Genomic DNA, 71215 nt, shown 5'->3' with positions numbered 1-71215 from the left:
AATTCTTTGCCTGTTCCAATGTCTTGAAGGGTTTCCCCTATGCTCTCAATTGATGGTGTCACAGTGTAGATTTAGATCTTTAATCCATGTTGAGTGAATTTTTGTGTATGATGTAAGATAGGGGTCTTGTTTCATAATTCGACATGTGGACATCCAGTTTTCCCAGCACCATTTGTTGAAGAGGCTGTCCCTGTTCCAGAGGTTGGTCTTAGCTCCTTTGTTGAATATGAGTTGGTTATAGATGTGTGGATTACTTTCCGGTGTTTCTTTTCTGTTCCATTGGTCTATCCATCTGTTTTTGTACCAGTACCAGGCTGTTTTGATTATAACTGCCTTGTAGTATGTCTTGAAGTCTGGAATTGTGATGCCTCTGGCTTTGTTTTTATTATATAGGATTGCTTTAGCTATTCACGGTCTCCTGGTCCTCCATATTGTGGGGAGCAACCGAGACTAGACTAAATTACTGGAACTGCTAGGACTAATTCTAGGCATCTGATCTCCCTCAATATGGCGCTGAGCGAGAGCAAACAACTTCTACACAGCTGCCTCGCCAATTTGACTGATAAGCTGGAGGAGCTGATCCTGCTCCTGATTGGAGGAGAGCAGCGTGCTCGTTGTGTGGGCAGCAGAGCATGGATTGGTAGAAGAGGACGATAAAGGAAGAGAGAGACAATATGCACCGGGCAACATCTGAGGAACACCTGAGCAGCCCCTGAGAGAGCCGGCTGGCGGTGTGCCGCTCCTCCACGGAAGCAGGGAAAGCGGCGGGGGTGCCGCCCCTCCGCGGATGCGGGGTGGCTGGCTGCTAACCTGGAACGGCATCGTTCCTCCGCGAGTGGGGGGCTGGCAGCTAACCCGGGAAGAGCCGGGGAAAGAGAACAGTGCAGGGTCCAGTGTCGTGTCTCCGCGAATGGGGGAGCGACACATATGAATTTCAGTATCATTTTTTCTAGGTCTGTGAAGAATGTCTTTGGTATTTTGATTGGTATGGTGTTTAACATGTGTATTCTTGGGTTGTTGATTTGGAGTTTCACTGTGCTATGGTCTGAGAAGGTGCATGATATAGTTTCAATTTTCTTCAATTTGTTGAGGCTCCCTTTATGGCCTAGCATATGGTCAGTCCTAGAGTATGTTGCATGTACTGGGGAGAAATATGTGAACTCTGTGGCTGTGGGCTGGAAGGCTCTGTGGATATCTACTAGGTCTATTTGGTCTATAGCATCAATTAGCTCTGTTCTTTCCTTGTTGATTTTCTGTCTGATTGATTTATCCGTTAGAGAGTGGGGTGTTGAAGTCCCCTGTTACTACTGTATTTGAGTCTATATCTCCCTTTAAGTCCTTTAGTAATTATTTCAAGTAGCCAGGCGCCTTGTAATTAAGTGCATATATGTTTATAATAGTATTGTCTTCATGTTGGATTGATGCTTTGATAATTATAGAATGCCCTTCTTTGCCTCTTTTAATAGTTTTTATGTTAAAATCTATTTTGTCTGTTACTAGGATGGCCACACCAGCCCTTTTTTGATTTCTGTTAGCTTGGAATATCTTTTCCCATCCTTTCACTTTCAGTGTGCGTGCAACTTTGCTGGTAAGGTGTGTTTCCTGAAGGCAGCATATAGATGGATTCTCTTTTTTGATCCAGTCAGGTAGTCTGTGTCTCTTAGTAGTAGAGTTAAGGCCATTCACATTCAGTGTAACTACTGTTAAGTACTATCTTTTTCCAGTCATGTTTCCTAAAATGAGCTGTTTATGTATTTTGAGATTTGTTTGTAGTTAAGTTGGGTCATTTTCTATATTCGCTTTTTTTTTTTTTTTTTGTAATGAAGTTCTTGTTTTTGTATTGCTGTGTGCAGCACGTCTTTGAGCCAGTGTTGTAGGGTTGGACGCGTGGATACAAATTCTTTCAGTTTCTGTTTGTCATGGAAGATCTTTATTTTACCTTCATTCATAAATGATAGTTTTGCAGGGTATAGTATTCTAGGTTGGCATTGTTTGTCTTTTAAAACTTGGAATATATCATGCCATTGTCTCCTTGCCTGTAGTGTTTGCGATGAGAAGTCTGGGGTGAGTCTGATTAACTTACCCCTGAATGTGATTTGTCATTTCTCTCTGGCACATTTTAGAATTTGTTCTTTGTGTTTTACTGAACTGAATGTTGCCACATGTGTCATGGTGAATTTCTCTTCTTGTCTAACTTGTTGGGGCTCCTGAGTATTTGTTGTATTGGGTTGTTATTGTCAATTTGCCTCTGTTGGAAATTTTCTGATATTATTTCATTGAAAACACCTTCCAATCCATTCTCCCTTTCCACACTTTCAGGGACTCCTATTATCTGAACATCACTACACTTGATTGAATCTGTAGGTCTCCAACCATATTTTTTAATTTTCTAATTTCTTCTTCCTGTGTTTGATCTGACTGTATTATTTTTGGAAGTTTGTCTTCGAGTTCCGATATTCGCTCTTCTATTTCATCTGTGCGATTTCTGAGGGATTCCACGGTGTTTTTCATATGGTCATTTGAGTTTTTCATTTCTAGTATTTCATTCTGGCTTCTCTTTAGGATCTCTAATATGTGGGCGTGCTTTTCGTTCAGATCTTGAATATGTTTCTAATTCTTTTTTTTTTTTTTTGACAGGCAGAGTGGACAGTGAGAGAGAGAGACAGAGAGAAAGGTCTTCCCTTGCCATTGGATCACCCTCTAGCGGCCGCCGTGGCCAGCGTGCTGTAGCCGGCGCACTATGCTGATCCGAAAGCAGGAGCCAGGTGCTTATCCTGGTCTCCCATGGGGTGCAGGGCCCAAGCACTTGGGCCATCCTCCACTGTACTCCCTGGCCATAGCAGAGAGCTGGCCTGGAAGAGGGGCAACTGGGACAGAATCCGGTGCCTCGACTGGGACTAGAATCCCGTGTGCCGGCGCCGCTAGGCAGAGGATTAGCCTGTTGAGCCGTGGCGCTGGCCTTGTTTCTCATTATTTCTAAGTAATCAGATTATTAATTTTCTGAATTCTTTTTCTGGCATGATTTCAAATTCTTCTTCCTCAGCCTCTATTATGGATAGTTTAGCCTGCTCCATTGGTAAGTTCATAGGGTTTTCTATATTCTTATTCTGGATTTTTCCTTTGTTCTTGGGCATTTCTGTTTGGCTTAATTTTCAGGTTGATTTCCCTCTGTTATGGGCTGCTGTGAGTGTGTACCAATAGCCAGTATAAGCAGTCAGCTCTACCTTCTAGAGTTTGATTCTTTCTTTCTTTCTTTCTTTTTTGGTAACTTGAGTAGGCTGGTGTCAGGTCTTTGAGGTGCCAAGCTTTGCCTCTTGGGGCCGGTTTCCCTGTACCTTTGTTTGCACCAAAGTGCCTGCGCCTCGTTGATCAGCTGCCGCCCACTCACTGCGGCCCCTGCGCGGGGGGAGGGTAGTAGCTCCAAACCAACCTGGTCCCGCTACTAAAGTTTCCTCCTTCAGAGGGCGAAAGCAGAGGCCACCCTCCTTTATGCCCGAATGTAAACTAACAAGATGGCTGCTTTCCGCCCGCTGCAGCTCTGATTGTGGGGGTGGGGGTGGAGACACCAAGGGATCCTGCCTGGCATGTTCAATCCCTCAGCTTGTCCCCCTGGATTGAGCCCTCTTCCTGCAGGTGCTATTCACTTTGTTTTGATTTTGATTTCCTTCCTCACTCAATCATGCGTGTCTCACCTGTCCATCCCAGGGTGGGTCGGGGGCGGCGGCAGTGGCAGCTGTGGTGGCGCCCCAGCCTTAATTTTAATGATTAGGTTAGTTTTTGAGAATCCAGTCCTCGTATGAACAAAAATGGTAGACCATAGTCTGCTTATCTCTGAAGTGCTCTAAATTCCTTATACCTTAATAGATGAAGCTGCCTCTTTTATGAAATTCACTCGGGTTATCATAAAGAACAGTGGAAGAATAGAAAGACATAAAATTGAGCAATGGTAAGGTTTGGGGGAAAGTGTGAATTCTTGTGAAAAGAGACTTAAGGATGCATTTATTTCCTTAGAAACCTGAATAAATTATTTAGGATATTTTAGGGATTACTCTGTAACTTCCCACATTTATTATATATTCTTTTTTTCTTTTTTGACAGGCAGAGCGGACAGTGAGAGAGAGACAGGGAGAAAGGTCTTCCTTTACCATTGGTTCACCCTCCAATGGCCACTGTGGCCGGCGTGCTGCAGCCAGTGCACAGCGCTGATCCGAAGTCAGGAGCCAGGTGCTTCTCCTGGTCTCCCATGGGGTGCAGGGCCCAAGGACTTGGGCCATCCTCCACTGCCTTCCCGGGCCACAGCAGAGAGCTGGACTGGAAGAGAGGCAACCAGGACAGAACCTGCGGCGCCCAGAATGGGACTAGAACCCTGGGTGCCAGCGCCACAGGCGGAGGATTAGCCAACTGAGAAGCCACGCCGGTCTATTATATATTCTTTATCCCACCAGAATTACAAGAATATCAAGAAGAAATCTGAAACTAATTTTAAAAATTTCATTTTGGTGGGCAAGTTTTGGGGTGCCTGTGTTTCATATGTGAGTGCTTCAGTTTGAGTTTTATCTCCTGTCCCAATTCCAGCTTCCTGCTAGTTCACACAGTAGGAGGTAAAAAGTGATGGCTTAAGAGGTTGAGGCCCTGACATTCATGTGGGAGACATGCATTCTGGGCTCCTGGATACAGGCCTCGCTTCTCTATCCATATGGCATTTGGGGAATAAACAGGATGAGGAAATTCCTCTCTCTCTCTCTCTCTCTCTCTGTGTGTGTGTGTGTGTGTGTCAAGCAAATAAATATATAACTTAGAATTGTGTTTGAGTTGTAGAATTCAGGCAAAGTGGGGAAAAATGGGACTCTTTTCACCTAGATATTGCCTTGTGGATGAATGAGGAACAAAATGTGCTAGAATAATCAATGCAAAGGTTATGTGGATGTTCTTGCCTTGTATTTATTACCCTCACATTTCAGATTCACTAACCAAACCAAATGCCAATCAGAAATTGTATGCTATTGTATTAGATGTTGAAGACAATGTTACTGTTTCAATCTTATGTTTCCTGAAGGACATTATTTACTTATGCTCATTCAGAAACAAATAGAGAAGTTTATAGGTAAGACTTGCCAGAGTAGGAAACTTCTAATCCCTTGCAGTACTACTGAAGTGATATAGGTGAGAGCCCACCTTCTCTCCCTCTCCCACTTCTTCTCCTATTTCCTTCATAATTTCTCTCTATTTGCTGTTTATATACACCTAGAAGATCACGTGACCTTAACTGTGCTTACAACATGAAAACATGGAGAACTAAAGAGTTTTCTTAGGTTGTTTGTCTTTGGTTGCACTGAAAATGTCCAAAGATATATTTACAAAGATGCTCACTGTAGTGTGCACCAGTAACAGCAAAAACTGAAACCAGCCTAAATGTCCATTGCTTGGGTATTGGTTAAAGAAGTCATGGTACAATCATAGAATGGTATAACATACCTTTTTACAAAGTAAAACAAAGTTCAAACCAAAGAAAAAATAACTACAAAAACAGCCAACAACAAAATCCCTACAAAATTGATATATCTCTTTGAGTTGATGTGTAAGTTTCCTAAGAAATATGTTGTTTGAAATGAGAATACTGATATGTTGATAAAATATTATTCTGTTTGTATTAAGGATTATATGTGTTTATGTGCATATAAATATTTGCAAGAGCATGTTCAAAACAGTGAATGGTTTTGGCTTCTGTGAAGGTCATTGGGAGGTATTCTGAGATATGCTTTTAACATTTGGATTCATACTTTTTTGTCCATATAGATTTTTTTAGCTATCCTCAGATATTAATGTAAAAGCAAATATTTGCCAGACTAGATAACCTTTGGTAGCCTTTATATTAGGTATCATATACAATCAGCACAAGTATGTACCCTTGCATTAGACTAAAGGAGAGCTCTTAGATACCTTTGAATTCACAGAGGATGTGTCCAAGGAAAGAAAGAAAGCAAATTTGAGTTGTGTTGCCAGTTACATTTTGAGGCACAACTAAATCTTGCTACATCTGAGATTCTGAAACCTAAGTTAAAAGTAGAGCTGCCTCTCCAGTCTCAATATGCAAGTAGAGAAATACAGAGATGAGACTGACAAAATGATAGGCCACAAGGATCCACTGAATAGTTATAGAAATGTTTATCATTCTCAGGGACAGAGCTGTGCATAGAATCATAGAGAAAAGGGGCCCAAACTCAAATGTCTTTGAGTATCTCCCCAAATTACATAAGTCCAGAGAGGAATTCTGGGGAAAAAATTAAGCAGTTGAGGGGCTCTTAGTACGGTGGAGGAGTGAGAATCCAGACAGAATCTGCCAGAGCTTACAATTATTCTTTGGGGAAAAGAGTACCTCTAGTCATAGCCTGAAACTCTTTTTTTAAAGAAAGCTTTTATTTAATAAATATAAATTTCATAGGTACACCTTTTGGATTATAGTGGTTCTTCCCCCCATACCTGCCCTCCCACCCCAACTCCCATCTCACCTCCTACTCCCTCTCTGATCCCATTCTTCATTAAGATTCATTATTAATTATCATTATATACAGAAGATCAACTCTATACTAAGTAGATTTCAATAGTGTGCATCCACACAGACACACAAAGAATTAAGTACTGTTTGAAGACTAGTTTTGCCATTAATTCCCATAGTACAACTCATTAAGGACAGAGGTCCTACATGGGGAGCATGTGCACAGTGACTCCTGTTGTTGATTTAACAATTGACACTCTTATTTATGGCGGTAGTGATCACCTGAGGCTCTTGTGAAGAGCTGCCAAGGATATGGAAGCCTCTGGAGTTCACACTCAGTCAGTATTTAGACAAGGCCATAGTCAAAGTGCAAGTTCTCTCCTCCCTTCAGAGAAAGGTACCTCCTTCTTTGATGGCCCCTTTTCCACTGGGATTTCACAAAGATTTTTCATGTTGGCCATTTTTTGAGCTTGGATTTCTTTAAGGTACCTCATTGGCCACTCTGCGAACTCCATCAGAAAGGGAAGTGGGAGTGCCAGGGGTGCAGCAACCATGAACTCAATGTACACAAACCTGTTTTTGTCCTCTTTAGGATCCCTCAAATTTCCTGGTAAAATTAAGTGCTCTGGGTATTTCAAGGTCCTATTTTGCTATTCTTCTGCTGTTTGTCTTTTTTTTTTTTGAACTGTTTGTCTTTACTTAAGTGCTTTGCTTCTGCTAATATGCTTTCTCAATAGGAGAAATCAGAGGTAAGTTTTGGGAGCAATCTTGAACATATTGCTCAGAGCACATTGAAATCGTCAACATTAGCAGGTGAAATATGAGAAATTGGATCCCTGGTATTTCTTTATCTCTATGAGAGAGAGACAAATTGATGACATGAGTCTTTAAGTCTGAAATATGCCTGATGTGTATTTGCCTCCTTTATCTGAACTGCATTCAGACTGTCAGCATGACAGCAGTCATGCCCTATTTGGTTATGTAATATCTTCACAAATACACTTCTTTTTATTAATCCTGCCATCTTCTGGTGCATTCTTCACAGCACAGTCAGGAAGATCTTTCCAGAATCACAAAACTATGTCTTCTGTGGTTGAAATTCTTTAATGTGTTTCAATTATACTTGAAGTAAAGAATAAGTACATGGCTTGCAATGAGGATGCAACAACCCTTATCCAGTCATGAGAACTGCGCAGTCCCATCTTTCTTTGTATCACCCTTCCTCTTCCTCCCAATCTGCAATTTTCTCCAATCCCTAATGAAAGTCATAGCTCCCAGTTCCTGCACATTTTTACACACTTTCATTCATCCTCTCAACTGGGTTCAGGACCAGCAGGGCCACTGAGAACAGGATCAGCAGCATCTTGCAAGACTCTGGAGTTGCTTCTGAGTGTGTGCTGGAAGACTCAGGGCAGCTCCCTCTAGAAAGAGGAGCAGAACAAGGGCACCTTTGAGCTCCATGCTGGGTGTACTTCCCCTTCCATATACACTAGGCTGATTTTGCTCACATCATGTCCACTGCATCCCTTACTTCTCTTTGGGACCAGAGGCCAGGAGGATGGGGTTGGGTGGAGGAGGTTAGTGTCTCATTTCTAAAAGGTTCAGTGTGTGACTTGGGCAAAGCTTTTGAAGTAACATTGTCCAGACTGGCAGCACAGCTATGAGTTTCAGTCATCATTTGATTTGCAGTCTGTTTTGTAAGTCCATTAATAGATCAGCCCTTCTTTTGCATAGCTTTTTGCATAAGGGTACACATTTGCAGTGATCCCATAGCCTGAAATGAAGATGGTCAATATTTTTTGCAGTTATAGTAGTCAACCACCATCACTCATAGTATGTGTACCTATGTGTATTGTCTTTAGATTAATTTTTGTTAATCTAAGGGTCATTTCTGTTTAACTTTGAAATGGGTGATGATAACACACTTGTGCACACTTGATAGTGATGGATGTTGATCTACAACCAACTGACGTCCAGGATGCATTGTCTAAGAGTCCCTGGATCTTGTTCTAGTTAGGGAAATCTGGTGTTGTGGAACACCATGACCTAAAGTAATCTGTCCTAATTAATATATTTGGCGTTTTTGAAGCAAAAGTGCCCGCAACATCATCCTGTGATTCTTAAGTACCTGAAATGAAGGCACCCTTCCTGGAGTGAACCAAGGAATTTCATGTATCTAAGCCTTCTTCTGAGATCCTCTTCTTGTTTAATTTGTTCAGCAAGATTCAGTTTGGGCCTTATTTATTCTAGAAAATATTTTATATTTACCCATCCACAACTGATTATTTAATGGCTAGTGTATGTGCTTCAATAGGGAGTTTGGTATCCTCTTCAAAACACTGGCTTCCTAGTATGTAGTGGATTTCTATGCTGTCTACTTTCTCAATTGTTGTACAGTACAGAGATTTTTTCTGCAATATTTTTATGTTCATCATTTATCTGTTGCTTATTTTGTTGCTATTTTATCTTATGAATATATTCTCATTGTGGTCTTTTCCCCTCTTTTTGGCAATGCATTTTAAGAGGATTTCTTTATTTAATCCTGTAAATCAAAGCCTATGGTCTTTTTTCGTGTGTGTGTGTGTGTGTGTGTGTGTGTGCATGTTTTAATCATCTGAAAACAAGGTATGCTGTTTCCAAAAGTCTTTTTAGGTAACTGCCTTGGCCAATAACTTCTCCACTGCTGATTATGCTGTTCTGCCCTGTAGTTGCCTGTTCATCTTGTCCATGGATGATGTGCATCCGTCAGCATCACCCTCTGCTACTTTTATTTTGGGCGTTGTGCGAGTTTTCTGTTATTGTTTGGTTTTGCACAAAGTTAGTGATGTGTAGCGGATAGTTGGAGCAGGTATGGCAGGGAGGACCATGTGTTGATCTTATGGGTGACTGGATCTTCTGCTATACACATAGATAAGCATGTCTGTACTGCTTGTTCTGAAGGTATGTATTGATATTATAGGGAGGATTGTTAGTAAGGTGTGGTTTTCTACCTGTAGTCAATTATATATCTTTGTTGAAGGTTTTTATTTAATGAACACAGATTTCATCTGTACAGCTTTTAGGGATATAGGTCAATTATATCTCTATTGCTTTCAAAGTACTCAGTCTCAGGAATTTTGTTATTATAGCAGAAAATGCCCCAAGATATTTTAGAAGGAACTAGATGAGTAGTTGGAAACTGTGGGAAGCAGAACAGTGCTGGAAGGGCATATGGCCTCTAGGGGAGGAGGCAGACTGTAGCCACATTGTTCTAGAATGTCTCATGAATCTATTAGGATGACTGTATCTGGTTTCTTAGACATAATTTGAGAAAACAAACTGGAGATGGTATGACCTGAGAAGTGGCTTGCAATAGACTTTCAGGTAGAATAGGGAGGTCAGAGAGAAGGAGCAGAGGAGAGCTAGACAGACTTGCTCACATTGTGTTGTAGCCTGCACACAGGATTGTCATGGTGTAAGGCATGCTTGACCGAGGTTGATGGACACTGGAGGAAAATAGGTGATTTCTCAAATTTATAACTGAGCTCATGCCCTTTCTCTAACCTTTTCCAGTGTAAGCAATTAATGAATGGGATTAGTGTATCATGGAAGAATAAATTCAGCTTTGAAGCCACCAAACACGAACAAAACAGTGGTTATGGAAGACCTGAAAGGAAAGACTCTCAAGTAAGAAGGGTGGGGCTAAAGCAATGACCATGCCTGTTGTCAAAAGCTTAGGAACCTTTAGCTGACTCGAAATCCAGAGCAATTCACTTGCCTTTTACTATGTGCATTAAATCTGAAACATCCCAAATAGAATTATTGATTTCTATATCTGAATACCTGCTCTTCTCACCACTATATATATATATTTTTTGCCAGGCAGAGTTAGACAGTGAGAGAGAGAGAGACAGAGAGAAAGGTCTTTCTTTTCTGTTGGTTCACCCCCCAAGTGGCCGCTACAGCTGGAGTGCTCCGGCCGGTGGGCTGTGCCGATCTGAAGCCAGGAGCCAGGTGCTCCCTCCTCGTCTCCCATGCTGTTGCAGGGCCCAAGCAGTTGGGCCATCCTCCACTGCCCTCCCGGGCCACAGCAGAGAGCTGGACCAGAAGAAGAGCAATGAGGACAGAACCTGGCGCCCTATCCTGGACTAGAATCCGGGGTGCCGGTTTCGCAGGCAGAGGCTTAGCCAGGTGAGCCACGGTGCCGGCCCTCACTACTATATTTTTTTGGTTGCTTTTATAAAACATTGGCTGGGTGGCTAGCACAGGAGAAGTTTATTTTCATATAGTTCTGCAGGCTAGCAGCCCTTTTGCCTGGAAATCTTAAAGATATTTTCCTTGACCAATGTCATTAAGTAGTTACCAGAGTCAATTTATTTTTTTATTTTTTTATTTTTTGACTTGCAGAGTGGACAGAGAGAGAGAGAGAGAGAGAGAGAGAGACAGAGAGAAAAGTCTTCCTTTTGCCATTGGTTCACCCTCCTTTTGCTGCCACGGCCTGCGCACTGCAGCCGGTGCATCACGCTGATCTGAAGCCAGGAGCCAGGTGCATCTCCTGGTCTCCCATGGGGTGCAGGGCCCAAGCACCTGGGCCATCCTCCACTGCATTCCCTGGCCACAGCAGAGAGCTGGCCTGGAAGAGGGGCAACCGGGACAGAATCCGGTGCCCCGACCGGGACTAGAACCTGGTGTACCGGCGCCGCAAGGCGGAGGATTAGCCCATTGAGCCATTGTGCTGGCCCCAGAGTCAATTTCATCTGAGGCATCCCGCCGTGGCTTCTAGGCAGTGGCCTTTGTATTGTGTCTGCACATACATGGGTTTCCTCTGGGTACGTGACTCTCAGAGATATCCTTGCAGGTCCACAGGTTTTCTTGTTAGGACAGCAGTCAGACTGGTTTAAGACCTGCTGTTACTGCATCATTTTTAACCTACTGATATCTTTAAAGATGTCTTCTACAAAGAGTAATTTTTCAAGCTACTAGGTCTGAAGGTTTCAGCTGTGAATCTTTTGGGGTAGGAACAATTCAGGTCATAACACTTCCCTCTCTTTACTCAGCTAATGACAGTTATTTCACCAGGTTGTTACACATATATAGTGGTCACTTTTGACTTCCTACTCCTACCCCTGTGGATTGCTCATTACCAAATCCAGATGTCTGTACCTCCAAATATATCCCACATATGACCACTTGCATCATCTCTAATGCAAGGCTCTGGCTCTGGCTATGACTCTGTGCTGCAGGATTGAGCAGCCTGAGCCTGGTCTTGGTAACATTCCTGCCTCTGACACATCTCTTGTGAGTTCTGCTTACACCTCTTCAAAAGGCAATCTTTTAAAAAGATAAATCAGGGGCCGGCGCCAAGGCTCATTTGGTTAATCCTCTGCCTGTGGTGCCGTCATCCCATATGGGTGGCATGTTCTATTCCCGATTGCTCCTCTTCCAGTCCAGCTCTCTGCTGTGGCCTGGGAGGGCAGTGGAGGATGGCCCAAGTGCTTGGGCCCTGCACCTGCATGGGAGACCAGGAAGAATCACCTGGCTCCTGGCTTTGGATCGGCGCAGTGCAGGCCGTAGTGGCCGTAGCGGCCGTTTTGCGGGTGAACCAATGGAAGGAATACCTTTCTCTCTGTCTCTCTCTCTCACTGTCTAACTCTATCTGTCAAATAAATAAACAAATAAGTAAAAGATAAATATGCTGCTTTCCTTGTTAAAAAACTCCCTAGGGATTGATTGCCCATTGCAATTCTATTTCCCTCTCTTTCTTGTAGTGTGATCAGTTCTCTGAGTGCTATATAGAACACAGAGCCTAGCACTAGGTTGTCTGGAGCAACAATGTAACTCTGTCTTCAGCAGGATAGATGAACATTGGCAGCATGAATAGCTTGTGCTGAGAGTGAATGTGCATTCATAAAGTATCTGGCAGTCTTCAAGGTTTTCATCACTCTACACTCACTCACTGACTTACCCAGAGCATCCTTCAGTCATGTGAGTGCCAATCATGGTAATTTCCCTATACATGTGTAATATTTTAAAGTCATTTATATACATTTTTACTGTGCCATTGTATGTTCAGATAGGTTTAATACACACATGCTCACTGTTGTGTTACAGTTACTTCAGTATTATATATAGTACTTGGATACATATATATGTAGTCTCAGTGTGATTAGCTGTACCATATTGCCTATACATTTAAATGCATTCATTTAAAAAAAAAAAAAAGAAAGGCTGGCGCCATGGTTCACTTGGCTAATCCTCCTCCTGCAGCGCTGGCACCCTGGGTTCTAGTCCCAGTTGGGACGCCGGATTCTGTCCCGGTTGCTCCTCTTACAGTGCTTGGACCCTGCACCTTCATGGGAGACCAGGAGGAAGCACCTGGCTCCTGGCTTTGGATAGGAGCAGTGCGCCGGCTGTAGGAGCCATTCTGGGGGTAAACCAATGGAAAGGAAGACCTTTTTCTCTGTCTCTCACTGTCTATATCTGTCAAAAAATGCATTCTATTGTGTTTAATAATAAAATTGCCTATTGACACAATTCTTATGATCCATCTCTGTCATTTTGTGATACATGACTGTATATGTAGGTACTTCAATAAGTTCATGGAAAGTTGAAAAGATTTTTTTTGGTAAAATTTTTGAAATTCATGTATGTAAGAAGACATCAAAAATTTCATGAAAATTCATATTATGAGAAAAGTATGATTGGCAAAACATTTTTGTGCTGAAATAAACACATTTAAAATTTAATTTTACCATGTTTTTGTTGAAGTACCCTGAAATCTATGTGTTTTATGTGTTGTTTCACAATACATATCCTATCTTCCTAATGTTAAAACCCCTACTTTCCTTTCCCATCTCACTGTTTTAGAACTCCCTACTCTGCCTGCCCATCTGAACATAATAAACACAGATGCATTTTAAAAAATAAAAAGAATCACATTACCTTATAATCAATTTGATAATTATTTTTATAACTTTAATGTGGTGGAACTTAGTTGCAACTTAAAAAACAATTGGCTAGTTAGTTCTCCCCAAAGAACATTGGATAATCAAATTTTGTTCAGTGATCAATGCTATAGTTATTATATATTTACTTTTCAAAATGTATGGTTATGTATCCAATGATATCCTGATCAGTCATATTTATTATCTCATTTAGTTTTTACATTAGTCTTTTGATGATTTCTTATATAGAGTTTATTTTCAGATTGAAGGAATGAAAGCCTAATATGATTGAGCAATTTTTCCAGAGACATACACTTTATAAATCCTAGCACTGTTAAGAAATATTAGAGAAGAAGGTAGGGCAGAAGGATACAGAGAGAGACGCAGACACAGAGGGAGAGATAGGATAGAATGTTCTTATTTATTAGAAGAATTCATACTTCCTTGGATCAAATCACAGGAAATGCACAGGATTCAGTTGAAGAAAATGACCAAACTTTGATGCAGGTTACATGCTGATTTTAATGTCCATCTCTGGTTGTTAGTTCACCCTGGCATCCACCATTATGTCCTTCTTTCCAAAGGGTTACCAGGCTTTCTCAGCTTCAGCCACTTTCCAGGCCATGTTAATTCTTATTTGGGTCACCTGGGGAAAGATTTTGCCCTGACTTGGCCACGGGAATGGAGGCAAGAACATCTTGTCTAGGCAACTATGTACTGTTATTCCATTTACTCCTTTTAAACTGTTGCTGATGTGTAACTGATATACAAAAATGTATGCGTTTAATGAGTCCGTCTTCATGAGTTTAGACATATGCATTTATCTTTGCAACCAAAGTACTAAGCATAACATAGCAATCGATTTCTTTTTACAAAAGTTTTAATTTCTACTTCTTTTGTAAGATTTTGTTTTTGTAGTTTAATAAGTTTGAACATTTTGCCACATTCATTTCATGTCTTCATTATATATATGCATATATAATATTTTTCTAAAAATATATTAATATCACAAATGGAAGGATTTATGATAATGTTTATAACTTGGGGGAAAGAAAGGTGTATTATCATACACATGATATGAGTCAGTGAAGTAATATATACCTATCTACCAAATGATATGACCTGCACCATTTTTACATTCTCTGTATGTTATCTCTCACAAATAAGAATCAACATGTGATATTTGTCTTTTTGAGTCTGGCTTATTTCACTTAGATTAATGATTTCCAGTTACTCAATTTTGCATTTATTAGGATTTCATTTTTTTAAAACTTTTATTTAATGAATATAAATTTCCAAAGCACAGCTTATGGATTACAATGCCCCCCCCCCCATAACTTCCCTCCCACCCGCAACCCTCCCCTTTCCCTCTCCCTCCCCCCTTCCATTCACATCAAGATTCATTTTCAATTCTCTTTATATACAGAAGATCAGCTTAGCATATATTAAGTAAAGATTTCAACAGTTTGCACCCACAAGAAACACAAAGTGAAAAATACTGTTTGAGTACTAGTTATAGCATTAAATCACAATGTGCAACACATTAAGGACAGAGAGGATTTCATTCTTTTTCACGGTTTAGTAATACTCCACAGTGAATGTCTACATTTTCTCTTTAAATTTTTTATTAAAATTTTTAATTTATATAAATGGGACAAATTTAGCGTATCTCATACATACAGTTTTAAGAACGTAATGATACTTCTCGCCCCATCCTCCCTCACCTTCTCTTGCCCACCCTTCCTCCTATTTTTTTTCTTATTTTTTTATTTTTGTGATAATATACTTTTTTCTTTGAGAACAAATTTCATCATTAATTGAGGAAGCACCTGAGGAGACAAGCAATGGGGTTGGGCACTTAGGCTTATCTAAAACTTATGAGCTGTAAGAATAGCCTCCACTGAATACACTAAAATGAAATACATCTTTCAGAAGAAGTTTTACTATTAATTCTCACAATACAACTCATTGAGGACAGAGGTCCTGCATGGGAAGTTAGTGCACAGTGACTCCTGTTGCTAATTTAACATTTAACACTCTTTTGTATGACATCAGTGATCACCCAAGGCTTTTGACATGAGGCGCCTAGGCTATGGAAGCCTTTTGAATCCACGAACTCCTTCACTGTTTAGACTAGGCCATATACAAAGTAGAAATTCTCTCCTCCTTTCAGAGAAAAGTACATCCTTCTTTTAAGACTACTTCTTTCCACTGGGGTCTCACCACAGAGGTCCTTCATGTAGGACACTTTTTGTAACAGTGTCTTGGATTTCCATGCCTGAAATGCTCTTTTGGGCTTTTCAGCTGGACCAGAATGCCTTAACGGCTGATTCTGAGGTCAGAGTGCTACTTTAAGTGATTGTCTTTCTATGAGTCTGCTGTGTGGACTGCTGCCCATGATTCTATCTATTATTATTACCAAACCCTTAATCCTATCTGTATGATTGCTTTAACACTTAATCCTATCTATATGATTACTTTGACACTTAATCCTATCCCTATGATCACTTTAACACTTGAAATGCTTTTTTACCCCCCACTTCTGGGAATTTGACATCCCATGGCAAGTTTTTAAACTGTACCCTTAGAAGTAAGTCCCTAGGAATGTATGCAGAACTATACAGTTGTACAGTTACAAGCTTCATACATTTCATAATTACAACTTTAGGAACATGATGATTTTTCCACCATGGCCGTCCTCCCACCACACTCAGACCCCTTTTCCTATTCCCTCTCTTATTCCCACTCTTATTTTGTTCAAAGATATATTTTCAATAAACTTTATATACATATGAATAATTCTGTGTTATGTAACGCGCTCAACAAATAGTATGAGGGAAAAAAAACTTGTTCCTCAACAGGTAAGACAAGTGCTTCCGATTTTCCCCCATTCACTATGATACTGACAATGTGTTTGTCATAAGTTGCCTTGATTATGTTGTAGAATGTTCCTTCTATACCCAATTTGCTTAGAGTTTTCATCATGAAAGGGTGCTATATTTTATCAAATGCTTTCTCTGCCTCTGTTGAGATAAGCATATGATTTTTGTTCTTCAGTTTGTTAACGTGATGTATCACATTGATTGATTTGCGAATGTTGAACATCTCTGTATACCAGGGATAAATCCCCCTTGGTCCTGGTAAATGATCTTTCTGTTGTGTTGTTGGATTTCTTTATTTTTATTTTTATTTTTTTAAAACTTTTATTTAATGAATATAAATTTCCAAAGTACCGCTTATGGATTACAATGGCTTCCCCCCCATAATGTCCCTCCCACCCACAACCCTCCCCTTTCCCAATCCCTCTCCCCTTCCATTCACATCAAGATTCATTTTCGTTTCTCTTTATATACAGAAGATCAGTTTAGCATACATTAAGTAAAGATTTCAAAAGTTTGCTCCCACACAGAAACATAAAGTGAAAAATACTGTTTGAGTACTAGTTATAGCATTAAATCTCAATGTACAGCACACTAAGGACAGAGATCCTACATGAGGAGTAAGTGCACAGTGACTCCTGTTGTTGACTTAACAAATTGACACTCTTGTTTATGGCATCAGTCATCACCCTAGGCTCTTGTCATGAGCTGCCAAGGCTATGGAAGCCCCCTGAGTTCACTGACTCTGATCATTTTTAGACAAGGCCATGGTCAAAGTGGAAGTTCTCTCCTCCCTTCAGAGAAAGGTACCTCCTTCTTTGATGACCCATTCTTTCCACTGGGATCTCACTCACGGAGATCTTTCAGTTAGGTTTTTTTTTTTTTTTTTCCAGAGTGTCTTGGCTTTCCATGCCTAAAATCCTCTGATGGGCTTTTCAGCCGGATCCGCATGCCTTAAGGGCTGATTCTGAGGCCAGAGTGCTGTTTAGGACATCTGCCATTCTATGGGTCTGCTGTGTATCTCACTTCCCATGTTGGATCATTCTCTCCCTTTTTGATTCTATCAGCTAGTATTTGCAGACACTATTCTTGTTTATTTGATCCCTTTGGTTCTTAGTCCTATCATTATAATCAAGTGTTGTTGGATTTCATTAGCTAGTATTTGTTGAGGATTTTTGTGTTGATGTTCATCAGGGAAATTAGTCTATGGTTCTCTTTGTTGCATCTTTTTCAGTTTTAGGAATTAAGGTGATGCTGGCTCGATAGAATGAAGTTGTGAGGATTCCTTCCCTTTCAATTGTTTTGAATAGCTTAAGAAGAATTGGAGTTAGTTCTTGAAATGTCTGGCCAAATTCAGCAGTGAAACCATCTGGTCCTGGCTTTTTTTTTTTTTTTTGGGGGGGGGAGGGTCTTTATTACTGTCTGAACTTAGGTAGGTTGTCTGTGTTCAGGAATTTATCCATTCTTCTAGGTTTCCTGGTTTGTTGTTATACATTTCTTTGTCGTAATGTAGTAATTTCTGATGTTTCTTTTTATTTCTGTGGTGTCTGTTATATTTCCTTTTTCATCTCTGATTTTATTGATTTGGGTCTTCTCCCTCCTTTTTTTTGATAGTTTTGCCAATGATATATTGATTTTGTTTATGTTTTCAAAAAACCCACCTTTTTATTTCACTGAATTTTTTGGTTTCACTTTTTAAAATTTCTCCTCTATTTCTTTCCTCCTCCTAGTTTTGAGTTTGGTTTGTTGTTGATATTCTCAGTCCTTGAGATGCATTGACAGCTCATTTATTTGGTACCTTTCCAGTTTCTTCATGTAGGCACTGATTGGTATGAACTTCCCCTTTAACACTGCTTTTGCTTTTCAGAAACTTGTTGGCTTTATGCAATCCCATTTGTCTATTTTTGCTAATTATTGTTTTAGGGTCCTCCTCAAGCATGCCTAGGCCAATGTCTTACAGTGTTCTATATTTTCTCCTGGCTGTTAGATGGTTTCAGGTTTTATGTTCAGATCCTTGACCTGTTTTGAAATTATTTTATTGTAGGGTGTACAATAGAGGTCTTGTTGTAAACCTATGCAAGAAGAAATCCAACTTCCCAAATCGTTTGTTGAAGAGACTTTCGTTTATCCAGGAAATGATTTTTAGCTCATTTTTCATTTTTTAAAGATTTATTTTGGCAGGTGTCATGGCTCACTAGGCTAATCCTCTGCCTGCGGCGCTGGCACCCCAGGTTCTAGTCCCGGTTGGGGTGCCAGATTCTGTCCCGGTTGCTCCTCTTACAATCCAGCTCTTTGCTGTGGCCTGGGAGTGCAGTGGAGGATGGCCCAGGTCCTTGGGCCCTGCACCCACCTGGGAGACTGGGATGAGGCACTTGGCTCCTGGCTTCGGATCAGTGCAGCACGTCGGCCGCAACACGCCGACCGTAGTGGCCACTTTGGGGGTGAACCAACGGAAAAAGGAAGACCTTTCTCTCTGTCTCTCTCTCTCACTGTCTAACTCTGCCTGTACAAAAAAAGATTTATTTTATTTATTCGAGAGGCAGAGTTACAGACAGAGAGAGGGAAAGACAGAGAGGGAGGTCTTCCTTCCATTGGTTCACTCCAGAGTGACTGCAACAGCCCTATCTGATCCTATCCAAAACCAGGAGTCAGGAGCTTCTTCTAGGTCTCCCATGTTTGTGCAGGAGCCCTAGCACTTGGGCCATTTTCTACTGATCTCCCAGGTATATTAACAGGGATTTGGATCAGAAGTGGAGCAGCTGGGACTCAATCTATATGGGATGTCGGCACCACAGGTGGAGGCTTAACCCACTATGCCACAGTGCCTACCCCTTAGGTAATTTTTCATATAGTAGTTGATTCTAGATGTATGAGTTAATTTAAGTAGGTTCTGTTGTGTTCCGTTGGCCTACATGTCTTACATTTATGACAGTATTAAGTTGTTTTGATTATAGTAGTCCTTCACTATTTCTTGAAATTGGATATTGTAATCTTCTAGCTGTTTTGTTTCTATATAAGAAAGCTTTGGCTCTTCAGATTCTTTTGTGTTCCCATATTAATTTGACAATTCTTTTTCCTAGTTTGTGAAGAATATCTTTGCAATTTTGATTGGGATTGCATTGAGTTTGCAAGTTGCTTTGGGTAGTATGGACTGGTTTTTTGTTTGTTTTTTTATTTACTAGAAAGAGTTACAGAGAGGCAGAAGAGAGAGAGAGAGAGAGAGAGAGAGAGAGAGACTGAGAGAGAGAGAGAGAGTGAGAGTGAGAGAGAGAGACAGAGAGAGAGAAAGTCTTTCATCTGCTCATTCACTTCCCAAATGGCCAAAATATCCAGAGCTGAACTGATCCAAAGCCAGGGGCTACAAGCTTCTTACAGATCTTCCTTTTGAGTGCAGGGGCCCAAGGACTTTGGCTGTATTCTACTGCTTTCCCAGACTATAGCAGAGAGCTGTATTTGAAGTGGAGCAGATGCAATTTGAAGCAACGGCTATGTGGGTTGCCAGCACTGTAGGCGGCAACTTTACCCACTAGTGCTGGCCCCTAGTATGGACATTTTGCATTTGATCTTAGCCAAAAGGCTGAGAAGTGATAGTATGAACATTTTGATGACATAATTATTTCATTCTGTGAACATGGAAGATTTTCTCATGTCTTCAAGGTCTTCTATTTCTTTTCTTAATGTTTTATAATTTTCATTGTAGAGATCTTTGATGTCCTTGGTGAAGTTTATTCCAAATGGCTGCAACAGCTGGAGAGCTTGGTTGATCTGAAGCCAGGAGCCAGGAGCTTCTTCTGGATCTCCCACACATGTTCAGGGGCCCAAGGACTTGGGCCATCTTCCCCTGCCTTCCCAGGCTGTAGCAAAGAGCTGGATCAGAAGTGGTGCAGCTGGGACTTGAACTGATAGCGTTATGAAATGCTGGCCCTGCAGGCGGCAGTTTTACCTGCTACGCCACAGCACTGGACCCTACTTCTCTTTTTTTTATTGTATTTTTTTGTGGTTTTAGAATAGGTAATGCTGGCATCATCAAATGAATTTGGAAGGGTTCCCTCTCTATTGGTTCTTTTAAGTAGTTTGAGAAGAACTAGTATTCTTTAAGTTTGGTAGATTCAGCAGTGAAGCCATCCATTCCTAGACTTTTCTTTCTTGGGAGGCTCTTTATTACTGATCTAGTCCCAGCCCTTGCTATTGGTCTATTGAGGTTTTCTATGTCTTCGTGCCTCAACTTTGGCCAGTTATATGTGTCCAGACATCTGCATTTCATCTAAATCTTTCAAGTTTTGGCATGTATATGTTCATAATAATTTCTAGTGATCCTTTGTATTTCTTTGGTTGTCTGTTTTAACAGCATCTTTTTCAGCTTGGATTTTATTAATTTGACTGTTCTCCCTTTTTTCTTGCTTAGTTGGGCCACTGGTTTTCAAAAACCTAATTGTATTCTCTAAGTTTTATTATTTCCACTTACTAATTTTGGGTGTGGTTCTTTTTTTGTAAGGTCTTGGAGATGCATTGTTAAATTAGGCATTTGATACCTCTCCAACTGTTTTTTTTTTTTTTTTAAAGAGCCAGAGTTATAGACAAAGAGAGAGAAAAAGGTCGTCCATCCCTTGGTTCACTCTCAAAGGGACCAGAAATTTCTCTCAATCAGTATCTGGAATATGTGGTCCTTCCTTTGTTTTTCTGTTATCATTCTGTGGCTGAAGTCAGTATGGCTTCTTCCTGTTCTGCCATTTTGGATTTCTCTGACCACTGTTTCTCTCTATTTGCCTTTAAGTAATTTTGTCCCTTTGTTATGGTTTTACATAGTGATCCCGTTCAATTATTTATAACCTTTTTAACCTTTTGGTTTAAACTTTTAAAAAATTAATTAATTTTTTTTATTAGATAGCAAGAACAAGAAAGCTCCCACCTGCTACATTTGCTGTTTCTCTTCCCAAATGCACTCAAAAACCAAAGATGTGCTATGGTGAAGCCAAGAGCAGGGAATTCTATGTAGGTCCCCTGCATGGATGGCAGAGACCTAACTATTTGAGCTGTCACCCTGATTTACAGGGTATGTATTGATAGGCAGCTGGAATTGGGAACTGGGGCTGAGTATTGAATCCCCAGGCACTCTGATAAGAGATGTAGGTCCCTTAACTAGCGTCTTAACCCCAGGGTCAAGTGTTTACTCCCCCCACCCCCGCTTTATGTGTTAGTCTCTCAAAGAAAAATTCTGTTTTTGATAAGGTTTATTTATTTATTTAAAGGTAGAGTTAGAGATATCTTCCATTAGCTGCTTAACTCCACAAATGGCTGCAATGCAGGGTCTGGAACAAGCCAAAGCTAGGGGCCTAGAACTCCATCTGGCTCTCCCATGTGGGTATCAGGACCCAAGTATTTGTGCCATCCTTTGCTACTTTTCTAGGCACATTAGCAAGGAACTGGATAGGAAGCAGAGCAGACAGGATGCTGGCATTGCAGTGGCATTGCAGGCATTGGCTTCCTCCTCAGTGCCACAATGCCGTATCCTCAACATGAAATTCTAAATGGAGTATTCTTGACCTTAAAATGTTTGTGATAGCTTTCAGTAGGCTCTTAGAATATCTCCAAGACACTCCTCTCCTCATGAAAAGAAAGATGCTGCACAAATTAGACTTACTTGGTATGTTAGCTTATGTGAAGAAGAAGAAATGATGCTTAAACTTCTTTAAACAAAATTTCCAATTTATTTGTTTGTACATATTTGAAAGGCAGAGAGGCAAAGATACACATAGAGAGATCTTCTATCTATTGGTTCACTTCCCAAATGATTGTGACAGCTGGAGCTAGGCCATGAAGCCACATTTCAATCCAGATCTTTCTGTGAGTGGTAGAGACCCAAGAACTTGAGCCATCACCTTCTGCCTCCTAGAATGCACATTAACAGGGCTGGGAGCAGAGGTGGACTCAAGCCTAGTCATTCCACTATGGGATGCTGACAGCTCAAGTGGAATCCTGACTGCTACATCAACCACCCAGCTGTAAACTTCTTGGAATTCCTCAGGCACATGTTATTTAGATGTGTCTAAGAAATTGTCTAGACTACGTAAATATCTAGTGTGTATTGTTACAATATTATCTTCATAATTTTGGTGATTATGTTGTCTTACTGAGAGCGCAGATCTAGTAAGAAAAAAAAAGGTAGACCTTATTTTATCTCTGAAGGGCTCTAAATTCCTTACACACGTGATGCTGCCTGTATTATGAAATTTACTCAGGTTTTCATAAAAAACTGTGGAGGAAATAGGGAGAGGTGAAGTTGAGCACTGATAAAATAGGGAGAAGCATGAATGAGCTCTAGCCAGAAGAGACGTAAAACATTAATTTCCTTAGAAATAAGGATTAATTATTTAGGATATATTAGGGATTGCCTAGTCTCTGTATCTTCCTCACATTTTAAAACTATTTTCTTCTTTCTTCGATAATCACAAGAATATCAAGAAAAAATCTGAAACTAATTTTAACTCTTTCATTTCTTGGGGCAGTTTTTTGGTCTCGCAGTTAAATCACTATCTGTGATGCCTATGTCCCATTTGGGGTGCTTGGGTTTGAGTATCATCTCCACTGCCATTTCTAGCTTCCTTCTAAGGCACACTCTGGGTGGTAGCAAGTAACAGCTTAAGTTAAGTAGTTGAGTCCCTGCCCCTTGTGGGGGAGACCTGTTTCTGACCCTCCCCTGAGCTGGCCAAGTGGCACTCAGGGAGTGAACCAGAAGTTGGGAGCTCTCCCTCTGTGTGTGTGTCTGCCTGTCTCTCACATAAATAAATAAACACATATCTTTAAGAATTGTATTTGTATTGTGGATTACATGGAAGATGGGGAATAAGGGAACTCTTTTGCCTAGAAGTTGCCTTTGGTGATAATGAGGAGGAAAATGTGCTGGTCTAATCAATGTGAATGGGGTCCTAGGTGCGCTTACAGTTTGTTCACAGCCTTCAAGCTTAAAGTTCACAACCACTCAAAGCAGAGACATAGAAAACCACAAACTGCATGCTAATTATTTTATTGGTACTTGGAAGACAGAATTATGCCAACATTGTTCCAATGTTCTGAAGGAAGTCTTCTTGTTATCATCTTATTCACTTTCTGAAAGAGACAAACAAACAAGATGTTCATAGGGAGGATTCATCTTGGCAGAAAATTGTGGATCCCTGTTGGTTTTAATGAAGTAAATACAGAAACCACCATCCCTGCGCATTCTACTTCACCGTCCCCCTTTTCTGTCTTCATACCTCCTTGTTCACTCTAACATGCACCTAGCAGATCACATCTTGCAAATTGTGTTTTACAAATGAAAAAAAGTAGACTCATCTTAGATTGCTTATCTTTTAGTTGATATTGAAAATGTTCAAGGATATATTTACAGTGATGCTTACTGCAACATATCCCGTAATAATGAAAAACTTAAGCCAGCCTAAGTGTGCATTGATAGGGTGTTTGTTAAAGAAAACATAACACAGTCCTATGATGCAATAGTATACAACTGTAAACACAAACAAAAAGAACCAATGAGCAACAGCGGGGTCGGTGTTGTGGTACAGTGGGTATTTAAGCCTTAGTCTGAGATGCTGGCATCCCATCTGAGCACTGGTATGAGTCCTAGCTGCTGCACTTCTGATCCAGCTCTGTGCTAATGTACCTGGAAAGCAGTGGAAGATGGCTAAAGTGCTAAAACCCACGTGGGAGGGCCCAGATGGAGTTCCAGGCTCCTGGCGGCAGTCTCACCCCCAACTGTTGCAGCCATTTGGGGAGCACATCAGATTTCTCTCTCTTTCTCTTTCTCACCTGCCTCTATCCCCTTGTACCTCTGTCTTTCTAATAAATAAGTCAAACTTAAAAAAATGAACATCAGCAAGAAATCATGGAAAAGATCTATTAATTGATATGGAGCCTTAGCCTGTTGAGCCGCGGTGCTGGCCTTTCTCTCTTATTTTTAACAGGGATAAATTTTCAGCTGAATTTAGACTCCTAAGAACAATTGTGTGTTAGCCAGCGCCGTGGCTCACTAGGCTAATCCTCCGCCTTGCGGCGCTGGCACCCCGGGTTCTAGTCCCGGTTGGGGTGCTGGATTCTGTCCCGGTTGCCCCTCTTCCAGACCAGCTCTTTGCTGTGGCCAGGGAGTGCAGTGGAGGATGGCCCAAGTACTTGGCCCTGCACCCGCATGGGAGACCAGGATAAGTACCTGGCTCCTGCCATCCGATCAGCGTGGTGTGCCGGCCACAGCGCGCTGGCCGCGACGGCCATTGGAGGGTGAACCAACGGCAAAGGAAGACCTTTCTCTCTGTCTCTCTCTCTCACTGTCCACTCTGCCTGTCAAAAAAAAAAAAAGAATAATTGTGTGTTAATTAAACAGTTCAACCAATGGTATTAAGTAGAACAAGAAAATACTAAAAAGATAAATAGTAAGCTGTTCCTTAACAGTCAGGACAAAGACTGATCAAGTCATTGTTTCTTATAGTGTCTGTTTTACCTCTACATGTTTCCTTTTAGGTGCTCAGTTAGTTGTCACAGATCAGGGAAGACATATATTTGTCCCTTTAGGACTGGCTTATTTCACTCAGCATGATGTTTTCCAGATTCATCCATTTTGTTGCAAGTGACTGGATTTCATTGTTCTTTATGGCTCTATAGTATTCCATACAGCACATATCCCATAATTTCTTTATCCAGCCTTCTGTTTATGAGCATTTAGGTTGATTCCATGTCTTAGCTATTGTGAATTGAGCTGCAATAAGCATTGAGGTGCAGATAGCTCTTTTATTTGCCAATGTAATTTCCTTTTTGTAATTCTGAGGAATGGGATGGCTGGGTCATGTAGTAGGGCTATATTCAGGTTTCTGAGAATCTCCAAACTGTCTTCCATAGTGGCTTGACCAGTTTGCATTCCCACCAACAGTGAGTTAGTGTCCCTTTTTCCCCACATCCTCGCCAGCATCTGTTGTTGGTAGATTTCTGTATGTGAGCCATTCTAACCGGGGTGAGGTGAAACCTCATTGTGCTTTTGATTTGCATTTCCCTGATGGCTAGTGATCCTGAGCATTTTTTCATGTGCCTGTTGGCCATTTGGATTTCCTCTTTTGAAAAATGTCTATTGAGGTCCTTGGCCCATCTCTTAAGTATGTTGTTTGTTTTGTTGTTGCAGAGTCTTGATCTCTTTTAGATTCTGGTTATTAATCCTTGCTCAGTTGAATAATTTGCCAATATTTTTCCCATTCTATCTGTTGCCTCTTCACTTTCCTGACTGTTTCCTTTGTTGTACAGAAACTTCTCAATTTGATGTAATCCCAATAGTTAATTTTGGCTTTGACTGCCTGTGCCTCTGGGGTCTTTTCCAAGAAGTCTTTGACTGTGCCTATATCTTGCATGGTTTCTCCAATGTTCCCTAATAATTTGATGATGTCAGGTCATAGTTTTAGATCTTTAATTCTGTCTCCTTCATAAAACCTAGCCACTGCACCCACAATTTGTTTAAGAATGGTGGGGATGCATATAGAGAGAATAGAATAATATTTAGGAAGCAATGGGGCAGGGTGTGTCCTAGGAAGATGAGGCCCAGATCCAAATTAATTGCTGCAGGACCCAGGATCTATTATTTTGGGAACGATAGGGATTTCTTTAGTTCAGCATCTTCCTCCATTCCATTATATTCTCCATGTTTCCATAAAATTACTGAAATGTGAAAATGATGAGAATTTTCGTTTGTGGTGGTGTAGAATCCAGGGAAGGGGAGAAACAAGAGAATTATTTCATTTGAGAGTTGATTTGATTCCATAAAGGAGAAACTAACTTTGCTGGAAACATCAGTGGGAAGGGGTCCTGAATGCTGTCCCATTGTGTTCATGTCCTGTAAGTGAGAGATTCACAGATAACCAAAATCAGAGACGAGGGCCATGAGAAATTGCATGCTGATTATTTTATTGGTACTTGGAACATAGGGTTGTCACATCATGGTTCCAAAGTCATGGATCTTAAAGGACATTATCTTCTTATTCACTTTCTGAAACAAAGAAACAAAGAAGAAAGTTTGTTGAGGGGACTTGAGAGGGGAAGAAGATGAGGATCCCTAATTAGCTTTACTGAAACGAGGTAGGTGAGGGCCTGCCTTCTCTCCCTTTCAAACTTAGGTCCATTCTGTTGACAGTAGTCTGCATTTACTCTTTCTGTGCACCTAACAGCTCAGGTGTTCTAAATTATCCTTTACAAGATGAAGAAAGAGATTTTTTTTACTGTTATCATTTGATTGGTGTTGAAAAGTTTAGGAAATTTTACAAACATGGTCAGTGCAACATATTATATCATCTGAAAGGGAGAAAACCAGTGCAGTACACTGACATGATGTTCCTTAAGGAAATTCTGGTATAGCATACAATGGGAAAATATGCTATGTGAAAAAAAAAGGCCCAACAGAACAATCACATCAGAAAACTGCCCATATCTATATACATCTACATACATCTGTGAACAGATATTTACATTGTATAATAAATATATTATTGGACATGAGAAAAGCACAACTTGGTATATTTGGTATAATACTGCTTGTGAAGAACGATCGCTTTTTGTTTATATGGAAATATATATATCCATAAGGATATTTAAAAATGTTATTTTTTGTGTTCTTTGGCTTGTGATATGTGTAAGTAGAATGATATATGCTTTTAAGATAAATGACTTAAGATCATGCCTTTATGCTGAATTTTTAAACCTAGAATAGAGATTAACTTAGTAGTAGAATAAAAATCTAGATAACTTTTAACGGCATTCAGAGAAGATGTTATTTATCTGCAATAATGGACCTGATAGTTCTCATATGGAACAGGCAAGAACATAGTGTGCTCTAGTAGACCTTTGAAGGGAAGTCATTGAGTCTGAGCCCAGGAGGCAGAAGACCAAAGGAAGAATTCTACTGTATGTCCACATTAGCAACATAATCTCAGAAAAATATTCATTGTTATAAAAGAAAATTTTGTGGCAACCATTCTCAAATTCAGAATCCCTGGAGATCTTATTAAATAACAGCATCTTGCCATGCTATTTTAGAATATCTGAGTAGAAATCTTAAAAGTAGAGCCCAGGATTAAATCATTTCAATACACTTCAGGTAGATTCATGGCATACTTTAGTTAGAGAAGGAAAAAACATTAGGGTTTGATGGAGAATGAACTTGACTTTTACGTGTCATTGACTTATATAATGATTGGGGTGCTTATCTAGGGGAAGGCTTTGCTCTAGTTCCTTGAAAAGGTGATTGTGTTCCTCTTTGGCCTCCTTGTTGGGGTGCTCACTGTTGGGCTGCTCCCTGTGCCCACCCCTACCACGGTGGGTTGCTCCCTGTGGGCATTTTTTGGATACTCCCTTTTTGCTTCTTTTTAGGGTGACCCCTTTTGATTCTTTATTGGAGTTGGCCCCCATGTTCAGTTGTTTTTTTGCTTTCTAGAGGTATCTGGACAGCCTTTCCCGAAGGTCATTATGGCTAACCTTCTTCCTTTTCTGGAGGAGGGGGTTTAGTGCCCTTCGGTGGAGGTCGTGTGCCCTTCTGTGGAGGTGGTGGTCGGTGGTGGTTTCCATGAGGAGGTGGGCGAGTTTGGTTGTGGTGGCCTCCTGGACGTGGTGGTCTGTGCTGTGGACGATCTTCTTGGCTGTCATCATCGTTCTGTGTTGCAGCTAGGCTCTCGTCTAGGTTCTCATACTCTGCATGGGTCATACAGGAATAGAAGAGTTTAGTGACTGAAGATTGCCGTTCATTGTCACCCCCTGAGCTGTTCACATGTCACTTACTCTGCAAACTTGTATCCCCCTGCCACATTCCCTCATCCACACTGCTTCCTTGTGAACCACTCCTCTTAGGAACACACTGAGGTCATGGAAGGCTCATTTCTTTGCTTCTCACAAAAGTATGTTGTTTAACATTAGGGCCACCGGGGAGCACTGGGATACCTTAGAATCATGTATAGCTGGTAGCAAACATCATTTATATTGCAGTTTTTACTATGAGCTATTTGTACAACTTGAGAGATTTTCCTCCTAGTTTGAGTTCTTGAGTCCTGTGTTGAAAATAGGGTTTGTTTCTCAGGTCTCAGACACATGTGGAGAAATAGGAAGAGAGAGAAGAGAAAGACAGCGTGATGTGCCAGACAGGATTCACTGAATTGCTTTTTAAAGTTGCTTCAGCTGGGGGACCCCACGGACTGCACAACCAGGGGAAATGGGACTGAGTCACTGCTTTCTTTGTGTTTCTCCTGGAAGCCAGGTGCCTTCGAGGGAAACACTGGAGGAAGGGAAACTAACTGGGACTCAGAGAAATGGAGGAAGAGAGATTGTACAGGACTGAGTAGTCTGTTAGCTGTCAGCAGGTATGCTAGGCCTGGCTGAACTGGTTTAGAGCTGCTGTACCTGAGTCTGAAGTCACTGGTATTGTACTTGGTGGCCTGTGGGGCCCACCATCTCCTTGTGCAGCTTTTTGTGTCCTCCCAGTTGGTTTGCTCCTTGTGGGCCCCCCTTGTTGGATCCTCTTCCTTTCTGCCTCCTTTTTAGGGTGAACCTGACTGGCCTCCTTTTTGGGGTACATGCTGTTGGCCTCCTAGTTCAGGTTGTTCTTATTGCTCCCCAGAGGTCCTGGGCTATTCCCCTCCTGAAGATCTGTCCTAAGTCTGACCTTCGTCCTTTTCTGGAGGAGGGGGTTTAGTGCCCTTCTGTGGAGGTGGTGGTCGCTGGTGGTTTCCATGAGGAGGTGGGCGAGTTTGGTTGTGGTGGCCTCCTGGATGTGGTGGTCTGTGCTGTGGACGATCTTCTTGGCTGTCATCATCGTTCTGTGTTGCAGCTAGGCTCTCGTCTAGGTTCTCATACTCTGCATGGGTCATACAGGAATAGAAGAGTTTAGTGACTGAAGATTGCCGTTCATTGTCACCCCCTGAGCTGTTCACATGTCACTTACTCTGCAAACTTGTATCCCCCTGCCACATTCCCTCATCCACACTGCTTCCTTGTGAACCACTCCTCTTAGGAACACACTGAGGTCATGGAAGGCTCATTTCTTTGCTTCTCACAAAAGTATGTTGTTTAACATTAGGGCCACCGGGGAGCACTGGGATACCTTAGAATCATCGAGAGTAACTCCATGTATAGCTGGTAGCAAACATCATTTATATTGCAGTTTTTACTATGAGCTATTTGTACAACTTGAGAGATTTTCCTCCTAGTTTGAGTTCTTGAGTCCTGTGTTGAAAATAGGGTTTGTTTCTCAGGTCTCAGACACATGTTGAGAAATAGGAAGAGAGAGAAGAGAAAGACAGCGTGATGTGCCAGACAGGATTCACTGAATTGCTTTTTAAAGTTGCTTCAGCTGGGGGACCCCACGGACTGCACAACCAGGGGAAATGGGACTGAGTCACTGCTTTCTTTGTGTTTCTCCTGGAAGCCAGGTGCCTTCGAGGGAAACACTGGAGGAAGGGAAACTAACTGGGACTCAGAGAAATGGAGGAAGAGCGATTGTACAGGACTCAGTAGTCTGTTAGCTGTCAGGAGGTATGCTGGGCCTGGCTGAACTGGTTTAGAGCTGCTGTAACAGAGTCTGAAATCACTGGTATTCTACTTGGTGGCCTTGTTCATTGTCCTGAATCAAGTTTGTGGATGGCTTGCATATAAATTTAGGCCTTGTAAATCCATTAAGCCATATAAAAATTGATGTTATGAAGTCAGTGGCAAATAAATATTACTGGTGAAAAATGTTATTTGAATATTCAATAGGAATTGATTGTGTGCTTTACCTGAATTTATGCTGAGATAATCTTCATAACTGTCATGTAGTTGGAGAAACACACAAGAAAGTCTGGTTAAGTCTAGATCTCTGGTGGCTGGCCGTTGTGCTATATGAGCCGGTCCCTCTTACCAAAGCTTGAACATCCCTTAGGATTCATCTCTACCCACTCTCTGTTCTGCTGTTGCAAAGGGGCAGGTAGTGGCAGGGCTGTTTCTTGGGTGAGGATTAACTAGGACCTGCTGATGCAAAAGCTCTGTTTTGTCTTCCCTGTTATCTCTCATCCTCACTGCTATTTTAGGCAATATATTCTGGGATATTCAACTAATGTCCTCACTGAGTTCGTTCTTTCGTTCGTTCTTTCTTTCTTTCATTTTTTTTTTTTTTTTTGGAGAGGCAGAGTTAGACAGTGAGAGAGAGAGACAGCGAGAAAGGTCTTCTTTCCATTGGTTCACCGCCCAAAATGCCACTACGGCCGGCATGCTGCGCTAATCCAAAGTCAGGAGCCAGGTGCTTCCTCCTGGTCTCCCATGTGGGTGCCGGGCCCAAGCACTTGGGCCATCCTCCACTGCCTTCCCGGGCCACAACAGAGAGCTAGATTAGAAGAGGAGCAACTGGGACAGAATCTGGCGCCCCAACCGGGACTAGAACCCAGGGTGCTGGCGCCGCTGGCGGAGCATTAGCCTAGTGAGCTGCAGCACTGGCCACTCAGTACTTTCTTTAACAATGTTTGTCACCAGGGATAACCAGGGATAGCATTTGACTACTGTCATTGAGATGGCATTCAGAGTGTGATGAAATATTCAGTTGGTTGAAAAAATATCAGAAGACTGAGTACTGATCCTTGTGTTTAGTATGTGTAGAGAGCCACATGTAGAATCTGGTTCTTTCTTAATGAAATAGCTCTGTTGTGTGCGTAGTTCATTAATAGGACAGATCCACTCTACTGCAAGTGTACTGTCATTTACTGTCTGTTGATTGCTAGAATGTCTTCATGAGTGTAAGTGCCTGTGCTGTATCAGTCTTGCTATCCTCTTGCTTATCCTTCACAGCACAGTCAGGGAGATCTTTTAACAGATGAAAAACTTACTTTTTCAGTTTTGGGGTTGAATTCTTTAGTGTGTTCCGATTTTACTCTACGTAAAGTATAAGTCCTTATCATGCAATGAGGATGCAAGAGCACTTATATCAAAGTGACAAGTGTGAAAACCTATTCTTCTTTTCATCACACACCCCTTTCTCTTCCTTTCCATCTGCACTGTTCCCCTAAGCACCAAGCAGAGTCACAGCACCCCTTCCCCTCTGTTTTTCCATACCTGCACTTATGCTCTGAATTGAGCTCAGGGCCAGCAGGGCCACTGCGAGCAGGGTCAGCAGCATCTTGGAGGAGTCTCTGGAGCGGCTCCCAAGTGTGTGCTGGGAGACTTGGGGCAGCTCCCTTTATACAGAGGAGCAGAACAAGGGCATCTTTGAGCTCCACACTGGGTGCACCTCCCCTCCCGACGTAACAGGCTAACTCTGCTCACATCCCGTCATCCATATCCCTTACTTCTCTTTTGGATCAGAGCCCAGCAGGATGGGGTTGGGTGGAGGATGTCAGTGTTTAAGGTTTAAAAGGTACAACTTGTGACCTGGGCAAAGTTTTTCAGACACAGGGTCCAAACACTCAGCATCCAGATTACAACTGAACTTTGGTCATCATTTGATGTTCAGTATGTTCTGTGAGACCGTGACACTGTCTTTCCTTTGTTTTGTGTATGTGTCTCTTGGTACATGTTGGCAGGAATTCTACAGGCAGAAGGAAAGTGATCGATACTTTCGGCTATTGTCATAATTCTGTCACTGAGGAAATGTGTGTCATATTTAGCTAATTTTAAGGTCATTTTTATTTTATTCTGCAATGTTGAGGACAAGGCTGTTGGGCACACATGGTGATAATTTGTTTTTAAGATGTTATTTATTTATTTTTGAGAGGTAGAGTTACAGACAGTGAGAGGGAGAGATAGAGGGGTCTTCCATCTGCTGGTTCACTCCCGAAAAGGCCACAATGGCCAGAGCTGCGCTGATCGGAAGCCAGGAGTCAGGATCCAGGAGCACTTCTGGGTGTCCCATGTGGTTGCAGGGTTCTAAGCACTTGGGCCATGTTCTGGTGTCTTCGCAGGCATAGCAGAGAGCTAGATTGGAGAGGAGCAGCCAGGACTAGAACTAGTATCCTTATGAGATGCTGGTGCCAAAGGTGTGGATCAACCTACTGTGCCACAGCACTGGCCCCAGTGACAGGTTTTCATGATTCTGTGGTTCTATCCCTGTGTATGGAACGTGGGTATTGCAGAACTCAGGAGGCCTAGAACATTTTGTTGTTCTTAACATATATAAGGTTTATTAAAGCAAAAGGGGCACTGAAACACTGGGATGTCTTCAGTAGCCTGAAATGAAAGCAGGATTCCTCGCTTGAACTGTGGTATTTCATGTTCCTTGTACATATTTGATGCTGCTCCTTTTTGTAGAATCCTGTGTAGTCATGGGTTGGGTCTTATGTCTTCTTGAGAATAGGTTTCTCTCTCACTGATAGCTTTCATGTCCTCCAGATGCTTAATTTTATTAGACTCCCCTATTTTCCTGTCCTCTTTTTCCTAAGGTTTCCTGAATCCGTACTGTTTTCTCTGTCATACACTAATGGTCATTATTAGTCTTATTTTTTTTTTACAGATTTTATTTATTTATTTGAGAGGTAGAGTTACAGATGGTGAGAGAGAGAGAGAGAGAGAGAGAGAGAGAGAGAGAGAAGATAGAAAGTCCTTCCTTCCATTGGTTCACTGCCCAGATGGCCACAACAGCTGGTGCTGCACCAATCTGAAGCTAGGAGCCAGGTGCTTCTTCCCGATCTCCCATGAGGATTCAGGGTCCCAAGCTCTTGGGCCATCTTCTGCTGCTTTCCCAGGCCATAGTAGAGGGCTGGATTGGAAGAGGGGCAGCAGGGACTAGAACCGGCACCTGTATGGGATGCCGGCACCCCAGGTGGAGGATTAACCTACTGTGCCCTGGCGCCAGCCCCAATGGTCATTACTCTTCATGTTCCTGAAACTTATTGATTATTATATTCTGTTCAGAGCAATTCTCTCCATTTTTATTTTTCCTGGTTCCAGCTTTTGAGTTTTCACATTCTTTTGGTGTAATTCCCTCATTTAATCCTCTAAAGTAGAAACTATCTGCCTCTTCATAATCCTTTTGCCGTTTTTTAAAAAGTGTTTTAAATTTTATTTATTTGAAAGACAGAGTTACAGTGAGAGGTAGAGACAGAGAGAGAGAGAGATCTTCCATCTGCTGGTTCACTCACCAGATGGTCGCAATGGACGGAGCTGTGTCAATCCGAAGCCAGGAGCCGGTAGCTTCTTCCAGGTCTCCCACGCGGGTGCAGGGGCCCAAGGACTTGGGCCACCTTCTACTGTTATTCTAGGCCACAGTAGAGAGCTGGATTGGAAGAAGAGCAGCCAAGACTAGAACTGGAGCCCATAGGGGATGCCGGTGCTTCAGGCCAGGGCATTAACCCACTGCAGCACAACGCTGGCCCCTACCATTTTTGTTTTTTAAAACCATTGGCAATAGGGTGTTAGGTTTCTCAGCAACTTTTTCCTCGTATTTGCATTGGTTGCTGCTCTCAACTGCTAATTTTCTGTGATGTGTAATTTTTGTCTATTCACGCTGGTTATCACTGGTCTATAGGAGTCAGTATCACCAGCTGCCACTGAGCATTTTTGACTTTGTAAAATTCTGTGTCCTTGTTAAGTTGTTTGTGCAAATAAGTGGATGTGTGAGGACTGTGTTTTTCTAAGTATGGCAGCATAGTCATGAGGCTGGAAATTCTAGGGATCAGTTCTTAGACCAGTAGGGCTGCTGGGATCTTATGCTGTATATAGGACAGTGGGGTCTGCCTAATTATCTGAACTAGTGTAGATAATATTACAGGATGGTCTTCTGATGCGATGTGGCTGACTGTGGACACCTTTAATCCTAGAATGTGATGAGATAGAAAAATGGCATTTTCTCAGGCATGGTTACTGATGTTCTCTGATGTTGGCCAATTTCCCTTTAATTGGTGTGTGGAAATCAACACAATTTTGGGCCAAAGGACTTGATGGGCAGAAGAGGGCAATTTTATTGGGCTGCCAGTTCTGCTGCTTTGTTTCAATGACTGGCACTTTTTATTTTATTATTTTTTTGCTGACTCTATTTGAGAAGGAAACTGGAGATGAGTTGACCTAAGCAGAGTGAAGAGCCAGGTGGGAACCAGTGTTAATAGCAGACCTGGTCAAAGACAACCTTGACCTTAGCTTTGTGTGTTCTGAAAACAGAATGGCTGATTCCTCCAAATATCACTCAGCTGAGGTCCTTTCCCTATCCTTGTGCAATTTCAAAATGCATGACGATTTGCATGAAATGAAAGAACACATGAGACCCAATGAAAACAGTGCTGTGAACAGCTGAAGGGAAGACTGTCAGGCAGAGTTGGGTGAGAGCCATGAACAAGACTTTCGCCAGCACATCAGGCATATTCAGGTGAAAGGAAGTCCTAAACCACCTGCTTAGATTTTCATATGCTTCTTATGTTTTTTTTGTAACAAACTGAGATTCTCCTTTCCATTTCAAAATCCTCCTGTTTCCCAGAAAACTCTATATCTGCCCTAGACAAATAACCAGTCGTTTGGGGAGTTAACCAGCAGATGGAAGACCTTTCTCTCTGTCTCTCCCTCTCTCTGTCTGTAACACTACCTCTCAAAAAAAACAAAACAAAACAAAACAAAACAAAACAAAACTCTAAAATCATAAGAAGAGTCTGATGTGATAGATATGTCAACTACCCTGGTCCAGTCATTGTTCATTATATATATGAATTAATGTCACACTGTATGCCACACAAATGTACAATTTCTATGTGTCAAATAAAAATCAATGAAAATTCCAATAACTACTGAAAAAGAATGATGAATGGCATGTGGATTCCTTTTGTGCATGTTATTGTCCTTCTGTAACACTGGTTTCTCCAAACTTTTTTTAATCTCTGGAACATTTCATTTCATTTTTCAAGCTGGCTAAAGCAGGGAGGAAGCAGAGAAGTCACCGTCAAAAATATATCCGTGATGGAGAAGTTATTTTTCAAGGTTATTGATAAGCAGAAACATATCTCTTTAAGATGACATCACTGTGGGGCCAGCTTGGTGTTACAGCCAGTTAAGCCAATACTTGTCATGATCCTATTCCATATTGGCGCTCCATATTCAATCCCACCTGTTCCTTTTTAAATGGAAATCCAGCCAAGGTGTCTGGGAAGGCAGAAAATAGCTCAAGCACCTGGGTCCTGCGACCCTCATTGGAGACTCACATGAATTTCTAGGCTTCTGTCTTTAACCTGGCCCATCCCTGGTTGTTTGGACCATTTGTGGAGTGAACCAATGGATGGAATCTCTCTTTCTCTCTCTTATTTTTTTTTTTTTTAAAGATAAAGATTAATTTATGGAGCTGGTGCTGTAGCTTAGCAGGTAAGGCCTACGACTGCAGTGCCGGCATCCCATATGGGCGCCTGTTCGAGACCCAGCTGCTCCACTTGTGATCCAGCTCTTTGCTATGGCCCAGGTCCTTGGACCTCTGCACCCACATGGGAAGACTCAGAAGAAGCTCCTGGCTTTGGATTGGCACAGCTTCAGCCACTGTGGCCAGTTGGGGAGTGAACCAGCGGATGGAAGACTTCTCTCTGCCTCTCCTTCTCTCTCTGTGTAACTGACTTTCAAATAAATAAATAAATCTTAAAAAAAACATTTATTTGAAAGGCAGGGTGGCAGAGAGAGAGGGAGTGACAGAGAGGTCTTTGATTCACAGTTAGCTCTTCAAATGGCCGTAATGGCTGTGGGTGGGCCGGGATGAAACAAGGAGCAGGAGTTTCTTCTATGTAGGCCTCCTATGTAGGTAGCAGGGGACCATGTACTTAGGCAATCTTCTGCTGCTTTCCCAGGCACATTAGCAGGGAGCTGTATCTGAAGAGTAGCAGCCAGGACTCAGTTCACTCCCATATGGGATCCTGGCATGGCAGGTGGTGGCTTAACCTGCTGCATTACAATGGTGATGGAGTTCTCTATTTTTCTGTGTATTTGCCACCACCCCCAAGCCTCCCTCCCTGTCTCTCTGCCTTTCAATAAATAAATAAATGTTTAAAATAATTTTGTATAGTTCTCCTGGAATATTAGTCTGAAAACATGGTTTTTCCTTATCTTTTAAATAATTGGACCAGAAAACAGATTATGTTTACCAATACAATGCTTCAACTTGTCTTTGAATGGTCCTTTTTGACTTCAGAAATATGCCTTCTGAATACTAAATGAGCCAAGTTTCTTTGAACTCTGTTATCTTTATATAAAAATGTATTTGAACAGCAGTGATAGAAGAGACACACACACACACACACACACACACACACACACTTACACAGACAGGGAAACAAAGAGATCTTCTACCCTTTAGTTCACTCCCCCAAACTCATAACAGCCTGAACTGGGTCTGGCCTAATCCAGTAGCCAAATACCCAATCTGGGTCTCCTAGATAGATGGCAATGATCCAAGTATTTGAGTCATCATCTTCTGCCTCCCATTGCACGCATTAGCAGGAATCTGGTATCAGAAGTGGAACTGGGACTGAACTGTCACATTGATACGGGGTGCAGGTGTCCACAGTCGTGTGTTTGTTAAGAACTATGTCACACACATTCCCAACATTGTAATAATCCTTATTTGCCTTTGGAATTTTTTCCCACTGTAGTATTAGTGTCACTTGAGATGCTTTTTTTTTTTTAAAGATTTATTATTTTATTTATTTGAAAGAGTAACAGAGAGACTTAGAGCCAGAGAGAGAGGCAGAAGTCTTCCATCCGCTGGTTCACTCCCCAGTTGGCCATGATGGCCGGAGCTGTGCCCATCCGAAGCCAGGAGCCAGGAGCTTCTTCCTGGTCTCTTAGTGGGTGCAGGGACCCAAGGACTTGGGCCCTCTTCTACTGCTTTCCCAGGCCATAGCAAAGAGCTCAATCGGAAGTAGAGCATCTGGGACTTAAACCAGCACCCAAGTGGGATGCCAGCACTGCAGGTAGCTGCCTTACCTGCTATGCCACAGCGGTGGCTCCACAAATAAATCTTTTTTTGTTTTTTAAAGAAAAAGAGAGGGGCTGGCGCCATGGCTCACTTCGTAAATCCTCTGCCTGCAGCTCCGGTATCCTATATGGGCACGGGATTCTGTCCTGGTTGCTCCTCTTCCAGTCCAGCTCTCTGCTGTGACCCCGTAGTGCGGTGGAGGATGGTCAATGCTTGGGCCCTGCACCCGCATGGGAGACCAGGAGGATGCACTCGGCTCCTGGCTTCAGGTGGGCACAGCGCCGGCCGTGGCGGCAATTTGGGGGTGAAACAACGGAATGAAGACCTTTCTTTCTGTTTCTGTCTCTCACTAACTCTATCTGTCAAATAAATTAAAAAAAAAAAAAAGAGAGTCTATTCACTGGTTCAGATGAAAATGTTCCCCTTAAACTAGTGCCTGAAGGTCTGTAAATTCCATAGGGCCTGAAGTACATTCTGCTGCCTCCTTCATGAAACCCACTCAGGTTTTCAAGATTTGTGAGGACACCGAGGAAAGCGAGCCAGGGTAAATGAGGGAAAGAAGTAAGTGTATGGCCTGTTCCAGTTAGGTACACACAGAAATTTTCATTTTCTTACCTTCCAGCGTCAGGTTCTAGCATGGGCGCCCGCGGCTCTCGGGAGAACTTGACGGGAGCCCCCAGCTCAAGTCCGAAGTCGCTGGCGTTTGCGTCATCCTGCGCGCTGCTCCTGCTGCCCCTCAAGCCCCTCAGAGAAACCGCCGGGGCCGCCACACCAGACAGGAGAGGAGTTAGGACGGCCCGTGCCACAGAAGAAAGATAACAGAGGTGAAACCTGGCGCAGAGGTGACAGCGAGAATGAATGTGAACCGAGAGAGCTGGTATTCAGAGGCCGGACGAGAATATGCTCAAGTAATCAAAATGTTGGGAAATGGACGCCTGGAAGCTTCCTGTTGGATGGTGTGGAGAGGTTGTGTCACATCAGAGGGGAATTGAGAATAAAGGTTTGGATAAATACCTCGGACGTTATATTGGGTGGTCCCGAGACTATCAGGCTAACAACGCTGCCGTCATGTACAAATACAGCGCACGTGAAGCTGGAAGTCTGAAGGCCTGTGGTGAGCTTCCCCAGCAAGCGGAAGTCAATGAAACGGATCCGTTTGGTCCTGGAGGACGTGGTGAAATCCAGTTGGATGACATTGGACTTGATGATGAAGACGCTGATGCTCTCTAAGTGGAACTGAACATCTGACATTACAGTTTTTCTGAAGATTGTCCTGCAGTTTGGATTTTGGCCACGACCCTTAAAGAAGATCCAAGTTTCGTTTGCACAGGGGCGGCCTCGTGGCCTACCTGGTAAGTCCTCTGCCTCGGACGCAGGCATCCCATGTGGACGTGGATTCGAGTCCTGGCCGCTCCACTTCGGGTTCAGCTTCCTGCTAATGTGCCTGGGAAAAGAGTGGAAGATGAATGCAGTGTTTGGGACCTGCTTCCCACCTGGGAGACCTGGTATGATACACATTCTTTTCATGATCTTAATTTACCATAAATGTATCTATAAAAAGTATTTCTAAAATGTTTTTAGAAACTATTTTAATAAATTTGCATTTGTAAATTAGTAGTTCAGAAAATGAACACTAGGTGGCAGACAGTTATTATTGAAAATATCGATGTAATTGTTGACTCTTTTTTTTTTTTTTTTTTTAAAGACAGGCAGAGTGGACAGTGAGAGAGAGAGAGAAAGAAAGGTCTGCCTTTGCCGTTGGTTCACCCTCCAATGGCCGCCGCGGCCGGCGCACCGCGCTGATCCAATTGCAGGAGCCAGGTGCTTGTCCTGGTCTCCCATGGGGTGTAAGGCCCAAGGACTTGGGCCATCCTCCACTGCTCTCCCTGGCCACAGCAGAGAGCTGGCCTGGAAGAAGGGCAACCGGGACAGAATCCGGCCGGGACTAGAACCCGTTGTGCTGGCGACGCAAGGCGGAGGATTAGCCTAGTGAGCCGCGGCGCCGGCTTTGTTGACTCTATTTTAGAAACTTCACTATGGGTAGGAAATTTCCCGAAAGAAAAAATTGATTGTGTGTATGCATGTAGAATACTTTTACAAAACAGAAAATTCTGTTAAACCTGTTATTTTCATAAGTTGCTAGAAATTTGAGTGCTTGATAAGCAAAGTATGTATAAATGAGATTTTAATTTAACGACAACTTGTACAAATTAGACCTTTTTCAACCTATCCTAAGCTAGGGAAAAAAAGGAAATAATAAAAGAGATAGTCTCCAGTTTCTGAATGAAAGAGAAATACAGTAAAATATTATGCTGCAGAATATATTGTACCCTTCTTTGTGTTAAGGATACATTTTATTTGGACAGATTTTTTTCCCCCTTGTATTGAGAATTTAGGTTTAATCATCCTTCTTTATTATTAGATATCAACTTGAATAAAAGGAAGTTAGGGTTGGGCTAATTAGACCTTACCAGCCACACTGAAAACTCGTACAACCTTCAAAACAGACCTATGTTGTGTTTATTGTGGAATTGTTCATCTCTTGATTTCCAGAGAACTTTTCAGTAATGAAATGTAATACCCAAGGCCATAAACACACACATGGCTTCAAGAAAAACAGGCAAATCTCTGATCCCTACTTTTGCTCTGATTTCTTGTTTGTGGACTCTGGATTCAAAATGTGAGGTCCTCTAGAACATTAAGTGAAAGAATGGAAATTTGAAAAGAATAGAGCGCATGGTTGTAGCTCCTGTTTCCTTTTCTCTGGGAATGTCTGAACAGTTATCTAGGTGGAATTCTTCTGAGTGCAAGGGCTGGTTTTTAATATTCATAGATAATCAACTTTGAAGAATTTATTTAGCAATTGTCTTCATTGGTAACCTAAACCTAGGATATTTATGTTCCTGTACATTAAATTATTTTTTTTTAACTTTTATTTAATGAATATAAATTTCCAAAGTACAGCTTATGGATTACAATGGCTCCCCCCCCCACCATAACTTCCCTCCCACCCACAACCCTCCCCTTTCCCACTCCTTCTCCCCTTCCATTCACATCAAGATTCATTTTCAATTCTCTTTATATACAGAAGATCAGTTTAGCATATATTAAGTAAAGGTTTCAACAGTTTGCACCCGCATAGAAACACAAGTGAAAAATACTGTTTGAGTACTAGTTATAGCATTAAATCACAACTGTACATTAAATTATTTTGCTACATTTATGGTATATATAGATCCTTCCAGTTTATTTTATCAAGAGTATTTGACCTCTGCATATGTGATACAGTTCATGTTTAGGATAGTGTAACTTTGAGTGTGAGAACTCAATGTTTGAGAACAGTTGAGAAAACTGTAAGTTCTCTACTTAACTCCTTTATTAAGTATGGCTTGTCTGAAGAATTTTTAAAATTAGGCCTATGCCCCTAATTCATGTATTTGCTGTTGATTTATTTATTTATTTATTTATTTTGCATAGATAGTAACCACGCAGTCTAATCCTGCTGCATCCTGGAAAGTCTCAAATCATAATGATTTAAATAGTTCAGGTAAAATTGTTGCAATGAATTTGGAGGAATTGTTTTACCAGCATGTTTTTGATGGAGAAATTGTATAGTTTTATTTGTTTGATTTTAATTCAAGTAAAGAATGAAAGTGGTCCTCAAACATTTGTTTCTAACTTTTTTTGGTTATAGTGATTACTATGACCCAATAAGCGATGCTTAGAAAGAGAATAAAATATTTGAGAAATCAAAAAATATTGAGAAGTAGAAAGAGAGAGAGAAAGTGAGAGTAAGCGCTCCCGCATGCATTGAGTCACTCCCTAAAAGCCTCTGAAGGTAAGTGCTAGGCTGGATTGGAGCCAGGTCATCCACTTTTGTGGCGACAGTCCTGTTACTTGAGCTATCACTGGGACTTCCCAGAGTTAACACTGGTTGGAAGCAGACCCAGAACAGGGAATTGTACCCACATTCTGATCTGGGACACAGGAATCTTTAACTGCAAGCCAAAAAAACGCACTTCTTAAATTCAGTTCTTTTCAAAATTTTGAGCATTCCTTGGCCTCTGCAACTTCCTTGCATTTGTTCTCTTTTTCTTGCTCCTCTAAAATTATGAGAATATCAGGGAGAGTTCTTAAAATAATTGAAAAATTTGCATTTGTTACAGAATCCAGAGGAGGGGACAAACAATAGAATTCTTCTACATGGAAGCCGTCTGGCAAATAAATGAGGAACTGGTGCTGAAAGTGTCAAGGAGATTGTGTTCACAGCTCTCAAAATTCAGACCCACAAGGCGCCCAGGAAAACAGGTGACAATCAGAAATTGCATGCTGCCTAGATTATATGTATGTTGAATACATTGTTATGACTGCATTGTTCCAATGTAAGATTGCTATCTTCTTTTCCTTTTAATTTTCCTTTTTTTTTTTTTTTTATTTGAAGAGAGAGAAAGAAATCCCTCTGCTGCTTTATTCTCTACATGGCCACAATTGTAGGGCTTGGCCATGTGAAAGCACAGAACCCTTAACTCATTCTGGGTCTCCCACATGAGTGGCAAGGAGAGAACCCTTGAATTATTACCTGCTGTCTTTCAGGGTGCCCATCAGCAGGAAGGTGGATTAGACACAGTTGTGGATTTGAACCCAGGCTCTCTGATACGTCATGTGGGCGTTTCAGGTGGCGTCTTATGCTGTGCCAAAAGGCCATTCCAACATCATCTTCTTACTCCTTTTCTGAAACTAACAAAACAAAGTGTGTAGGGCCACTCTGACATGGCAGGGAAGTTCTAATTCCCTGCTGTGATTACTGAGGGTGCTGAGAGCCTGTCTTTTCCCTTCAGATTGTTACTTCCTCTTTTCCTTTCTAATTTCTCTTTGTGTATTCTTTCCATGCACATAGCAGACCATGAAAACCAAATGGCTGACAAAAGGAGAAAACCAGTTTATTCCTCAATTCTCTTTTGGCTGCTATTCAAAATGTTCAAGGATCTATTTGCAAAGATGTTTATTTACTACATTATATCCTATAGTAGTGAAAACCTGAAAGCCCAAGTGTCCACTAATAGGATAACAGTTGAGGGAAATTACAGCACAGCTAGATGATAGAATGGTGTAGAATCACGTATAAAAAGATCCTTGGTGTCTGGCATTGTGACACAGTGTGTTAAGCTGCTGCCCGTGACACTGGCATCCCATATGAGTGCCTGATTCAAGTCCGGGCTACTCTGCTTCCGATACAGCTCCCTGCTAATGTGTCTGGTAATTTAGTGGAGGATTGCTTGAGAACTTGAGGTCTAACCACCCACGTGAGAGACCTGGTTGTAGTTCCAGGCTCCTGGCTTCAGCCTGGCCCAGTCCTGGCTGTTACAGTCATTTGGGTGAACAGTGGATGAAAGATTTCTCTCTCTGTCTCTTTCTCCCTCGCTTCCACAACTCTGCCTTTCAAATAAATAATTAAATAAGTATATATAAACATACTAAAAAATCTCAACAAAGAAAACCTTTTTACCCCTAGAAAGATACTTATGAGATTTATGAATCTCTGTGATCTGATAAGAAAAATTTCTGGCCGGCACTGTGGCTCAATAGGCTAATCTTCCACCTAGCGGCGCCGGCACACCGGGTTCTAGTCCCGGTTGGGGCGCTGGATTCTGTCGCGGTTGCCCCTCTTCCAGGCCAGCTCTCTGCTGTGGCCCGGGAAAGCAGTGGAGGATGGCCCAAGTGCTTGGGCCCTGCACCACAGGGGAGACCAGGAGAAGCACCTGGCTCCTGCCTTCGGATCAGCGTAGTGTGCCGGCCGCAGTGCGCCAGCTGTGGCGGCCACTGGAGGGTGAACCAACGGCAAAAGGAAGACCTTTCTCTCTGTCTCTCTCTCTCTCTCACTATCCACTCTGCCTGTGGGAAAAATAAAATTTTCTGAGAAATATATTCTTAGAAGTGAGTGGCACACAGATCTGCTTGTGAAGTACAATGTCATTTGTGGGAAAAGGGTTATATATGTTTATATTGGCACATATGTTTCTTTTTTTTATTTTTTTATTTTTTATTTTTTTGACAGGCAGAGTGGACAGTGAGAGAGAGAGAGACAGAGAGAAAGGTCTTCCTTTGCCGTTGGTTCACCCTCCAATGGCCGCCGCGGCCAGCGCGATGCGGCCGGCGCACCGCGCTGATCCGATGGCAGGAGCCAGGAGCCAGGTGCTTTTCCTGGTCTCCCATGGGGTGCAGGGCCCAAGCACCTGGGCCATCCTCCACTGCACTCCCGGGCCACAGCAGAGGGCTGGCTGGGAAGAGGGGCAACTGGGACAGAATCCGGCGCCCCGACAGGGACTAGAACCTGGTGTGCCGGCGCCGCTAGGCGGAGGATTAGCCTAGTGAGCCGCGGCGCCGGCCCACTGGCACATATGTTTCTAAGAGCACGTTCATAAGAGGAAAGGGCATGGTCACCCTTTTGGGAGGGAATTGGAGAAAAATGATGGGCTGTACTCTTAATTATTTGCATATTTAGTATTTGGTTACATTCATTTTTAAACTTGATATCAGTTTATTTGTTAGTACTTGATTAGCTAGATAACATTTCAGCCTATAAAATATGAAGCATGATACAGGACACAAGAGACATGGTTGAACAAGAACTATGCAGATGTTCAGTTAGAATCTTGAGGTGGGAAGTCCTTGAGTCTGAGCATAGGATGCAGAGGACCTAAGAGAGAACAGAGTGCTACTCGTGATTCTTGTCAACCTTGCAATAGGCAATCTTTGGAAAAAGAAATTTTGGTGAAAATATTTCTCAGAGCTGGAATTACCTTGAGTAGTTCATTAAAAAAATGTGGTTCTTACTGTACTATTCCAGAATATTAGAATTAAAGCATTTGAAATGAAGTTGAAAGCTTTATTTTCAAAATGTATTAGCTGTCCTTGACATGGCATAGTTTGAGAAGTGTAGGCTTTACAATCTGTGTTGGGAATGACTTTGAAACGTACCTGTCATAGAACACTAGATGACTGTAATGGCTGGAGTTGGGCCAGACCAAAGCCAGGATCCAGGAGCTTCCTTCAGGTTTCCCATATAGGTTCAGAGGCTCGAGCTCTCCGTCGCTTTCCCAGGCCATTAGCAGGGAGCTGGATCAGAAATGGAGCAGCCATGAATGGAACCAGTGCCCATGTGGGATGCCGATGCTGTTGGCAGTTGCTTAATCTGCTACATCACAATGCCAGTCCCAACGTTTTCTTTTTTCTTTCAGCACTTTATTGTAGTAAATCATTGCCTTCTGGCCTCTGAAGTTTCTGATGAGAAATATGCTGGTCCTTTATTGAGGATCCCTTATAGTTGATGAACTGTTTCTCTTGTGCTGTTTTGAAGATTCTCAGTGCTTGTCATTCACCAGTTTTAAATGTCATGTGTCTTGGTGTGGGTGTGTGAGTTCATCTTTCTTGGAATTCTTTGAGCTCCTCGTAGGTATATAGTCACAGATTTTGTGAAAGTTGGGAAAGTTTCACCTACTATTTACTCAGATATTATCTTTGCATTTCTCTCTTTCCTTCATTAATTTGCATTAGGTAACTACAAGTTAGGCTTCATAGAGTTTCCATCCACTCAGCAGCACCATACTGGAGACCATGCAACACTATCACATGATTTTGCCAGGTCATCCACATCCTGTATCCAAGCCATGGGTAGTATATATTGTTATAATTGTTCCATTTTACTGTTTATTATTATTAATTGCTTCTTGCTTCTGATTTATAAATTAACTGCACAGTAGTTAATTTATCTATCTATAGGAAAGAACATAGCATACACTGGGTTTGGTAGTATCCATAGTTTCAGACATCCAGTGTTGGCCTTGGAAAATATCTTTAGTGGATAAGGAGGGACTACTTTATCTTCTTCAAACCCACCAGGGCCAAGTTAGAAATCACTTACAGAAATAAAACCAGAGAATTCCTAAATTTGTAGAAATTAAACAATACTTTGAAAGAACCAATGCCTGAACTAAGAAATTAGAAACAGTTTGGGACATGCTCAATCGGACTTGCCCCAAATGGTGAAGTTAGAAACCTGCCAGGGGATTCCAATACAATCCCATCAAAATGGCATGTACCAATGCCATCTCCCTAGTCCAAGTGATCAATTTCAGTTCACAACTGAGCACACTGATATGTCTAAGAGTCAAAGGGATCACACAAATAAGACTAGTGTCCGCCAGTACTAACTGATAGAATAAAAAAGGGAGAGAACGATCCAACATGGGAAGAGGGATACACAGCAGACTCATAGAATGTCAGATGTCCTAAATAGCACTCTGGCCTCAGAATCAGCCCTTAAGGCATTCAGATCTGGCTGAAGAGCCCATGAGAGTGTTTTAGGCCTGGAAAGCCAAGACACTCTGGAAAAAAAAGAAGAAGAAGTCCTAAATGAAAGATCTCTGCGAGTGAGATCCCAGTGGAAAGAAAGGATTTACCTTTCTCTGAAGGGAGGAGAGAACTTCCACTTTGACTATGACCCTGTCGGGAATAAGATCAAAGTCGGTGAACTCAAAAGGCTTCCATAGCCTTGGCAACTCATGACTAGAGTCTAGGGAGATTACTGATGCCATAAACAAGAGTGTCAAATTGTTAAGTCAACAACAGGAGTCACTGTGTACTTACTTCTCATGTGGGATCTGTGCTTAATATGTTTTCCAATGTGAAATAATGCTATAACTAGTACTCAAACAGTATTTTACACTTTGTGTTTCTGTGTGGGTGCAAACTGATGAAATCTTTACTTAATATATACTCAATCGATCTTCTGTATATAAGGATAATTGAAAATGAATCTTGATGTGAATGGAATGGGAGAGGGAGCGGGAGATGGGAGGGGTGCGAGTGGGAGGGAAATTATTGGGGGGGGCAGCCATTGTAATCCATAAAGTGTACTTTGGAAATTTATATTTACTAAATAAAAGTTAAAAAAAGAAACAAAATTAGAAATAATTAGAGAAATATAAAGAAAAGCACAACATAAATAAATTATGGGATACAGTGAAAGCCATACTATTGGGGAAAAGTAGTTGTAAATATCTCAACTAAAAGTGGGAAGATCTCAGAGTAGCAACAAAGCCTCACAACTGAAGGAGCTAAAGATAGAAGAACAAACTAAGCTGAAAGCCAGCAGAGGATGAGAATGATGATTAGAGCCAAGAAAATAGACTAGAAAAACAAAGTTAGTAAAAGGAAAGATCAATCCATTGAAATATAAACACAATTGGGGCTAATGCTGTGGTGTATTATGTAAAGTCGCCGCCTGCAGTGCTGGCATCCCAGAGGGGCACCGGTTTGATTCCTGGCATCTCCTCTTCCGATCCCACTCTCTGATTTTTTTTAGCAGTACAAAATGGTCCAAGTCCTGGGGCCCCTTCACCCATGTGGGAGACCGGGAAGAAGCTCCTGGCTTCTGACTTTGGATCAGCTCGGCTCTGTCTATTGTGGCTATGTGGGGAATGAACCAGCAGATGGAAAACCTCTCTCTCTCTCTCTGCCTCTGCTTCTCTATAACTCTGCCTTTTAAGTGAAAATAAAATAAATAAAAAAAAAATATAAGCACAACAGACTTTTAGCTTGCTGAAGTAAGAAAAGAAGGGACCAGTGCCGTGGTGTAGTAGATTAAGCCTCTGTCTGTGGAGCCAGCATCCTATATGGGCTGCTCCCCTTCTGATCTAGCCCTCTGCTAGTGGCCTGGTCAAACCGTAGAGCACGGGCCAAGTGCTTGGGCCTCTGCACTCATGTGGAAATTGAGAAAACCACCTCACTTCTGGCTCCTGGCTTCAGATTGGCCCAATTCCAGTCACTGCAGCCATTTGGAGAGTGAACTAATGGATGGAAGACCTTACCTCTGTCTGTAACTCTACCTCTCGAATAAATAAATAAACCTTTAAAAAATGTATTAAAAAAGAAATAGGAAAAAAGACCCAAATTTCTGTAATTACCATTAAAAATTGTGGACTTGCTGCCAATTCTGCAGAAATAGAAGTTTTTGTAAGAGAGTACTATGGGCCGGCGCTGCGGCTCACTAGGCTAATCCTCTGCCCGTGGCGCTGGCACCCAGGGTTCTAGTCCAAGTCAGGGAGCCGGATTCTGTCCCAGTTGCTCCTCTTCCAGTCCAGCTCTCTGCTGTGGCCCGGGAAGGCAGTGGAGGATGGCCCAAGTGCTTGTGCCCTGCACCTGCATGGGCGACCAGGAGGAAGCACTTGGTTCCTGCCTTCAGATCGGAGCAGCGTGCCAGCCGTAGCAGCCATTCGGGGGGTGAACCAACAGAAGGAAGACTATTCTCTCTGTCTCTCTCTCACTGTCTAACTCAGCCTGTCAAAAAAAAAAAGTATTATGAACAGTTGTCCTTAATAAATTGGGTGATCTGGATGAAATGGATTGATTCAAAAGAACACATAAACCATCAAGTGTAAGTAAGTTGGGAGTCCCTCCCATATTTTTTGTTGTGTGCTTTTTTTGGTGTAAAACAGCAGTGATTTCTTGATATTGTGATGAAACATTACAACACCATGAAGGGCAGTGTTTTACTAAGATTGATCTTTGAAAAACATGTTACTTCCATTTACTTCTTGTTGAAGTTAGTATTGAAGTTTCGTTAGTATTCCTTCCTTAAAAGAAGTATTCTATAAATTTCATAAAGTTGTGAACTCACCTAAGTGATAATGTAGATCTCTCCCTGGTACTCCTGTCAAGCTGTGGTCTTTCTTGTTTCTTCCCTTGTTGAATATTCTGGTTAGTGGTGCATTAACCCATGATTATAGAGTGGACTGCAATTATGTTTTTGCAAAAGTCAAAGGAAAAAAAGAAAGGAAGGGAGGATGGGGATTGAGGGAGGAAAAGAAGGAGTGAGGGAAGATTGGTTATCTTAGAATTGTACCTATGAAATATGTGAACTCTGTACTCTTTATATTAATAAAGATTATTTTAAAAATGATATTTCTTCTGTTAATACTAAATTCCGGTTTCTCAGATGCTTTTTAAGATATTGCTTTGTTATCAATGAAAGTAATGCTGATATTGAGAAGTTCAAGTCAAACAGATTCTGCTTCTTGGCAGACGTGTTTTTTTCTTCCCTGGATGTTTTCCTTTGGTATTTTAAAAATTTCTCCAAAATTTGTCTTGGAGTGATTGTTCTTTAGCTGATTTGAGTTGAAATCTGCATATGCTTTCACATTGAAGTCTTGTTTTTATTTTTTAATTTTAGTGTTATTATCTTTTTTTGTTCCACATTTGAAATTCCCGTGTATCAATTCTTCAGCTCTTCCCTTCTCTCTGGGTTCCTATTTGTTTCCCACAGGAATGCCTGCTAATTAGATGGTGATGACCTTCTCCTGTCCATATGTCTCTTAATATTTTTAAGATATTTCTGACTGTTCTTTCCTCTCACCTTCTTGGTGAATGGGTGTTCCAGCTCACTAATTTCTTCTTCAACCACATGCATCGTTATTTTTTTTTTCCATTTTTGTCTTTTTGATTTCTCAGCTTAGTAATGTTGTATATCCCTCGTATTTTTATTACAACTGTTGTCCTGTGAGACAACCACTGTTAAAGATTTCTGCATCTTATAATTCACAATCTTATATGTGTCCCACCACATTACATCAGGATTAGTCTATGTGACCAACAGAGTAAGGTAGAAATGGTGATATGTCAAATCCAGGTTAAGTGATAATAAAACAAAGTCGTTCTTTTAGAATCTCCTTCTTTAGTGCCACAAAGGAAATTCAAACAGCACAGAAGTGATAGCAAAGACTTCTTCCCCCTCCAGTCTTTTACTGCCTGCTTGAACAGGAGACAGTTTGTAGACAACTCTGTTAACACATTCCTGATCTCCTTGAACTAGATGAAGATTTTACTTTAAGAAAGCCAGTTGTCATGAACAAGGTTTCTATCAGGTGCTACAGGATACCAACAAATTTAGTAGATGGTTACTTTAAGAGGAACAGTTATGAGACTTTAAAAACTGATTAGAATGGTAGAGGTAAAAGGTAAAAGATCAAAAACATAGAAAAAATAGTGCTTTTTAACCTTCTGGAGTGAACATCGTCAGAGATTATTGTATTTAGAGATTTTTGACAAAGCCATAAGAAAATTTTTAATCGGGGATCCTTGAATTCCTTCCAAATTGTTGTCTATTCTTCTTCCCTAAATAATTGGAAGTGGTGGGGGGCAGCATTGTCTTGCAGTGGCTTAGCTGGTGCAGGTTTGTATCCCAGCTGCTCCACTCTGTGTCCAAGTCCCTGTAATGTGTTTGTGAAAGCAGTAGAGGATGGCACAAATATATGAACTCTTGCCACCCACGTGTGAGACCCCGACTGTGTTCCAAGCTCTTAGCTTTAGCCTTGTTCAACTATAGCTGTTGTGTCCATTTGGGGGAGTTAGCCTAATTGGATGGACTATTTGTCTCTTTCTCTCTTTGATGCTATAATTCTGTCTTTCAAGAAAATAAATATTTTAATGAAATTATAGGAAGGCAATTTATATTTTAATGTTTTCTTTCAACTGCACCCATTAATGTAGTATTATTTTTTAAAAGATTTGTTACTTATTTGAAAAGTAAAATTAGAGAGAGAGAGAGAGAGGGAGGGAAAAAGAGTGAGAGAAAAGAGAGATTTTCTATCCACTGGTTTCCTTCTCCATTGTCCCAGTGGGCCAGGCAAAGACAGGAACCAGGAATTCTATCCTGGTGTCCTACATGAGTGGCAGGGACTCAAGTACTTGTGCCATCTTCTGCCTTCTTCTCAGCTGGCTCAGAGATGTAGCAGGCTAGCGTGCAAGTGCACCCTATATGGGGTGCCTGCATTGCAAGTTGTGGCTTAACCTGCTTTGCCACATGCCTACTTGGAAGATAACTTTTCCTGTAAGTCTTCTTTTATCTGAAGGTAACTGAAACTCTGAGAGCTTTCAGTAGCTTATGATGTGTCCAGAGTCAGTAAGAATGAGAGTTAAAAAGAAACATGAAGGATGCCGAAATCCATGTCCCCTAAAATGCAATATGTTGTCTCCTTTATAAAATCCACCCAGTTTTTTTTTTTAAAAATTGTGGGTCCATAAGAAAGGTTAGGATAGAGGGAGCAATCAAAAAGAAGAAATGGGGCAGGGTGGGTTCTAGGCTAATGAGGCCTAGAAACACATTCGTTGCCTGGATCCCATGAGCTATTATTTTGGGAATGTTAAAGATAGCCTCATCCTGTGCATCTTCCTCACTCCTATTATACTGTTCCCCTCAAATTACTGGAACCTGAAAATGATGAAACAATTTTCATTTGTGCAGTGGATTCCAGGGAAGAGGAGTAACAGTGGAACTCTTTCACTTGGGAGTTGGTTTGATTCCATTCAGGAGGAGGAAATTTTGCTGGAGACATTGATGAGAAGGGGTACTAAATGCTCTTCTCTTGTGTTCACATCCCATAAATGACAGTTTCATATACAGCGAAAATCAGAGATGAGGACAATCAGAAAGTGCATGCTGATTATTTTATTGGCATATGGAAAATAGGGTTATGACATTGTTGTTCTAGTGTCTTGGATACTTGAGGGACATTATGTTCTTAATCACTTTCTGAAAGAAAGAAAAAAAAGAAGAAAGTTTATTGAAAGGACTTGAGTGGGCAAGAAGATCAAGCTCCATTACTGGTTTCTCTGAAATAAGAACATCTTTTCTGGTCATGTCTGTTAGTAGTTCTGTGTACTTTCTGTACTTGGAGGTCCCTTTCTTTCCCCAAATTGGGAAGTTTTCTGTAATTATTTCACTAAATAGTCCTTCTAATCCATTCTGTCTTTCCATTCTTTCAGGAATTCCTAAGACCTGTATGTTGGGTCATTTGATAGTATCCCATAAATCTCCAACACTGTTTTTAATTTTTCTACTTTCTTATTTTTGTTGGTCTGACTGAAAAATTTCCAAAGATTTGTCTTGTAGCTCAGATATTCTTTCTTGAGCCTCACCAAGTCTGTGGTTAACGCTTTCCACTGCATTTCTTTACTTGATCTATTGAATTCGTTATTGCTCATTTTTTCATTTTTAGTTCCCTTTAAAGTCTCAATATCATGGGAAAAATTTTCATTCATGTCATGCATGGATATCTTTAATTTATGGATTTGCTTCTCCTTGCTTCTGAGTAATCCTATAATTATGTTGGAGAACTTAACTAAAATGATGGCATCTTGCCACTGTATCTCAAAATAACTGAGTAGAAATCTTTAAAAGTAGGGTTGAGGACTATATAATTTCAACATCTTTCAAGTTCATTCATGGCGCACCATAGTTAGAGAAGCTTAGGCAGTAGGTCTTGATAGAGAATAAACTGGACTCTTACCTGTGATTGACTGTGGATTATTGTGGTGGTTGTCCTTGGGGAGGGCCTTGTGGTCTATTTCCTTGAAAACGTGATTGTGGACCCTCCTGCGGGCCTCCCTGCTGGGGTCCTCCCTGTGGGCCTCCCTGCTGGGGTCCTCCCTGTGGGCCTCCCTGTTGTGGTCCTCCCTGCTGGGGTCCTCCCTGTGGTCCTCGCTGCTGGGGTCCTCCCTGTGGGCCTCCCTGTGGGCCTCCCTGTTGTGGTCCTCCCTGCTGGGGTCCTCCCTGTGGGCCTCCCTGCTGGGGTCCTCCCTGTGGTCCTCCCTGCTGGGGTCCTCCCCGTGGGCCTCCCTGCTGGGGTCCTCCCTGTTGTGGTCCTCCCTGCTGGGGTCCACCCTGTGGTCCTCCCTGCTGGGGTCCTCCCTGTGGTCCTCTCTGTTGGGGTCCACCCTGTGGGCCTCCCTGTTGAGGTCCTCCCTGCTGGGGTCCTCCCTGCGGGCCTCCCTGTGGGCCTCCCTGTTGTGGTCCTCCCTGCTGGGGTCTACCCTGTGGTCCTCCCTGCTGGGGTCCTCTCCGTGGGCCTCCCTGCTGGGGTCCTCCCTGTGGGCCTCCCTGCTGGGGTCCTCCCTGTTGTGGTCCTCCCTGCTGGGGTCCACCTTGTGGGCCTCCTTGCTGGGGTCCTCCCTGTGGTCCTCTCTGTTGGGGTCCTCCCTGTGGGCCTCCCTGTTGTGGTCCTCCCTGCTGGGGTCCACCCTGTGGTCCTCCCTGCTGGGGTCCTCCCTGTGGTCCTCTCTGTTGGGGTCCACCCTGTGGGCCTCCCTGTTGAGGTCCTCCCTGCTGGGGTCCTCCCTGTGGGCCTCCCTGTGGTCCTCCCTGTTGTGGTCCTCCCTGCTGGGGTCTACCCTGTGGTCCTCCCTGCTGGGGTCCTCCCCGTGGGCCTCCCTGCTGGGGTCCTCCCTGTTGTGGTCCTCCCTGCTGGGGTCCACCTTGTGGGCCTCCTTGCTGGGGTCCTCCCTGTGGTCCTCTCTGTTGGGGTCCACCCTGTGGGCCTCCCTGTTGAGGTCCTCCCTGCTGGGGTCCTCCCTGTGGGCCTCCCTGTGGGCCTCCCTGTTGTGGTCCTCCCTGCTGGGGTCTACCCTGTGGTCTTCCCTGCTGAGGTCCTCCCTGTGGGCCTCCCTGCTGGGGTCCTCCCTGTTGTGGTCCTCCCTGCTGGGGTCCACCTTGTGGGCCTCCTTGTGGGGGTCCTCCTTGTGGGCCTCCCCTCTGGGGTCCTCCCTGTTGTGGTCCTCCCTGCTGGGGTCCTCGCTGTGGGCCTCCCTGCTGGGGTCCTCCCTGTGTGGCTCCCTGTTGGCGTCCTCCCTGTGGGCCTCCCTGTTGAGGTCCTCCCTGCTGGGGTCCACCTTGTGGGCCTCCTTGCTGGGGTCTTCCTTGTGGGCCTCCCCTCTGGGATCCTCCCTGTTGTGGTCCTCCCTGCTGGGGTCCACCCTGTGGTCCTCCCTGCTGGGGTCCTCGCTGTGGGCCTCCCTGTTGTGGTCCTCCCTGTGGGCCTCCCTGTTGTGGTCCTCCCTGCTGGGGACCTCCCTGTTGGGGTCCTCCCTGTGGGCCTCCCTGTTGGGATCCTCCCTGTTGTGTTCCTCCCTGTTGTCGTCCTCCCTGTGTGCCTCCCTGTGGTCCTCCCTGCTGGGGTCCTCTCTGTGGGCCTCCCTGTTGGGATCCTCCCTGTTGTGTTCCTCCCTGCTGAGATCCTCCCTGTTGGGATCTTCCCTGTTGTTGTCCTCCCTGTGGACCTCCCTGTTGGTTTCCTTGGCTAGTGTTGTTCTGTTGGCCTCCGTGTTGAGGTGGTCGCTGCTGGTTTCCAGGGCGAGGTGGGCGAGTAGAATTCTGCTGGCCCCCCTGTGGTGGGCCACCTTGGTTTCCAGGGAAAGGTGGGCGGGTCTGGTTATGTTGGCCTCCTGGGCCCGGTGGTTTGTTCTGATGACGAGTTTCTTGGCTATCATCATCACTTTGACTTGTTGCAGAGGTCTGGCCTAGGTTTCCATACTCTTCATGAGGCATCACAAGAATAGATGAGTTTAGTGACTGAGAGTCTCTATTGTTAGCTCCTAACCTGATCACATGTTACTTACTCTGTCAACCTGTCTCCTGCTGCGACATTCCCCCATCCACATTTCTTTCTTAAGTACTACTCCTATTAAAAATGTACTGATATTGTAGAGAGCTTCATTCTTTGTTCTTGTGAAAAGTGTTTTTGTTCTAATTTGACCTAAGAGGAGCTCTTGGATACCTTAGAATTGTACTAAGTATCTCCAAGTACAGGACGGTACAAATGTCTCTTAGGTTTTTATTTTTTATTGTGAGCTACTCTAAAAAGTTGCAAAGTTTGTCCATGTTTGAGCTCTTGAGCCCTGTGTTGAAAGTAATGTTAGTTTTTTTTTTTGTTTGTTTGTTTTTTTTTTTTTGTCCCAGACACATGTAGAGGAATACTGACAGAGTGCCGAGGCAGACAGCATGATGGACCACTCAGTTTACTGAATAATGTGTTAAGCTTTCATCAGCTATGGGATACCTCTGTCTGCCCAGTCACAGGGTAACAGGACTGATACATTTGTTTCTTTGTGTTTTTTTTTTTGGAATCCACTTAACTATAGAGGGAAACATTGAAGAAAAGGCAGCTATTTGAGGGACTTTGAGAAAAATGGAAGAATGAGAATTTGGACGGCTCCCATTAGTCTGCACATGTCAACAGTCATTTCTGGTCTGGGTGAACAGGCAAACAGCTGTTGCCACTGAATTCTGAAATCACTTGTATTCTATTATATGACCCAATTGTTTACAGTCCCCCGAGTCAATTTGAGGAAGTTTGGCTATATTTTTACCCCTTTGAACATTCATTATGCCGTATAAAATGTGATGATCAAAAGTTATCACAGATCTATTACTGGTGAAAAAAAGGGAAGAGAAAGTTCAATGGGGGATTCTTGAGTTTTTACCTGATGTGAGGATGGAATAGTCTTCATAGTCGACTTCTAGGAGGAGAAGCATAGGACAAAAGAAAGGTCAAGTCAGGATCCACCAAGGCTGGCAAGTGTTCTATGTGGAGCAGGGGCTCCTGGACATTCCTTAAGATTCCTCTGCAGCCCCTTTCTATAATGCTTTTGGAGAGGGAGAAGGTAGTGACAGGGCTGTTTCTTGGATGAGGATCAACCAGGACCTCAACATACAAAAGCCCACTTCTTCTTCCCTATGATCTGTCACCCATACTGCTAGTTTAGGGGAAATGCTGTGGGCTGTTCTTCTATCCTCTTTCTTCATTAAGGACTTTCCTTCTTTAACATTCTTTGTTGGTAGAGGAAATCAGGGGTTGCATTTCACAAGTGTCAAAGAGACGCTTCTCAGAGCAGCATGAAATAATCAGTTGGTGCAAAAAAATTCAGAATCCTGAGCCCTGATAATTTCGTTTATTGTGTGGAGAGATCCACATGTATCATCCTGTTCTCTGTTTTTGAAGTAGCTCTGTATGTTCTTAGTTCATCTGACAGCGTTCACTCTACAGCAAGTTGTTGATTGCTATAGTATCTCTGAGCCTGTTAGTCTCTGTATCAGTCTTATCAGTCTTGCTATATTCTTGTGAATCCTTCACAGCACTGTCAGGGAGACTTTGAACAAATGCAAAGCTTACTTTGTTGATCTGTGGTTGAAAGTCTGTAGTATGTTCCAGTTGTACTCTAACTTTCAAGGTTTTGGCATTCAATGAGAATGCAACATGTCCTAAGTTGTCATAAGAACTGCACAGTGCATTCTTCTTTTCATCCCCTACCCCTTTCTCTTAAGCCCTCTTTTTCTCTATAGGGTCTCCTATGCCCCAAGTAGTCACAGAGCCCTACTCTCCCCCGTTTTTTATGCATACCTCCATTTTCACTCTGAGTTGAGCTCAGGGCCAGCAGGACCACAGACAGCAGGATCAGCAGCATCGTGGAGGAGGCTCTGGAGCTGCTCCCAAGTCTGTGCTGGGAGACTCTGGGCAGCTCCCTTTATAAATAGGAGCAGAACAAGGGCACCTTTGAGGTCCACATTGGGTGCACCTCCCCTGTTGTAGCATTAGTCTGGCTGTGTTGACATCATGTCAACCGCATCCCTTACTTCTCTTTGGGACCAGCGCCCAGCAGGATAGTATTGGGTGGAGGGTGTTAGTGTGTTTTTCTGAAAGTTTCAGTGTGTGAGTTAAGGAAAGTTTTTGAAATAATGGTGTCCAAAACTTGGCACACATATCAAAATTGAATTTTGTTCATAATTTGATGTTCAGTCTGTTTTGTGAGGTTATAACTCTCATTTACAGTGTTCATGTGTGTGTATATATGTGAGTATTTGTGTGTTAGCTGTGATTGTCATCTAAAAGTGAAAATGCTAAATCTGTGACCATTATTACACCTGCAACTGCATCATCCATGGTTTATGTACTTTTGTATGACTATAGCCTACTTTTTTGATGATATGCAATAATTTTTGTTTGATATGGAAGTTGGTGAGAACAACTCTTTTGGGTCTACTTGGTGATGGTTGTCAACCCTCAGCCTACTCAGACCCACCAAAATGTCCCAAATTCTCTGCCTCTGGCTCTAATCAGGGAAATTCTGGTGTTGTGATATACAGGTAACCTAAAGCATTGTCTTATAATAAATGTCTTCTCTGCCTGAGCTATCTACAGTAGTCCAAAATGAATACACATTTCCTAGAATCAACCTTGCTATTTTTGTCTGTAAGACTTTTTCCAATCTCTTCCCTATATAGCATATTTCATGAGATTCAGTTTTGACCTTATTTTTTGTAGGAAATATTTTAAAACACTTCCACTAATAATTTAGTGATCACAATTATATACTTTATTAATGTTTTCTGACATATCCTCCAAAACCTCAATTATATATTTCTTTGTATTTTGCAGTCAATTTCTTCTTCTTTGTTTAAAAAAATATTTATTTATTTATTTTTAAGTCAGAGGTACAGAGAGGGAGTGATCAGGAGATAGAAGTTGTGCATCCTCTGGTTCACTCTCCAGATGGCAGCAACACCCATGGCTGAGCCAGGCTCAGTCTAAGAGCCAGAAGTCTCCTACGTGGGTAGCAGGGAGCCACATACTTGGACCATCCTCTGCTGCTTTTCCCAGGCACATTAGTAGGGAATCAGGTTGGAAGTGGAGCAGCCAGGACATGAACAAGCACCCATGTGGGATGCCAGCATTGCAGAACTTATCTGCTATGCCAGAATGCCAGCCCCCTCCATTCAATTTCTGAGCTTGTTTCTCACATTTTTTTTCCATGTAGACCAATTTCTCTACCATTTGCTGAAACTCTTCCTCCCAATTTTCCCTGTGAAACTTACTTTTTGATGTTTTAAGAATACATGTTTCCTATGTTTATTTTTCTATATTCTTGACTTTTCCCCCTTGCGTTTTAGATATTTCTCTCATTTGATATTGTAAATAGAAGTCTATTGTGTCATCATTCTCTTTCATTTTCATTTTTAAAAATTGACAGCAAGCTTTTGTATTTCTTAAAAGCCTTTTTGGGTACTGCCTGGCCTTTGAGCTACTGATTGTTCTGTGGTATGTCATGGTTGCTTTCTCATGCTTTTTGTGGAAGAGCTATGTGTGTCATTGTCAGCTGCTGCCATTTATCATTTTGGACCCAGTGTAGGTCTTTTCTTATTGTTCTGGGTTTGTGCAGATCCATGACAGGTAGGTAGGAGGTATGGCAGGGAGGGCCATATGTCTGGAAATCCTTTGATGAATGTGGTTGATTGGACCACCTTTAACCAGTATGAATGTCCTGTTGACCCAGTGAGGATGTATGGGTTCGGTGCTATGTACATATATGTCTTTATGGCTCATTCAGAAGGGGAGCAGATAATATAATAGGAAGGCTTTCTAATAAAATGGAGTTTGAGGCAGACGACTTTGTCCTTGTAAGGGAACAACGTACAGGTATGTTCCCTGACATAATTATGGTTGTATTTGAAGGAGCAATCTATTAGCAGTTGGAAATTGTTCTCTAACTCTGTAGGAAATGGAACAGTTTAATCTGGACTTCTTGGCTTTACAAAAGGCAGAGGGAAATTTCATTAGCCTGTTAGCTTCCTCTCTGTATTGTGATGACTGTCACTGTTGTCTGCAAACACATTAAGCAGGGAAACTGGGGATGAGTTTATTTGATGAGGTGGTTGATGGTCAACCTTCAAGAGGAAAGGAAGGTCAGAGCATGGAGCAGAGTGGAGAGCCAGGCAGACCTGCTCACACTTGATGGGTTGGCTGCACACGTAGCAGCCATGGTAGATGGCAACCTTGACCTTAGCTTATTGGTCCCTGGAACAGAACAGGTGCTTCTTCCAAATATCACTCAGCTCAGCTCCTTTTCCTAACCTGCTCCAATGCTAGAAGTAAAACACAGAGATTAATGTGTCATTAAAGAATGAATACTAGCTAAGAACTTCACCAGACACAACCAAAACAGAGAGTACGGAAGAACCAAAAGGTTAGAATATCATGTAGGATGGGTGGGGTTAAGGCAATGAGCAGTACTGTAGCCGGTGGCCTAAGCATCTTTCGGTGACTTAAGTCCTCAAAATATGTACTTCCTTATGATTGTGTGTTTTTAACATGACATGTCCTGGATAAATTCCTTGAATTCCCTATCCTAAATTCTGTTTTCCCTTGTGTTCTTTTTTTTCTGATTAAGTTTAAAAAAATTTTAAGGTATACAAGCTACATGAATTTCATATATATAAATTTAGTAACCTAGTGATTCTTCCCACCCAACCCTCCTTCCTGCCCTCATCTATCCTTCATCCTCCTCCCTCTCCTATTCCCATTCTTATTTTTTTTTTTTACCAAGATCTATTTTCAGTTAACTTTATACTCGTAAGATTAACCCTACACTAAGTAAAGAGTTCAACAAATAGTATGAAGAAAACAAAACTGCTCCTTAACAGTAGAGACAAGGGCTATAAACAATCATCACATCTCAGAGTGTCAATTTCACTCCTACAGATTACTTTTTAGGTACTCTATTAGTTCTCGGAGATCAGTGAGAACATATGGTATTTGTCTTTTTTGTACTACCTTATTTCACTAAGTATAATGGAAGTATAACTTGCTCCATTTTGTTGCAAACGACAGGGTTTCATTTATTTTTTTACCATTGTGTAGTATTTCATATATGTGGTATATATACCATAATTTCTTTATCCAGTCATCAGTTGATGGACATCTGGATTGATTCCATATCTTAGCTGTTGTGAATTGAGTTGCAGTAAACATGGGGGTACAGATCACTCTTTCATACGCTGATTTCTTTTCCTTTGGATACATTCCCTGGGGTGGAATGGCTGGATTCCTTTGTATTCTTGATCTGATTGTCATAATAAATCATGTTAGACTGGGCAACTTGAACAATAGGAATTTATTTCAGAACCTCTGGAGGCTAGCAGAAGTTTTAAGATGAAGTCATCAGGAGGTGCAGTTTCTGATGAAGTCTTTCTCCTCGCTTTCCAGATGGTTGCCTTCTTACTCTGTCCTCCTGTGAGGATTCTGCTGCACATGTTTATCCCCAGTGTCTGTGTGTTCAAATGACCTTTACCTATAATGAACCATGTAGTTTGCTTCATGTTCTCCTTAAGAGCCTCATTTTAAATCAATCTCCTCGATACAGGCCCTGTTTCCTAAGGAAGTCATATTTTGAGTTGCTGCATGTCTAGGGTTGAACGTAGGAGTTTGAGGAAGTTGTGCTTTAACCCATCAAAACTTTTCATCTTTTCTCAGTTAGTGACAATTCTTCCACCCACTTGTTCAGAGATTGAAGTCACTTTTCACTGCTCCCTCCCCGAAACCACTGCTCCTTGGCAAATCCAATTGACTTCAACTTGAAGTGTATCCCGGATATGACCACTAGCATAATCTCTACTGCAAGGATGAGATTCAGAGTATGACTGTCTTTCCTAGAGCACTTGAACAGCTTCCCAGCTGGTTCATAGACCTGAGCACTCTTCAAGAAAGGAGGACACAAGTGGCTCTTGAGGGAGCTGTGGCATGCAGTTTGGGTCTGCCACAAATGCAGTGGGGACACCCTATGGGATGTTAAGTGAGAAAATGTGTGATTTAATTTCTACTTTTTAAAGATCATTCTGGCTGTTGTGAAGAGAACTGCTAAGGGATGTGATAGAGGCAGGAAAGTTATCCAGTGTAGCAGGGAAACTGCTTTGAGGGAGAGAACAGGGAAAAGTAACTCTCTGTTTCTGGGGTGTGAGAAGCAGCTTTGAATATCTCCAAACTGTGTTAGTGTGTGCGGGCCTGCTGCACCAATCGAACAGAACCTGAAGGAGGGAGTGGGAATGAAAAGAGGGACAAGGGTGCAGAGAATGGAGCTGAGACAAAGGGCTGATCAAGGCTCATTTATTCCTGTGCCTCAGCGATATTTATACATAACCAGCTCAGCTCAAAGAAGCACAAAAAATAACAACATATGCAAGCAGCTTATTGGGCCTCCTGTAACACAGATAATTTTAACAGAATGTTCTTGATCCACATGCTCCTTCAACATGGGAGTGCGTGACTTTCTTATCCCAGGAATTCCACAAGCTGAGATTGGCCTTGACTTGTCCATAGGCTGCCTACATTAGTGGTTATCCTGCCATTGTGATGGATAGCATCTGGCTTTCTTCTATAGAGACTGATCTCCTAATCAAACATTCCCGTGGCCCTGTGGTAGGTACTTTCTCCTAAACAGCTTTTTCATTCCTTATACCTGACAGGGTTGAGAATTTCCCACATCTTTAATTTCTGCTTCTCTTTTCATGATAAATTCTGCGATTTGTCTCTCCTTCCATTTTACTATAAGAAGTCAAGATAAGCCATGCTGCTTTTCCACTGCTTTGCTGAGATGTTTCAACCACTAGACAGCCTAGTCAATCACTCTTAACTTCTACTCTCCGTGAAAACTTAGCACAGGAGCACAATTCAACCAAATTTAGCTAAGAAGCAGCTTTGTAACAAAGAAGGCCTTTACTCAAGCTTCCAATAACATGTCCCTCATTCTTTCCCCCTGAGACTGCATCAGAATGGCCTTTCCTGTTCCTCTGCTTACGGACACACTTCTCCAGGCCCTGAAGTGATCTTCAAGTCCGCTGAAGCTACAACTGCAGATTTGTTCTTTTTCTGAGTCCTCATGAGAATCCCTGCTTGTGCTCTTGAATGACAGTTTGACTTTTTAGCCTTTACTTCCAAACTCTTCCAACCTCCATCCTTGTCCAAGTTCCAAGCTGCTTCTACATTCTAGCTTTTTATTTCAAGAACATCACGTTTCATGGTATCAATTTTTTTTATCAGTTAAGGCTGAAAAAATCACACACTTTAGCTCTAGTAATTTTTGAAAAATTTAGTTATTTGAAATGCAGAGTAACAGTGACAGAGATAGAGATAGAGAGAGAGAGAGAGAGAAAGAGAAATATATCTGCTGATTCACTCTCTCAAACATCTTCCGCAGTTAGGCTTGAGTCAGACTGAAGCCAGGAACCTGGAATTCCATCAATGTCTGTGGATGTCAGTGGCCCAGGTATTTGGGCCATCATGTGTTGCCTTTATAGGCTCATTAGTAGGGAGCTAGATTGGAAGCAGAGAAGCTGTGGTGGGACTCGAACTGGCATTGCAGTATGGAATTCTGACAGTTGCAAATGGCAGCTTAACCTGCTATACGAACATGCTGGCCACTCCAGTAATTTTTTTAGTGTTAGAAATTTTTTTCTCACTTTTCTAGGGCCTAAAGAATCAGAGATCAAGCTACTGGCTGACTCAGAGTCTGGTGAGAGAATGTTTCTCAACTTTTCTGGCATCATCATTTAGGGAATTGTAGGGCTGAGTAGGGGAAATGCTGAACTCACTCACATTGAGGAAGAGATGGAAGGGCCAGGCATCTTACCAAAGCCTTTTTTTTTTTTTTCTATTTTTTATTTTTGACAGGCAGAGTGGACAGTGAGAGAGAGAGACAGAGAGAGAAAGGTCTTCCTTTGCCGTTGGTTCACCCTCCAATGGCCGCCGCTGCAGCCGGCGCACCGCGCTGATCCGATGGCAGGAGCCAGGAGCCAGGTGCTTTTCCTGGTCTCCCATGGGGTGCAGGGCCCAAGCACCTGGGCCATCCTCCACTGCACTCCCTGGCCATAGCAGAGAGCTGGCCTGGAAGAGGGGCAACGGGGACAGAATCCGGCGCCCCAACCGGGACTAGAACCCGGTGTGCCGGCGCCGCAAGGTGGAGGATTAGCCTATTGAGCCACGGCGCCGGCCACCAAAGCCTTTTATAAACTCAAGAACTCCATTCACAATGGTGGAGCCATTGGCTCCCTGAAGGTGGGGACTGTGGTTTTGTATTCACACCTGAATTTTTAATTTGCAGTAAGATTCCTGGCATAGACAAGGCACTTACTAAATTTCTTATTTAACAAATGGGATGGATATTGTGTTACAGTGGTTAGGGTGCCACTTAGGATCCCTACGTGCCATATTGGAGTGCTGGGGTTCAAGTTCCAGCTCTACTTCTGGTCCAGCTTCCTGCTAGTGCTTGGCCTAGGAGGGGGTGGGTGATGGCTCAAGGTTTTGCAGCCTTGCTGCCTACTTGGCAAATCCAGATGAAGTTACTGACTCTTGACCCAACCATGGCTGCCTTTCTAATAAATAAATAAATCAAACTTTTACTAATTTAACAAATGAAAGAAATAATGAGTGTAGCGAGAATATAATTACAATGTAAACAAATAATGTACAGTATCGTGTAACAAGAGGAATAGAATATCGCACTTGGGGCAGATTGGAAACACTGTCATCACTGCTGAGAAGCAAGGTAAGAGAAGACTGGGCAATGTCCAGTGATTGAAGTCTTTGGTGACCCCAGGGTCTAGTGAGCTGTTTAAATGGAATGACAGTGTCAGTATTCTTGACTTATAAGCTTTGACAAGACTTGGTTTTATTCCTTAGCATATTGGATAGACTGCTTGTGGCCTAGTGGTATGCCAATCATGAATCACTGGATGCCCACATAATTTCTTTAAAATTTTAATCTCTCTTAGTTTATTCTTGAACACACACACACACACACACACACACACACACCAGCGGAAAGAACAGGATCTGTAGGAGAATCTTCTGAACACTAGGAACACCCAGCAAATGGGCGTGGGCAGTTCCCATGCAAAGCTCTCTCTGCTCACTACTTCATGCTCTTCTTTGGGGATCATCCCTGATAAGTCTGTGTCAGACATGATTCCCCTAACTTGTGCTGGGGTCCCCAATTTGTTTGAGCACTTTCAGTTCTTCCTAGGTCCAGAAGTCAGGCTGTTTTTTGAATCAAGTGTTATAACAGAAAATGAACTAAGTCCAGTAAAGGGACTTGTCAGAAAAGTTCCAGGAAGAAAGGTTAACAATGAGTTCATAAAAATCCAAGGAGTCTGGAATTCTTTGATTGCAGAAACTCTTATTTCTCTACGCCCCCCTTCATCCTTCCTTCCTTCCTTCCCTCCCTCCCTTTCTTTGTTCCTTCTTTCCTTGCATTTTAAGATTTATTTATTTATTTTAAAGATTTATTTTTTATTAATGTGAAAGGGAGAGGAGGGTGGGGAGAGGAGGACCGGGCCAGGCTGAAGCTGTGGACTATCTTCTGCTGCTTTCCCAGGCACATTAGCACATTGGGAGCTGGATGGAAAGTGGAGCTGGAAGGGAAGTGGTGCAATTAGGTCTCTAAGCAGCACCCACATCGGCTGTGTTGTCGCACAACACCGTCCCCCAACACTGGCCCCTATTTATTTATTTTTAAAGGCAGAGTTACAAAGGGGGGGGGAGGGGGACAGAGGTAGGGAGGGAGGGAGGGAGAGAGAGAGAGAGAGAGAGAGAGAGAGAAACAGACTTCCATCTCTTCTATCTGCTGGTTTACTTCCCAAATGGCTGCAATGGCCAGGGCTAGGCCAGGCTGAAATGAGGAACCAGGAGCTTTCTCTGGGTTTCCTAAATTGGTTGCAGGAGCTGAAGTACCTGGGCCATCTTCTTGCTGCTTTCTCCAGGCACATTAGCAGGGAGCTGGGTCGGAAGTGGAGCACCTGATACATGAGCTGTTGCCATATGGGATGCTGGCATTGCAGATGGTGACTTAACCTGCAATGTTGCAACGCCAGTCAGTCCTGGAAACTTTCCTTTTCTAAACAAAGGGATAAATTTAGCAAAAGGAAGTTAGAATTTTGTGGCCATGGTGAGGAAGATGCCACCTAACCAAAACTGGCACCTGTAGATTGTATTAGTAAATAAAAGGGGAAGTATGAACATTTCAGAAAAATGGAATGTATTTTTAATTGATATACACATATTTCTTAAGGTTATTTTTATGTACAAGTTTTGAACAGTGTACATTTTACATGGGTTACTTGTGCAAAGTTAGATTTAGAAAAGCAATAAATGCATAAAAGATAACAATGGAACATCAGACAAAAGATTTACAAGCCTTGTCGCACACTGCTACTTAAAGGTACTATATCTAAAAGTGTAAATATTGAAACAAAGATTGCTGACATTGGCTTTAAGTTTGTCATCACGTTGAAAAGGAGGAAGAAACTAAATCATGCAACAGTAACTCAGAATTTGAGTGGAAAATACTTTGCCACAGATATGCTTCCTTCTTTGAATTATGTCAAACTAAACAACAAAAAGATGGAGGATTGTAAGTTTATCTAGGGCAACTGCACTCCTTTAGAAAGACTAAAGGATCTCCAACTTTTCCCTAGCTCCAAAATTGATGGGTTTCCATTCCTCTGCTCCCACACCTCTTTAAAAGCAAAACCCTAGAAAACCGGTGTTCTGAAACTTAGCATGGATGTAGCTAACCACTGTCTTGCAAGGAGAGGATGTGTCAGGTACTACAATGGCTGTAGTACTTTGGCTGCATCCTTCAGCATTCTCCCTACCAGGAAACATCATCTTATAATTCATAAGATTGTATCGGAATTTTTGGCCTCCATTCCCCTTTCAAAACTAATGTTTTTTTTTTTTTTTTTTTTCAAAACAAATGTTTGGATGGCTTATTTCCTTGCTCTCTAGGCCACAGTCTAAACACTTTTAAACCCAATACAAGTGAAGGACCAGCCAGGATGAAACAGCTCAGCCATCACTTTGTTTAGAGTAGTATCTTCATCATAAAGCTATGCATAAGAAACCACTTGTTAACAATTCATCTAAAAACCTTACTGCAAAGTACAGTAACAAATAATTGCCAAAGACTGGAAATGAGATACAACAGAAAAGGAATTAAGCATTAGTAATTGTTGCAAGTAACCCAAGTACAGTACATTTGATGTCACAGAGGGTGTTGCCTGGTGTTCAAGGAGAGGGGAGGAGGGCTAGGAACAGTTCAGCAAGGGAAGATGGAAACAGCACAGCAGCTTTTTGCTTTAATAAAGTAAATTAATGACAACGAGGAATAAGAAGGTGACAAATACATCAATATATTTTTTTTGTTGTGGTTACTTTCTTTTGCTCCCTCTGGGGTCAACAATCCCACCAGCTCTGTTCTACTATGGCAGAAACACGTTTTTCATATTCCCGCTTGTTCTCCTGGTACAGCTGAGCAGCCTGGCTGTTTGCTGGACTATTGGGATTTGGTTCATCCAATAGAGACTGTATGGATGTTAAAATGGAAGATACATCGTAGGTCGGACTCCAGCGGTTCTGAAGTATGTCTAGACATATACTACCATGTGCATAGACATTTGGATGAAACATCTTAGAGACAAATCTAACTGTGGGTGGCTTGTTTGGGTATTCTTCAGTGAATTCTATTGTAAGTTTGAATGTTCCATCCTCAAATGGGGTCCCCTCAGGCCCCAAAATGACCTCATTCCAAACCATTATGTTGTTCTCAGACGGAGCCCCGCAGACTGCAGCTGGAGGATCCTCCTGCAACCTTCAGAGAGACAGACAGGAGCCCCCAGCATCAGCCACTGGCGCTGGCTGCCGGCTGTGGGCCCCCTTCCCTGATATACACAGATTTCTAACCTACTAAATGAAAACTCTAAGATTTACTTCTTTCTATAGATATTCAAATGTATGCTATTTAGGTGAGATATCATTCAACTATGGGTGGTATTGATAAAATTAATTTATAAGAGTCATATTCGGTGGGATTGAAGATTACTTATGTGAATTAAATAGTCTCTCCAGGATGTTTAAAATTGATCCAAAGCCTTTTCAGGTTCATATGACTTGGGTAAATTTTGGGTAAATTTAAGTCACTCAATGTTTTTGGTTTAATGAAAGAAGATTTAACTACCGAGTTTTTGATTTTAAGTATGATATTAGCAGACTATTTTTATTCTTCCTGGCATTTCACAGCCCTAATGAATTCTAAGTTTTAGAATGATGAGTTCCACATAAGAACAAATGTGTGGGCCGGCGCCGCGGTTCACTAGGCTAATCCTCCGCCTAGCGGCGCCGGCATACCGGGTTCTAGTCCCGGTCGGGGCGCCGGATTCTGTCCCGGTTGCCCCTCTTCCAGGCCAGCTCTCTGCTGTGGCCCGGGAGTGCAGTGGAGGATGGCCCAGGTGCTTGGGCCCTGCACCCCATGGGAGACCAGGAAAAGCACCTGGCTCCTGGCTCCTGCCATCGGATCAGCGCGGTGCGCCGGCCGCATCGCGCTGGCCGCGGCGGCCATTGGAGGGTGAACCAACGGCAAAGGAAGACCTTTCTCTCTGTCTCTCTCTCTCACTGTCCACTCTGCCTGTCAAAAAAAAAAAAAAAAAAAAAAAAAAAAAAAGATAAAAAAAAAAAAAGATAAAAAAAAAAAAAGAACAAATGTGTGAATGGAAAAAAAGAGATAGAAATTCCACATGAAAGATGTCTTTCCAGAATTATAAAATATTACGTTCTTGTTCTCACAGAGGTGATAGTAAGGGAGATCTCTTCAAACAGAATTTGATTCTCAAACAAAACAAGGGTTGTATTTTGAATAACTTTACTTCAGAATAGTTTTAAATGTATAAAGCAAAATATGCGAGATGGTAATACAGAGTTTCTATGTACACCTCACCTCATATCCCCTATTATGACCATCTCATAGTATTATATTTTACACAATTAATGAATCACACCTAATTTCCCCAATTTTTTAAATTCAAACTCTTTTTGTCTCCCCTGTCTTTAGCATTTTCAAAAGTCTCACTATGATGATGACTGCCTAACATGTACTTGCTGGAGAAATATTTAACAAGGAAATAACTTCAGAGGGCTGTTCACTGTAATATCATGAAGTGTTCATGAGTAATTCAAGCAAAATGAAGTATAAATAGTTGAATAATGTTGAAGAAGGAAGAAAGTTTAAAATGAACTTTCCAGTCATCATTATCTTGTATATATCATCTGCTAAAATGTTTGCAGCCTCTCTTAGATCTGTACCTTTTGAGTTTTGCTAATTTGTTAAATAACCCATATTTAACCAATATCTAGGTAATATAATATATAATAATAGCAATATATAAATTCATACAAAAATGGCTACTAAACTCACATTTGTCCACTTTTGACTTCTTTTTTTAACTTTTATATATAAATATAAATTTCCAAAGTACAACTTTTGGATTATAGTGGCTTTTTCCCCCCATAACCTCCCTCCCACCTGCAGCCATCCCATCTCCCATCCCATCCACTTCAAGATTCATTTTCAATTATCCTTATATACAGAACATCAACTTAGTGTATACTAAGTAAAGATTTCAACACTTTGCACCCACACAGAAACACAAAGTATAAAGTTCTGTTTGAGTACTAGTTATATCGATAATTCACATAGTACAACACATTAAGGACCGAGATCCTACATGGTGAGTAAGTGCACATTGACTCATGTTGTTGATTTAACAATTGACACTCTTGTTTATGGCATCAGTAATCATCCGAGGCTCTTGTCATGAGCTGCCAAGGCTATGGAAGCCTCTTGAGTTCGCCAACTCCGATCTTACTTAGACAGGGCCATAGTCAAAGTGCAAGTTCTCTCCTCCCTTCAGAAAAAGGTACCTCCTTCTTTGAAGGCCCGTTCTTTCCGCTGGGATCTCACTCACAGAGATCTTTCATTAGGCCATTTTTTTTTTTTTTCCAGAGTATCTTGGCTTTCTATGCCTGAAATACTCTCATGGGCTTTTTAGCCAGATCCGAATGCCTTAAGAGCTGATTCTGAGGCCAGAGTGCTGTTTAGGACATCTGCACTTTTGGCTTCTTAATTACAGAAGAATGCAAGACTTTTCTATAGCAACAACATGTCCTGTGTCAAATTAAAGAGATTGTACAAAACATCCCATGCTTCTAACAGTTAAATTTCCTAAGAATTAATTATTCTAATTAATATCTAGTTCTGAAAAGTAGAAGTAGCCATGGAACCAGTTCTGTAAATGAAAAACTTAAGGTATGTTTTTGCTAAGTAAAGTCATGATGTGTATGTTTCATTAAGAAAAAATTAATTTTCATTCTAACAGAAGGATTGGTTGTTTCACAATGAGAAAGAGGAAAAATATATAACAAAATCTAAATAGATTCAAGAAAATTATAGAAGAATTTTCTTTTTTTAAAGCTTAAATGCATTTTTTTAAAAAATTGTGACTGCCATTACCACACATAGAAAACTGATGACGTTGGCCATCACTAGAAAGTAACCATGAAAACAAAGCAATGCTAGTAGATTCTAGCTAGATTTTGTTGCTTGCCACAGTGTCAAGTCTAATGTATCCTTCCCTTTTATTGAAAAGAAAGATGGGAAAGTGCTAGGGAGATACAAATAGGACTTTTTTCACTTATTTTAAAAGACTGAGAGTTAATTGAAAAGGTTAACTATTCCTAAGTAGCACACTATTTTTTTTATCTTTTATTTAATGAATATAAATTTCCAAAGTATGACTCATGTATTACAATGGCTTCCCCCCCGATACCGTCCCTCCCACCCACAATCCTCCCCTTTCCCACTCCCTCTCCCCTTCCATTCACATCAAGATTCATTTTCGATTATCTTAATATACAGAAGATCAGCTTAGTATACCTTAAGTAAGTATTTCAACAGTTTGCTCCCACACAGAAACATAAAGTGAAAAATAATAGATGATTTTTTTTAAATGATGATGAAATCAGATCAGACCTATTGTCATGTTTAATCCCAGTGAGAGTCAAGTTGGGAATTGATAATTTCTTTCTTTTTTTTTTTTTTTTTTTTTTACAGAAGATCAGTTTAGTGTACTTTAAGTAAAGATTTCAATCGTTTGCACCCCCATAGAAACACAAAGTGAAATATACTCTTTGAGTACTCGTTATAGCATTAAGCCTCAGTGTACAGCACGTTAAGGACAGAGATCCTACATGAGGAGTAAGTGCACAGTGACTCCTGTTGTTGACTTTACAAATTGACACTCCTGTTTATGGCATCAGTAATCTCCCTATGCACCAGTTATGAGTTTCCAAGGCTATGGAAGCCCCTTGAGTTCTCCACTCTTATCTTGTTTAGACACGGTCATAGTCAAAGTGGAGGTTCTCTCCTCCCTTCAGAGAAAGGCACCTCCCTCTTTGAAGACCTGTTCTTTCCACTGGGATCTCACTCACAGAGATCTTTTTGCCAGAGTGTCTTGGCTTTCCATGCCTGAAATACTCTCATGGGCTTTTCAGCCAGATCCGAGTGCCTTTAGGGCCTAAATTTTATTTATTTTTATTTAATAAATGTAAATTTGCACAGTGCAACTTTTGCATTGTTGTGGCTTTTCCCCTCATAACCTCCCTCCCACCCACAGCCATCCCATCTCCCACTCCCTCTCCCATCCCACTCTTCATCAAGATTCCTTTTCTTTCTTTCTTTCTTTCTTTCTTTTTTTTTTGACAGGCAGAGTGGACAGTGAGAGAGAGAGAGAGACAGAGAGAAAGGTCTTCCTTTGCTGTTGGTTCACCCTCCAATGGCCGCCGTGGCTGGCATGCTGCGGCCGGCGCACAGCGCCTATCCGAAAGCAGGAGCCAGGTGCTTCTCCTGGTCTCCCCTGTGGTGCAGGGCGCAAGCACTTGGGCCATCCTCCACTGCACTCCCGGGCCACAGCAGAGAGCTGGCCGGGAAGAGGGGCAACCGGGACAGAATCCGGCACCCCGACCGGGATTAGAACCTGGTGTGCTGGTGCCACTAGGCGGAGGATTAGCCTATTGAGCCGCGGTGCCGGTCCTTTTGTTTTTTTTGTTTTTGTTTTTGTTTTTGTTTTTGTTTTTTGTTTTGAAGATTCCTTTTCAATCATCTTTATATACAGAAGATCAACTTAGTATATACTAAGCAAAGATTTCAACGGACTGCATCCACAAAACTGCACAAGATATAGAGTACTGTTCAAAGACTAGTAGTTTTACTGGTAATTCTCATAATAAAATACATTAAGAACAGAGATCCTACATGGGGAGTAGGTGCACAGTGACTTCCGTTGTTGATTTTACAGTTGACACTCTTATTTATGATGTCAGTAATCACACGAGGCTCTTGCCATGGGCTGTCAAGGCTATGGAAGCCTCTTGAGTTCACCAACTCTGAAATTGTTTAGTGAAGGCCGTATCACAGTGGAGGTTCCTTCCTCCCTTCAGAGAAAGGGGCCTCCTTCTTTGATGGCTCGTTCTTTCTGCTGGGATCTTGTTCACCCAGATCTTTCATTCAGGTCATTTTTGCCACAGTGTCTTGGCTTTCCATGCCTGCGAGACCTTCATGGCCTTTTAGCCAGATCCGAATGCCCCAAGGGGTTGATTCTGAGGGTGGAGTGCTGTTTAGGGCATTTGCCATTCTATGAGTCTTCTCTGTATCCTGCTTCCTCTGCAGGATCATTCTGTCCCTTTTAATTCTATCGTTCATTATTTGCAGACATTGGTCTTATTTGTGAAATCGCTTTGACACTTAACCTATCTTTTTGATCAATTATGTACTAAACTTACCACTTTAACAAGTGAGATGGAATTGGTACATGCCTCCTTGATAAGATTGAATTGGAATCCCCTGGCACATTTCTAGGTCTACCTTGGAGGTAAGTCCAAGAGAGCATGTGCCGACCTGTATGTCTCCTTCCTCTCTTATTCCCACTCTTATATTTAATAGAGAGCACTTTTCTGTTAATTTTAAATGCCTAAGAATAATTGTGTATTAATTACAGAGTCCAACTGATGGTATTAAGTAGAACAAATAAACAACAGCAACAAAAAATAGTAAAAGGAATAAAATAGTAAGTTGTTCCTCAATAGTCAAGACGAGGGCTGATCAAGTCATTGTTTCACTTCAGTGGGTTTCCTTTTATGTGCTCAGTTAGTTGTGATGGATTAAGGAGAACATATGATATTTGTCCCTTTTAGTCTGGCTTATTTCACTCAGCATTATATTTTCCAGATTCCTCCATTTTGTGCAAATGCCCGGATTACATTGTTTTTTTAACTGCTGTATAGTATTGTATAGAGTACATGTCCCATAATTTCTTTATCCAGTCTTCAATAGATGGGCATTTAGGTTGATTCCATGTCATAGCTATTGTGAATTAAAGTGCAATAAACATTAAGATGCAAATAGCTTTTTTTTTTTTTTTTTTTTTGCAATTTAATTCCCTTTGGGTAAATTCCAAGGAGTG

At 42.0% G+C, this 71215-nt stretch overlaps 2 protein-coding genes and 2 pseudogenes across 5 annotated transcripts; 1 reads left to right on the top strand and 3 right to left on the bottom strand.

The window, feature by feature from the left end:
* Positions 1-26191: 26191 nt before the first annotated feature.
* On the bottom strand, positions 26192-38254 carry LOC138843869 (acidic proline-rich protein HP43A-like). Of its 4 annotated transcripts, none has more exons than XM_070049389.1 (5): positions 37825-38254; positions 33413-33546; positions 28975-29166; positions 27798-28010; positions 26192-26316 (listed from the first exon to the last, which is right to left on the bottom strand). In XM_070049389.1, exons 1-5 carry the CDS (start codon positions 37845-37847, stop codon positions 26306-26308), a joined length of 573 nt encoding a protein of 190 aa, XP_069905490.1. In that variant the 5' UTR covers positions 37848-38254; the 3' UTR covers positions 26192-26305. The 4 variants fall into 4 exon arrangements, with proteins under 4 accessions (XP_069905490.1, XP_069905492.1, XP_069905491.1 ...); XM_070049391.1 differs by lacking the exons at positions 33413-33546; positions 37825-38254 and adding exons at positions 29254-29534; positions 30086-30115; XM_070049390.1 differs by lacking the exons at positions 33413-33546; positions 37825-38254 and adding an exon at positions 29254-29808.
* LOC100352389 (eukaryotic translation initiation factor 1A, X-chromosomal-like) lies at positions 37877-38439 on the top strand (annotated as a pseudogene).
* A 5485-nt stretch (positions 38440-43924) lies between these two features.
* LOC138843657 (protein starmaker-like) lies at positions 43925-53529 on the bottom strand. Its single transcript, XM_070048356.1, has 2 exons — positions 52189-53529; positions 43925-43960 (listed from the first exon to the last, which is right to left on the bottom strand). Exons 1-2 carry the CDS (start codon positions 53527-53529, stop codon positions 43925-43927), a joined length of 1377 nt encoding a protein of 458 aa, XP_069904457.1.
* Positions 53530-64615: 11086 nt separating this feature from the next.
* On the bottom strand, positions 64616-65528 carry LOC138843714 (ubiquitin-conjugating enzyme E2 A pseudogene; annotated as a pseudogene).
* Between the last annotated feature and the right edge of the window lie 5687 nt (positions 65529-71215).

Source organism: Oryctolagus cuniculus, chromosome 9 (assembly GCF_964237555.1).
Source record: "Oryctolagus cuniculus chromosome 9, mOryCun1.1, whole genome shotgun sequence".
Taxonomy (NCBI): Eukaryota; Metazoa; Chordata; class Mammalia; order Lagomorpha; family Leporidae; genus Oryctolagus; species Oryctolagus cuniculus.
The sequence above is the reverse complement of the archived record's forward strand: the minus strand, read 5'-3'. Positions and strand labels throughout refer to the sequence as shown.

Excerpts from the sequence above, each read along its gene's own strand:
- LOC138843869 (XM_070049389.1), bottom strand. The coding sequence starts at position 37,847 with ATGCTAGAACCTGACGCTGGAAG. Across the intron at positions 29,167-33,412 it reads CCGTCCATTGCGACCATCTG|AGTATGAGAACCTAGACGAG; the intron begins GTGAGTGAACCA and ends TGACCCATGCAG. Across the intron at positions 28,011-28,974 it reads TCCTCCAGAAAAGGACGAAG|AGTATGAGAACCTAGACGAG; the intron begins GTCAGACTTAGG and ends TGACCCATGCAG.
- LOC138843657 (XM_070048356.1), bottom strand. The coding sequence starts at position 53,529 with ATGATAGCCAAGAAACTCGTCATCAGAACAAACCACCGGGCCCAGGAG. Across the intron at positions 43,961-52,188 it reads CCAGCAAGGAGGCCCACAAG|ATTGCCTATTGCAAGGTTGA; the intron begins GTGGACCCCAGC and ends CTTTTTCCAAAG.